The following is a 70594-nucleotide window of genomic DNA, read 5'->3' on the forward strand; positions in this document are numbered from 1 at the left end:
TTATTTATTTATTCATTTTAGAGGGGAGAGAGAGAGAGAGAGAGAGAGAGAGAGAGAGAGAGAGAAGGGGGGAGGAGCATGAAGCATCAACTCCCATATGTGCCTTGACCAGGCAAGCCCAGGTTTTTGAACCGGCAACCTCAGCGTTCCAGGTCGACGCTTGATCCACTGCGCCCACAGGTCAGGCTGATACACACTTTTAATGGGTCACTCTGGCTACTATATGGAAAATGTGCTGGGGACAAGTGGTGATGGAAGCAGGGAGCCAAGTTATGTTATTGCAATGTCCAGGTGAGGCAAGTGGCTTGGATTAGAGCGTAGCAGTGGAGATGGTACTTGCACAGTGACTACCTCCCCCACCTTTTGGAAGCATTTGGCCCCTTGTCTATCTACCCTTTCTCCCAGTTCTGATCACCTGGGGAACAGGTGTGTTTGTGTCAATGTCCACCACCCCCACAAGCCCAAGAGCCCAAGGATGGGAGCCAGGCTTGGTTGAGCTCCAGCACCACTCAGCACAGGGTGGGTATGACCATGCAGGAGCTCTAAGGGTGAATCAGTGAGCTAGGGAAGGAAGGAATAAAAGACACCCCCACTGCAGCTTCGTGTCTGAAAGCACAGGGATATCAGTAACCAAAGAGAAGTGGGTCAGGAGGGAACTGGGCAGATGGCAGGTAGTTTTATGAAATAATGAGGCAAAATGGCACAGCTGTAACGAGGAATCAGTGCGAAGTGCAGCTACTACTGGGTCACGCCAATCTAGGTATCCACCTGGGTTGGGGCCCCACGTCTGCCCAGACACTGGTGTCAGGGATGCCTTTGGCAGAGAATGCAGGTACCACTGGTTGTACAACCTGAAGGGAAAATCCCTCTGGAAAGCAGAAAAATCAGGGTAGAGAAAGAAGCTTTGGGAAGGCAGCTGGCCCTGCCCTTGAGACAGGATTCAAGTTCCTGAACTGGCTCTCCAAGGCCACCTTGATCTGGTCTCACCTACATCTTGGATGCTTCTCCTGTTTCCATTCAACATGCCTCCATCTACCAAACTCATCCTGGTCTTTGGGCTATTCCTTCTCCCTGGGATGTCTTTGTCCCCTATTTCTGGGAACTTCCTAAACTCAATAGAGGTCCTCCTTCAGAAAGGTTTCCCAGAACCATACAGTCCTTGGCCAGCCCTATGAGCACGCTCTCCCTGATTGCCTTGTCTGCGGCTCACCTCCCCAGGCCTGTGGGCTCCTCTCCCTAACAGTACCAGCTCAGGGGCAGCACTTCAGACTCCCTGCTGCCCTGTGCCCAGCCCTGTGCTGGCCACTGAGGACAAAGATATACAATATGGTCCCTCATATCAAGAACAAGTGTACTAAGAGAGACAGCCCCTCCACACACACACACAGCTGCCCAGCACGTGGTGCAGACTGAGGGAAACTAGCCACCTACCCCAGGACTCAAAGGAAGGAGGGAAAGCCTTCTAGAAAGAATGATCTGAGCTGGGCCTCAAAGTATCTAAAGATGGAGGAGCAGAAAGGGCACCTTCAGCAGAAGGGAGAAGCAAAGGACGAAAGAAAGGGCAGTTTGCCTGACTGGTGGAGATACAGTGGATAGAGCATTGACCTGAGATGCTAAAGTCCTAGGTTTAAAACCCCAAGGTCACCGGCTTGAGCACAGGCTCACTAGGTTGAGCACGGGGTCGCTAACTTGAGCTTGGGATCATCGAAATGATCCCATGATTGCTGGCTTAAGCCCAAAGGTCGCTGGCTTGAGCTCAAAGTTGCTGGCTTTGAGCTCAAAGTTGCTGGCTTGAGTCACTGGCTCAGCAGGAGCATTCCCCCTCTAGGTCAAGGCATATGTGAAAAGCAATCAATGAACAACTAAAAGTGACACAATTACAAGTTGATGCTTCTCATCTCTCTCCCTTCCTGTCTCTCTCTAAAAAACATAAATAAATAAAAATAAGAAAGGGCAGCCCTGGCCAGGTACTCAGTTGGTTAGTGTTGTCTGATATGCCAGGGTTGCAGGTTCAATCCTCAGTCAGGGCACATACAAAAATCAACCAATGAATGCATAAATAAGTGGAACAACAAATCTATGTTTCTCTCTCCCTCTCTCTAAAATAAATACATAAATAAATATTTTTTTAAAAAGAGGAACAGCAATGTCTAGAATATCTAGCAAAGACAGTCCAAGGCGGGGTGAGGTGAGGGAAAGCGTGAAGAGCGGGGTCCGCAAGCCCTGTCCTGAGAAGCCTGTGTTCATCCTGTATGTGAGGGGCCCCAGGGGAGGTCTGGGAGCAGAGGACTGATGGAGCTGGAGTCAGGCACTAGAAGTCAAGTCTCCAAACCCCAACGCTAACAATGACGGCCAGAAAGTACACAGACTAGAAACCATTTCTTTTTTTTACTATTAGTGGGCCTTTGCCCATGTCATATCCACTGGTTGCCACATGGGGAGAGGATCAGGGCAAAGATTGGGGCCCAGATAGAAAAGCCAGGTCCAGACTCAGGGGGTCTTGGCTTCTTGGAGACGTAAGGAGGAGGAAGCCTCTGCCCACAGGTGAACATTTCCTTGCAAGGTGGCAGCTGTGCCCTAAGCAGGCTGGGCGCAGATCAAGGGGGTCCTCCGGAGCCGGCGGGGTGGCTGGGCAGGCAGCAGTCAGAATGGCCGCTTCTCAGGAGTCATCAGTTGCTCCACCTCCCGCATGAACCGCAGACACAGCTCCTCCTGCCAGGGCAGAGCCACGCACTGCACGGCCACAGGCAGACCCACACTCTTCGTCATGGCCTGCAAGGGACACAGGGATCAGGATGCGAGGTAGTGAGGCAGGACCCCAGCCCGGGTCCAGGAAGCACCCTAGCAGGAGAGCAGGGGCAGCATAACAGGGCCAGGCCACAGTCTTTAGGGGTCTTACATTAAGAAAGACAGGCAAGAAAAAAGAAAAAGAAAATTAAGAAAAACAGACAAAGTCTACATGTGCTTACTATTTCTTCCATTGCAGCTAGGGTTAGTGTATGGGAGAGTCCAGGGGAAGGGAGACCCAGAGCTGGCCAGGCCAGTCCCCCTGAGCTCACCTTCTGCAGCTCCTTGTCCCAGGTATCTCCAAAGTAGCCTCTGTAGTGTTCCATCTGGGCCTCATCCTCAACCGTCACAGTGGTGACAGGCACCACCCCCGCTGGGAAGTCCAGGCAGTTATAGAGCACAGTGTAGCTGATGGCCCCTGAGACATAGTGCAAGTCGCTTAAGCAGGCCAGAAGACCTTCCGTGCCAACTCTCTTATCTGCACCTCAGTCTCCCACCTCGTGAAGTGGCACCTGATCTCCACAGAGAGGGATAGGCTCTCTCCCAGGGTTGAAACTCGGGTGAGTGACACAGCCAGATTCAAGGCAAGCCGGAGAGGCTGCTGATGTTTGCCCTGTGCCCTTGCCCTGCCTGGAATGCTGTTCTTATTTTCTTGGCCTAAATCCAACATGGACTTCAAATACCACCTCTCAAAACCATAAACTTTGTGACTCAAGACCTCCAATTTGAATAGTGTGGAAGACAGGGAGCTCATCCCCCACAGGGCATCACATACAACTCCCATCTCTAGCCAGCCAGACTGTGAGCCCGCACTGCCAGGTCCTCCCCCAGGGCTCCGCTTCCTCTACAATACTTCCCAGCAGCCCCACCAGGGACAGGGCTAAACTCAAAGAAGGGAAAGAATGGGTGGGATTGTCAGAGGCACGGTGAAATGGAGGGTCTCACCTGAGGCCTTGCCTGGAGTGTTCAAGTCCATAGCAGGGCCCAGCATGGGGGTGAGCAGCACATCCAAGTCCAGTGCTCTCCACTGGGCAATCACAGAGCTGCGGTACATCTGGGGAGTGCACCACCACAGCAGGTGAAGCACTCAGACACAGTCCATCCCATAAACTCTCCAATGCAGGACTGTGGCTGGGGTGGCTCTGGCCCCAGCACGTGCCCAGAGATCTGGACTGAGCTACAGTGGGATGGAGGTCCTCGGGGCACACAAGTATGGCTGCCTTTAGAGGGAAGTGATATCTCCACCTCCTCCACGAACTGTAGACACTATTCTCCCTTTCAGGACAGGGCCACATAGTGCCACTCCACAGGCAGCACCAAATGGGCAAAGAGGCTGACCCAACCCCAAGGATGTACATTTGGGCGAGGGCCAGAGAGCAGGGACAAGCAGGCCAGTCCGGGGAGGGGGAGGGGGAATCACAGGCCGTTCCAGACCAGTAGAACAGATGTCCAAGAGACCCCACGGGCAGATGCCCTGTCCATTCCCATCCCACCCCACCCTAGTCTAGTCCAGGGGCTCCGGCCTCACCTCAATCCTGTGCTGCAGTTCCCAGAGCTTTTGAGTGGACCTGGTAGAGGAAGGAAGGTCACTGGCCATGATGATCAGTCACAGCATGGGAATTAGCAACATCAGACCCCTACTCTTAACACCTCCCAAGTCCCATTCCTGCAGGGACCCTTCTCCACATTATGGGAGCTCTGACAGGGCAGCAGAACAAGGCAGAAGTTCAAATCCCTACTGTCCTGTTGAGAAAATCAGGCCCCAACAGGGCCTTAGTCTGGGTCACTTGGTGACTCACAACAGAGCCAGGACCAGACCAGGCCTCATCCCTAGCAACCCTTAGGAAAGGACAGAGCTGTCAGAAGTCCTAAATGCCCAGTTGTGAGAGAAGGAGCAAGTCCACAGGATGTCAGGCCTGAAAATGGGGCAGCTTGTGCCCTTCTTTTCCCACTCAAGCCATGAGGGGCAGATAACAGCCAGGGCAGCACAGTTCAGCTCAGATCTCTAAGAGCAGCAGCCCTCACAGGGTCCCCACTACCCCTTCTCCCCTGCCTCACTGCAACTCCTTCCTGATCCTTCCCACGCATGCCCCGGCCCCCTCTCCTCCCCTCCACCGCTCCCGCCCTCTTGTCTCCCTCGGGACCTTGCTTTCCAGCCAGGCCTGGACCTTGCTAAGACAAATTCAAGGTCCCATCTGAAGGCCACAGAGGGACTGTATAATAGACTCTAACTCAAGATCTCCAACTTGAATAGTGTTGGGGACAAGCAGCTTCCATCCTCAGTACTAGTCAAGTTGGAAATTGTAAATATCAGAGTCGCCACCCTGGCTCGGCCACTTCCAGTCTCAGGGGCTACTTCCCACCTATCTTCCTGCCACTTAGCGTGAACACACAATACAATGTACAGAGATGTGTTGTAGAATTGGGCACCTGTAACTTGTATAATTATGTTAACTAGTGGCATCCCAATAAATTAAATTAACAAAAAAGAAAAAAAAGAAACCACTTAAACCCATATCAGCGGAAGAGAGAGGCAGTCATCTGGGCATGAAAATATTCTTACCGAGACTTCATGCTGCTGAGACAGGCTGCCAACCTTGGTTGCTGCAGAAAGAGACAGCTTTGGGCCAAGTGCTGACAACAATCTTCGTTAGGCCAAGCCACTCATGCCTCCTCCCTCTGCCCGTCCCCCCAGGTCCCAGGCTGGCACCCCTTTCAGCATGCAGGCTGACTAAAGATGACAGGGAATGGGAGGAGGAGAGGAGTCTGGTAGGGGCTGGAAAGAAGACACCGTGCCTGCCCAAACCAAGAGAGGCTAAGGAGAATGGGGAAGAGCCCAGTGGCTCCCTCTCACCCCCCCCCCCCACTCCTTGTGTCCTCACCAGAGGTTTCAGCAGGAAAGCCAGCAGTCCTTTAAGCCACCTAGGCAGCTTCAGAATCAATACTAGGTTCCTCAAGCAGGGATCCACGAAATCACCTTTGCTGGGATACAAATGGTCCAGTCCAGGCACTCCCATCCCAGACACCCCTCCTTGCACCCCCATCCACTGCATCTGCCTCCCATTTTCTACTCAGCAACCCTTGAACCACCTTCATTGCCAGAGTCTGGTAACCATCAGTCCCCAATCCTGCCATCTGCCTTATTTCAAACATGTGACCTGTTAACCCTTCACTATGCCTGGGCTCTACCCAGCCCACCCCCGGAGCTCCCCAGGCAGGACTCCATGTCGCACTCCCTGGCAAACTCAGCTCAGAGCAGTAAGGACTAAAGACAACATCTCCTTGGCCAGGACTTTATACCGAGGGGACCCCCTATTGATGATGCCAGCCTGGAGGCACCAGTGGGGCTGTCCAGAGTGGCCCACCCATGACGCTTGTCTTTGAGGCTGTCCCTGCTTCTAGATCTCAAGGAAAGGTCTCAGGTGGCTGATCCTGAGCAGCATTGCCAGGGCCAGAATGAGGGGTAGCACCTCCCACTGAAGCCTGGACCATACTTGGCTACTGGGGGAAGTTCAGTCAGCCCAGACACGTCACCATGAGGCACCATTACAGGTTTGTCCTCTGCCTCTGTCACCTTTAAGGTCTGAAAACAGCCCTGGCCGGTTGGCTCAGCGGTAAAGCGTCGGCCTAGCGTGCGGAGGACCCGGGTTCGATTCCCGGCCAGGGCACATAGGAGAAGCGCCCATTTGCTTCTCCACCCCTCCGCCGCGCTTTCCTCTCTGTCTCTCTCTTCCCCTCCCGCAGCCAAGGCTCCATTGGAGCAAAGATGGCCCGGGCGCTGGGGATGGCTCTGTGGCCTCTGCCTCAGGCGCTAGAGTGGCTCTGGTCGCAACATGGCGACGCCCAGGATGGGCAGAGCATCGCCCCCTGGTGGGCAGAGCGTGGCCCCATGGTGGGCGTGCCGGGTGGATCCCGGTCGGGCGCATGCGGGAGTCTGTCTGACTGTCTCTCCCTGTTTCCAGCTTCAGAAAAATGAAAAAAATAAAAATAAATAAAATTAAGGTCTGAAAACATTCAAGTGGAACCAGCTTCTCTAAACATGAGCTCTGCAATGTCCCTTAAAGCAGGTCTGGTCCAACCCACCGAGTTTACAGAAGAGAAAACTCAGGTCCTGCTCAAGAGGAAAAGATATGGCTCGATTCAGAAGAGCCTGGAATCAACATGATCTCTAGACCCCTGCCCTCCCTTGTCTCTCAATCTTTCCCATATCCTGCCTCCCAAAAAGCTCAGCTCAGGGCCAGGCCACAGATGCTCAATCCAGCTCCCCTGCATTGGCATCTTTCCAAAGTCTCCCTAGTAAGGAGCCTCCAAGTTCAACCTGCAGTTGCAGATACACCAGGGTCCCTGCCCAGAATGCTTTGTCCTTTTCTGTTCAACTGAGGTCTGTCCCCCATCTTCAGCCAGGTGGCCTGTCCTTGGGGTTTCAAAGCCCCCAGCTGCTCTCTCTGAGTCTACCCACATCCCAATCCCACCAGAGACCCTGAAGCTCCTCACTCACAAGTTCTGTAGGAAGCTGCTGCCACCATCACTGAACATACCGCCCATCCACAGGTTCTCCACAACACAGGGTATGTTGTTTGGCAGGAAGGGAACCAGCTGCAGGGATTGAAAGGTACGTAACCCCCATACCTAGAAACCCTTGGATCCCACCATCTCTACGCTGCCCGGGTGGCCTGAGGATGGACAGGACCAACTCTCCACACAGTGGAGCCACAAAGGTAGCCTTACTGGCCAATGAAAACTCCCTGGAGCCACACATAAACTTAGCTGAGATGAGTATACGGAAACACACCAGCCCACATCTCAGGGCCCCGGGAACCTACGGACAGCTATGTACCACCGGCCATGATTGATGAGGCCCTGCCGATGCCGTTCTCACCCAGCCCTGCATGGAGCTGAGTTCACCATCAATCACTCACCCAGCACTCCTGATTAGCCCTGTATATACTGGTGCCACAGGGACACAGGTCCTACCCCAACCACAAAACAGTCAGCGTGCGAGGATGCCAGGAAAAGGTGGCAGCCACGGTGCCAGGAAGGCTTCCCTGAAGACAGGGCCACACCAGGACTTCTGAGCTCCGCAGCCGTACCGTGTGACCAGCAGCCTCAAGTCTCTCCTTGGTCTCCAGCAGGGCCCGCTTCATGGCTGGGGTGGGCATGGTATAGTTGTCTGTCTCATAATACCCCACACGCAGGGGCCGAGAGCTTGTATAAACCTGGGGACAAAATACAAGAGTCAGAGTCAGGTCAGAAGAGGGTGGCCCGAGGTGGGGCTCCCAGAGATTGGAAACTACTCGGCCTGGCAGCTGACAACATGGATGCCCTGAACATGCCTGCCAGTAAGGCCAGCCCCTTTCACAGAAACCTTCACGATGCCTGCGGGAAGGGGGGGGGGCAGAGCAAGTATGAAGATTCTGATTGGTCATATGAGGAAACTACGAGTTCAGGTAGGAAGACAGGCCTAAAGTGGGGCTGAAACTTCTCCAAGGTCACCCAGTGCAGAATGACGATACTAGGTCCAGAACCCAGGCATCCTGTCTTTTGAGCTGAAGTTCTGCACTGCCTGTTTCAAGAATGCAAATCTTGGCCCTGGCCGGTTGGCTCAGCGGTAGAGCGTCGGCCTGGCATGCGGGGGGACCGGGTTCGATTCCCGGCCAGGGCACATAGGAGAAGCGCCCATTTGCTTCTCCACCCCCCCCCCCTTCCTCTCTGTCTCTCTCTTCCCCTCCCGCAGCCAAGGCTCCATTGGAGCAAAGATGGCCTGGGCGCTGGGGATGGCTCCTTGGCCTCTGCCCCGGGCGCTGGAGTGACTCTGGCCGCGACAGGGCGTCCCCCCCCCAGGGGCAGAGCATCGCCCCCTGGTGGGCAGAGCGTTGCCCCTGGTGGGCGTGCTGGGTAGATCCAGGTCGGGCACATGCGGGAGTCTGTCTGAATTTTTCTATCTACTTAAAAAAAAAAATCTTTTTTTATTTTTGTGACAGAGAGAGAGACACAGAGAGAGGGACAGACAGGAAGATAGAGAGATGAGAAGCATCAATTCTTCATTGAAGCACCTTAGTTGTTCATTGATTGCTTTCCCATATGTGCCTTAATGGGGGTGGGAGGGTGGCTACAGCAGAGCTAGTGACCCCTTGCTCAAGCCAGCAACCTTGGGCTCAAGCCAGTGACCATGGGTCATGTCTATGATCCACCACTCAAACCAGTAACCCAGTGCTCAAGCTGGGTGAGCCCATGCTCAAGCCAGCGACCCCAGGGTTTCAAACCTGGATCCTCCTCGTCCCAGTCCGATGCTCTGTCCTCTGCGCCACCGCCTGGTCAGGCCAGACTTCAAAATCTTAACAAATATCCCTACTTTCCACCCCCACCTTCACCCACCTTTTACTCGCACCCCTACGTACCCTGGTGCTACTAAAGTTCTGTTGAGGCAGCATTCTCCCTCACCACAGAAATGAATAAACTCAGCTTTACCTGACCAACAGGTTGTTCTGGTGGTATTTTGCGGAGCCAACATCCAATACCTCCCACAGACTCCAGCTTTTTCTGGCAGGGAGGCAGCTCTGCCTTTAACTGTCCTTAACTCACTCAGCCTACATGCCAATCATTACAGTGGAGGCTGGGGATATGGATGGACCTCCACTATCTGCTAAGGGTCAAACACAGAGGAAGTACAGGAGTTATTCTCGGTGCTGGGAAGTGGCTTCTCAGAGACAGCAGCAGAGGCTGGGCTAGAAGCCAGAGCCTGTCCTCAACAGAGGTTCCCAGCTGCAAATCTGGAAGATGAGGTTCTAAATGCAGGTAAGGGCTCCATCTGGTGGCTATCTGCAGAGCAGCAGCTGTTCCTGGTCTCAGAGCCAGACGGCGTGGTTTTAAGAAGACAAGGCTTCCAAGGCCTGTCCACACTGCCTGGGGTTGCTCTCTAAGCTCAGAAGCACCGGTGATAACTGAATCCAACATCATGCCCACCCCTATGCCTGCTCACCTCCTCCTTGAAGGGCAAGGGAGGCACGCTGGGGTCCAAGCGGAACATGTCCTCACACAGCAGTGCTCGCATGCAGAGTGCCAGGCTCTCCACGTCCCGGGCCATGGGGCCAACTGAGAACGGCACTGTTGGGTGGGGAGGGGAAGAAAGAGAGATACTCGGCCCCAACGGGCTCCAGGGTTGGGTCCAAGCAAGGGCTTGGCCATGGCCCAAGAGTGCGGGCAGAGACAAGGAGGTAGGAAGTCAGGCCTACAGTGGCCTGGGGGCCAAACTCTGCCCCAGGAGAGGCAGGGGCAGAGGTGGATCAGGCAGACGCAGACCCCCCTCCTCCAGGGCACTAGGGAACCACAGACCTCACCTGCCACCTGTCCATAGTAACAGCCCTTCAGGCCCATCTTGCTGGATAAGAAACACAAGATGTTGGAAAACAGGAAATAGCCAACCTCTTCCCCACTCCACACCCATACAGCAGCTTGGAACTCTTACCACTTGGAAACTAAAAACCAGGGCCAGTGGTGTTGTGATATTCCTTCCCAGGAAAACCCAGTGAGGGCACCCCTGCCTGGAGCCCAAGAGGTAGGAAGCTAAGCCAAGGTCACATAGTAAGGGACCTAGAAGCTTCCTCCACCCACCTCCAGCACCATACCTGAGGCGGTTTGCTGTGGGCTTGAGGCCACAGATGCCACAGAAGGAGGAGGGGAAGCGGATGCTGCCCCCAATGTCAGTGCCTAAGCCCAGGAGGGAGCCTCCAGCTGCAATGAGGGCCCCTTCACCACCCGAGGAGCCCCCTGGGGTCTTGAAGGACTTCCATGGGTTCGTGGTCTTGCCGAAGAGGGGGTTACTGCAGTCATAGCTGGAGGATGCAGGAAATGGGTCATCCAAGTCACACTGGCACAGGTGACCCAGCTTCCACTCCATACCCGAGACCCAACCTGAACATGGACTGGGGGACGTTGGTGAGCACGAAGGGCACAGCGCCCTGCAGCTTCATCACCTGCACCACCACACTGTCACACTCTGCTGGCACCCCCTCGTTCACGCTCAAGCCCAGGGTTGAGTCCTGGCCCTAGAAGGAAGGACGGGCACCAAGAGGGACAGGGCTGATGAGTCGGGGCCCCTCAGCAGCTCAGGACTCCTCCCACCACCCTCTCACAGGCCAGGACAAGGTACACCACGGTGCCCGCTCAGGGCCTCTGGACTGACACTTCCTCTGAGGGCCCAGGGTAACCCAGGACACAGAGCTGGCTGGCAGGGATGGGGGAAGTCGATACTGATACGAAGGCAGGGCATACCTTGTAGCCAAAGCACTCCTTGAGGCTCAAAGGGACACCGTAGAGCAGGCCCTGCCTTGGGGCCTGGGACAGCTGAGTCTCACTGTCTTCCAGGTAGGTGATCACACAGTTGGTCTTTTTGTTCACTTCCCAGGCCTAGGGGAGGGAGAAATGAACATAAGGCAGAGAGAGGCTGGCCTTTAAAAGAAAATTGTGGTAAAATATACATAACATAAAATTGGCCTTTTAAAATATACCCTGGGAAAGGGTAGGTAACAACATGGCCCAGAGCGAGGGGCACAGAGGATAGTCTATGGCCTAGTATCCACCTCACTGGGGACATCTGGCCCCAGTCTCACCCTGGCTGTCTCTGGCCTTCAACCCCAGGATGAAGAGAGAGAGAGTAGTCCCAGCGTCAAGGCACAATCAGGGCACTCAAAGGAGCAAGATGCTGGCATCAGAAGCACTCCAGAGAGAATGTGTTGGGAGAAGGATTATCCCTGGTCACTCTCCTCCTCCTTCAAGCCACGTCTCTGTCCAGTGAGGCACACAAGAACCAGGCGGGGGAAGTCCCCATCAAATCACACGGAGTCAGCACAGAGCAGGGCTAGACCCGGGCTTTGGCCTCCCAGCGCCCCACACACTCTCCTCTGCCCCAGGCCTGGCCCACATCTGCCCCAGCCAAGCCTCCCCTCTCCCAGGAACTCTTGAATCTGATAATCAAGTCACATGGAGGAGCTCATAGTAAAGAGGGTGGGAGCTTGACTGAAAGTAACGACACACCACAGCGGCTCCCACGGTGGCTGCCTGCCACCAGGCCTTGTTGAGACCTCTGACCACATTCAGAGGGGCCCTATAGAAGGGAAAGGCCAGGGGAAAATGAGGCACAGCTTTCAATAAATACTCTTGTTCCTGTGAAATACCTAAGAAAATGGATGTAGGTACTGTTGTCACACTCAGGCTCATGAAATCTATCTCCAGGCTACCTAAGGCAGAAAGGTAGGAAGCCAATCTGTAACCAGAATGCTTCCCTGTGATCTATTTCAGGAAATCATACACAAGACACACTCATAAAGCACAAACATATTTCTTGAGCACTTACTATATGAAAGATGTAGGGTCCAGCACTAAGATGAAAAGACAAGTAAGACAAGCGCTGTCCCCAAAAAGCCGGCATTTGACATGAGAAAGAAAGACAAGGCAGGCCCTATAATGTGATAAGAATTGTGCTATTAGAAAGTGAACATTGAAGCCTGACCAGGCAGTAGCACAATGGATAGAGCGTGAGCCTGGGATGCTGAGGACCCTGGCTAGAAACTCCAAGGTTGCCAGCTTGAGCACGGGTCGCTGGCTTGAGCATGGGATCATAGACATGACCCCATTCTCGCTGGCTTGAGCCCAAAGGTCACTGGCTTGAAGCCCAAGGTTGCTGGCTTGAGCCCAAGGTCACTGGCTTGAGCAACGGGTCACTCAGTCTGCTGTAGCCCCTGGTCAAGGCACATATGAGAAAGCAATCAATGAACAACTAAGGAGCTACATTAAAGAACTGATGCTTCTCATCTCTCCCTTCCTGTCTGTCTGTCCCTCCCTCTTTTATCTCACTAAAAGAAAAAAAAAGTGAACACCAAAGAGGAAACCCAGCTGGGAGAGGAGGAGGGTTGGGGGAGGCCTCATGGAAGAAGCAGTGAAGGCTCAGCCAGGGCAGCCTGCTGCATCAAGCAGGGCAAAGAAGAGGGAGATAAAAGGACAAAAGGAACCCCAAACAAGCCAGCACAGACCTCGGCAGGCCCTATGCACCAGGAAACAGCCATCAGTGAGCTACTACTGGTACTCCAAGCTCCAGAAGGCCTTGGCCAGTGAGGATGCTGAAGACAGAGAAGAAACAGAAGGGCAGAGCCTGAGAAACTGGAACCTGAATGGATCTAGCCCAGAAGGCTGGTGCTTAATCATGGAGAGGGACAGTGGTGGCTGAAGGGGAGTAAGAACAAGGGGATGGACTAGAGAAAGCCACTGAAAAAGAACAGGCTAAACTTGGTGACCAGGAGGGTGGGGGCAGGAGGGAGAGGGAAGTCTGGGCAGAAGGCCAGGTTTCTAAGACAACACAACATGTTCAGTGTCCCCCTCCTCCCCATACACCCAGAGTCAGTCTCTCTCCTTTCTCTCTCTCTCTCTCTTTCTCTCTCTCACACACACAGCTCTGGCTTCTTCCTTCCCTGGCAGCCCCTGGCCCTGTGGTCCCACCATGGACCTCAGCAGGATGAACTCCAGGCCGGGTTTTCCACACAGCCTGTGCAGAGAGAGCAAATAGGAAGAAGCAGGGATGATCACTGGCAGGCCTTGGTTGGTTTTGGCTCACCTTACCTGCCCTTACCTGGCCTTGGCTGGCCTTACCTTTTCCACGTAGGTGAAAAGTGCAGCCTCAGCGGACAGCTCCCCACTGTGTAACTTCTGCACCAGTTGAGGCAGGGTCAGGGCCAGCAGCACCTCTGAGTCCAGGCTGGGGTTCTAGGGAGATACTTCAAATCAGTCCCTCACTCCCTGCAGGCTCCACATGCCTGCAAGTCCCCAGACCTACTAGGCAGATGTTCCCTGTCACGTGCCAATCCATGACAGACATGCCCACCTACAAATCTGACACCAAAAGCCATGCTCAAAGTTAAACACCTAGGTTCTGTGAAAGATGAAACGGCAAAGAGTACACTGCAAATATTTGCAAACCACATATCCAACCAAGGAGTAGTATCCAAATGTACAAAAATCCTCAAAATGCAACAGTGAAAACAAACAATCCGATTACAAGACAGGCAAAGACACAAACAGGCAGGCATTTCATTGAAGAAGATATACAGATAGCAAATAAGCAGATGAAAAAATTAAAATCATAATGAGATATTATGATACATACATGACAACACCTTAAACTAAATATAAGAATGGCCCTAAGTGCTGCTAAAAGTGGAGGGAAACCAGTCACTCATGCATCATCAATGGTGCTTTGGGGAGTTCCACAAGGTGCAGGTTGGGAGTGAGCAAATAATTAATAGGCAGACAAATAATTTTAGATAGGAAATAAAATCAGGTGCAGGTAGAGGGTGGTCAGGGAAGAGCTCTCTAAAAGAGAGACCATTTGATCAGACCCCACTGCCAGGCCTCAAAGGCTCCCAGAGTCCCTGGGTTCAGCAAACACAGCTGCTTCCTCCTCAAGGGTACTGGGCTAATTATAATTTGTAAACAGGTGCTACAGGAGATGTGAGTCAGGGCCACCAATTCTCACCTCTATGGCCTCTTGCTCTTGTGGAAGCCTTCAGGGGCCTCCTTGTTGCCAAATCCAACAGAAACTTGACTGTTTATTTGGCTCCATATCTCACTGACCACACTTCAGCTTTCTTCAGTTTTCTCCTGGGCCTGGAGATGCCACCTTCCCTAATTTTCCTCCTGCCTTTCTGCTATTTCTGTCATCCTCTTATTCAGTCAGTCAACAAACATTTTCTATGCACCCATTATGTGTCAAGGACTATGTTAAGGGGCTATGAATTTACAAGTAACCAAGACAGGCAAGTCTCTGCTTTCAGAGAGCTTACATTCAAGAAAATAAACAAATTACCAAATAACGAACAGAATGTGGTTAAGTGTGAGAAAGCAAATAAACAGAGTGCTGTGATGGAAATAACAGAGAATTGACCCAGAAGCCATGGGTAGGTCTCTCCTAGAAGGTGACATTGCAGCTATGATTTGAAAGATGAGAAGGAGCTAGACAGGAGGAAGACAAAGGCTCCTTGAGTTTCCCTCTGGGCACCCCTTCTTCCCTCTCTGATGCTGGGAGAACTCACTCCTTCTGGTGGCGTCCACTCCAGGCTCTCCACCTACCCCATGGCCTTCTGATTGTCCCCTCCACCCAGCCTGACCCAGTGGAGCTCAAATCCAGTTGCTGCATTATTCTCATTGGTGCCCACCCTCTCTGCGTCCTTCCCGGAGCTGACTCCCCCACTTTCCACCAGTCCCTTCCTGTCCTCCTCTCTGTGTACCCTCACTCAGGGAAGGGTGCTGCATCCATCCAGGTGTTCGAGTGAGAAAACAGGAGTCATCCTGGACTACTCCCTCTCCCTCCCATCTGTATCCAATCAGCCACCAAGCCCCCTAAGCAGCTCTGGAAAACAGCCACCTCTGCATCTCCTCTACCAAGACCCTCACTGGTGCTCATCCTTCCTCTCCCAGGTCACTCAGGGCCCACCTGGCTGGCTGCTCTGCCCAAGTCTTGTCTCTCCCACCCACCCTTCCTGCTAGCCCAGAAAGTGCAAAGCCCAACCAGGCCTCGCCTCTCCCTTTAGAACCACTTTCACACCACAAGCTCCAGAGCCTGTTCCAGGAGGTGCTGCCAGGCGTAGTCCTGTCAGACTCCTCTGCACCCTGCAATGTGACACCACCTGCTCACATCCACCACGCCCTCCCCCGCCCCCCCGCCCCCCGGAGCTGAGCATCCTCCACACACAGCCATCACCCAGCCTCTGTACCCCAGCTACAACGTCAGCCTTGATTTGTTAAACAGATAGAGTACTTACTTGTTTTTTGTTTTTGTTTGTTTTAAATAATACAGGGAGCTACAAAGAAGAAAAAATGGATCCTAGATCTCTTTCTCTACACAGTAAATAACCCCTGGAATATTTTTTTTAGTACACATGCAGTTCAATTTACTTACTTTTACAACATATAATTAATTCCAAAGGATTAACTTCTTTGTATAACAGCTTTATTGGTTCAAATCAAGACATCACATGTTCTAGCTCAGGGGTAGTCAAACTTTTTTTTTTTAATTATTTTTATTTTTTATTTTTTTAGTCAAACTTTTTATACCTACCGCCCACTTTTGTATCTCTGTTAGTAGTAAAATTTTCTAACCGCCTACCAGTTCCACAGTAATGGTGATTTATAAAGTAGGGAAGTAACTTTACTTTATAAAATTTATAAAGCAGAGTTACAGCAAGTTAAAGCATATAATAATAATTACTTACCGAGTACTTTATGTCTGATTTTCGCTAAGTTTGGCAGAATAAATCTTTATAAAACAACTTACTATAGTTAAATCTATCTTTTTATTTATACTTTGGTTGCTCCGCTACCGCCCACCTTGAAAGCTGGAATGCCCACTAGTGGGCAATAGGGACCAGGTTGACTACCACTGCTCCAGCCCATCATGATGATGCAATATGAAGCTCTTCCTTGGATATTTTTTTAAAAAGTATACAAAATGAAAAGTGAACATTCCCTCATCTCTGAGACCACCCTGCCCAGTCCCTCTTCTGAAAACAAAACCACAGTTAACAGTTCCTGATGAAAATTTATAGAAAAAAAAGTTTATGAAAACCCACAATGTATGTAATTGTTGATATATGTTCTGTTTTTGCACAAAGGGATCATACATATACACAGTACTATATTTAGCCTTTCTCACCTCACCATGAAAATAGCAAGATTTCTTTTTTCCCCGATTATATAAATATGTGATCACTGTTTAAAAAAGAAAAAAGAAATGTCTAATAGTATGGGGAAGAAAGTAAAAATCACCAGAGGGCCTACCACACTGAGATAATTACCAATGACAGGCTGGTTGCTACCATTTCCCACTTTGCTACAAGATGCCCACTGAGCCTGACCAGGCGGTGGCGCAGTGGATAGAGCGTCGGACTGGGATGCGGAAGTACCCAGGTTCGAGACCCCAGAGGTCGCGCGCGGGCTCATCTGGCTTGAGCAAAGAGCTCGCCAGCTTGGACCCAAGGTCGCTGGCTCCAGCAGGGGGTTACTCGGTCTGCTGAAGGCCCGTGGTCAAGGCACGTGTGAGAAAGCAATCAATGAACAACTAAGAAGTCGCAAGGCGCAACGAGAAACTGATGATTGATGCTTCTCATCTCTCTCTGTTCCTGTCTGTCTGTCCCTGTCTATCTCTGCCTCTAAAAAAAAAAAAAAAAAAAAAAAAAAAAAAAAAAAAGATGCCCACTGATAGGGTTGCAAGTGGGGGCCATGACCCCCTCCTCCCTTAAGTGGACAAAGGGACACTGACAAACTAGACGTTCCAGATCATCTTCCCCCAGGCATCTGGACTGACTCACCTGGGTGTGGAAGGTCCCCTAGCTTACTTACGGTTAATCCCCACCCCCACCCCCACCCCACCCCCGTAATGACTACCAGCCCCCACCCTTGAATCCCCTATTTAACCTTACCTGTTAAATCGGCTGCTGACCTCCGCCTTAGGAGTCAGCCCAGCAGATGGCCCCCTAATAAACTTTTCTTGCCTGAACTCAGGTGTCCTCCTTCAGCCAACCTTACACCCACAAAGTTCCTGTGCGCCTCACTAGAAGCTATCAGCAAGCTCCCCTCCATTCTCAGCATAAATTTATAATTCTTTCCTATGTTCTTTCATGTTGTAAGTTGATGACACTGTTGGTAACAGCTATTTTAAAGTCCTTAACCAGTTATCAAGAAGCTAAGACATTTTCTCTTTCACAATACAACAAAAGTAAGTCTGCTCCTCCAGCTGACTAATCTGTGAACATGGGGGGAATTAACTTTGTATGGAGAATGCAGGAAAGTACACACATAACTTCAAACTGAGCGTGTGGCCATTCTGTATGCATACTTTCCTTTTTTAAAAAAATTTTTTGATTTGAGAGAGAGACAGGATGGGAGAGAGAGAGACATCAATTTGTTTTCCACTGATTTATGCATTCTCTGGTTGATTCCTTGTAGGTGCCTTGAGTGGGTATAGAACCCACAACCTAGGCATATGGGATTGACATTCTAACTAACTGAACTACCCAGCCAGAGCAATCTATAACTTCTTTAGTGAGAGGTTTTAAGGCAGCCCTGACCATTGTTCTTGTGCATCTCGGTTAACACACCTTTGAAATACCGGAAGTTAATACCACTGGAAAGGGACTGTTAACCCTAAAGGGAGCATAGAATCTTATCATCTGTTCTGTACAAATATTAATCGACTTACAACCTATGCAACTTACGACCATTCAACTTTACGACCACAATCGCTAGCTACGACTGCTCTGCGTCTGGCAGTGCAAGCATTGCCCAGCTGGGCGTAGGACAGTGCAGACCAGCTTCCGGCAGCACTACCATCTCCACGTGTACCATTTCAACTGTTATCCCAGACTCGGTACAGCAATTTGTGTTTTGCGTCTTGGATATTTTTCATCAAACCCCTCCCAAGATGTCTACCAAGAGGAAATTGTCTTTGTAAATATTAAACCAGTTGTACTAGTAATGCAGTGTTTTACTTAAACCTGATGAATTTGTAAAAATAAGAAACAAAATAGTGTAGAGATGATACAAATGGCATAAAATGAACAAAGAAAATTATGATTCCTTGTAGGTGCCTTGAAAGAAATGAAAGAAAATTATGATAAAATATGACTTAAAGATTTTTATAACATCATTTCACAGTACTGTACATATAGCCTACTCAACTTACGACCAGTCTGTCAGAACCAATCGTGGTCATAAGTCAAGCACTAGCTGTAATCCAATCTCTGCTTTGCTTCCTCCAGCATTCCTTATGGCCCCTTCTTAATTTTAAATGCATAAAAGAAGCTGAAAAACTGTTACTCTCTAGGGCAGCAATTTTTTTTAACATTTTATTTTTATTTTATTTTTATTTATTTATTCATTTTAGAGAGGAGAGGGAGAGACAGAGAGAGAAGGGGGAAGGAGCTGGAAGCATCAACTCCCATATGTGCCTTGACCAGGCAAGCCCAGGGTTTTGAACCAGCGACCTCAGCATTTCCAGGTCGACGCTTCATTCACTGCGCCACCACAGGTCAGGCTTCAAAAATTTTTGGTATGCTGAAAAATTTTTTTTTAATGTAATACCTGATTATTTAGTCAGGGACACTGACCTCTTTTCCCTTATACCTTCAAAAAAAAAAAGGCCTGACCAGGCAGTGGCGCAGTGGATAGAGTGTCGGACTGGGATGCAGAGGACCCAGGTTCGAAACCCCAAGCTCACCAGCTTGAGCGCGGGCTCATCTGGTTTGAGCAAAAGCCCACCAACTTGAACCCAAGGTCGCTGGCTCCAGCAAGGGGTTACTCGGTCTGCTGAAGGCCCACGGTCAAGGCACATATGAGAAAGCAATCAATGAACAATTAAGGTGTTACAACACGCAATGAAAAACTAATAATTGATGCTTCTCATCTCTCTCCATTCCTGTCTGTCTGTCCTTGTCCATCCCTCTCTCTGATTCTCTCTCTGTCTCTGTAAAAAAGAAAGAAAGAAAGAAAGAAAGAAAGAAAGAAAGAAAGAAAGAAAGAATATTTTTTTTAAAAAATGACAACAGCCCTGGCTAGATAGCTCAGTTGGTTAGAGCAGTGTTTTTCAACCAGTGTGCTGCCGCACACTAGTGTGCAGTGAAACATGGTCAGGTGTGAGTATAAATACATTTAGAAACTATATTATTAACTATATGTATAATATGTACTGTGTTAGAGTGTCATTTTGTGTCATTTTGGTAGGTGGTGTGCCCCAGGATTTGGTAAATGTAAAAAATGTGCCGCGGCTCAAAAAAGGTTGAAAATCATTGGGTTAGAGCAGGGGTCTCAAACTCGCGGCCCACCGAACAATTTTGTGCGGCCCACAGACTAATCCACGAAGTTCAAAATATTTTGGATAAAATTAAGTAAGCCTAGGGGCCTACTTGTATTTTTCATTTCTCTAGCATCCTAGCTAGATAATAGCTTAGTTAACAGCAGTTGTGATGCGAACTACAGTTTCTGGTCGTTTTGTGACACTGAGTAAACTGCATGTACGATTGTGCTTGTTGTACTGATTTTTTTTTGTTTTCAACTGCAGTGAGAAAAGTGTTGCGTAACAGTTGCCTTTTGTAGACCTAGTGCGGCCCGCCGAATGGCTGTGATCTTGCTCTGCGGCCCACACGCTGAGTTGAGTTTGAGACCCCTGGGTTAGAGTATCGTCCTGAATGAAGCACAGAGGTTGTCGGGTTTTTTTTGTTTTGTTTTGTTTTGTTTTTTGTATTTTTCTGAAGCTGGAAACGGGGAGAGACAGTCTGACAGACTCCCGCATGCGCCTGACCGGGATCCACCCGGCACGCCCACCAGGGGGCGATGCTCTGCCCCTCCGGGGCGTCGCTCTGCCACAACCAGAGCCACTCTAGCGCCTGGAGCAGAGGCCAAGGAGCCATCCCCAGCGCCCGGGCCATCTTTGCTCCAATGGAGCCTTGGCTGCAGGAGGGGAAGAGAGAGACAGAGAGGAAGGGGGAGGGTGGAGAAGCAAATGGGCGCTTCTCCTATGTGCCCTGGCCGGGAATCGAACCCGGGTTCCCCGCACACCAGGCCAACGCTCTACCGCTGAGCCAGCCGGCCAGGGCCGAGGTTGTTGGTTTGATCCCTGGTGAGGGCCCACACCGGCACAGATCAGTGTTCCTGTTTCTCTCTCACTCTCTCCCTTCCTCTAAAATCAATAAAATAAACATATTCAAAAATGACAATAGACAGCACAACAATAACCATCTAGTTGAATGCCCCGTCTTGAACCATAAATGTGTAGGTCACATAACAGAGTTGTTTCTTCTTGGCCACATCACATAATAAGGCTGCACGTGATTGGTTCTTTTTTACTTTATTTATTTATTTATTTTTACAGAGACAGAGAGTGAGTCAGAGAGAGGGATAGACAGGAACAGAGAGAGATGAGAAGCATCAATCATTCGTTTTTCATTGCACTGTGCAACACCTTAGTTGTTCATTGATTGCTTTCTCATATGTGCCTTGACCACGGGCCTTCAGCAGACCAAATAACCCCTTGCTCAAGCCAGCGACCTTGGGTTCAAGCTGGTGGGCTTTTGCTCAAACCAGATGAGCCCACGCTCAAGCTGGCGACCTCAGGGTCTTGAACCTGGGTCCTCTGCATCCCAGTCCGATGCTCTATCCAATGCACCACCGCCTGGTCAGGCTGATTGGTTAATTCTTAGTATAAGAAGTCCTTATATACAAGTATAAGGACTTGATTTTTTTAAAAGTCACTTTGGAGCGGCCCTGGCCGGTTGGCTCAGCGGTAGAGCGTCGGCCTGGCATGTGGGGGACCCGGGTTCGATTCCCGGCCAGGGCACATAGGAGAAGCGCCCATTTGCTTCTCCACCCCCACCCCCTCCTTCCTCTCTGTCTCTCTCTTCCCCTCCCGCAGCCAAGGCTCCATTGGAGCAAGGATGGCTTGGGCGCTGGGGATGGCTCCTTGGCCTCTGCCCCAGGTGCTAGAGTGGCTCTGGTCATGGCAGAGCGATGCCCCGGAGGGGCAGAGCATCGCCCCCTGGTGGGCAGAGCGTTGCCCCTGGTGGGCGTGCCGGGTGGATCCCGGTCGGGTGCATGCGGGAGTCTGTCTGACTGTCTCTCCCCGTTTCCAGCTTCAGAAAAGTACAAAAAAAAAAAAAAGTCACTTTGGAGCAAAAAGGGTAGACAATTATTACTATTATTATTCTTCTGTAAATCAATCAAACATATCTATTTTTTGGTCAGGTCGGCAAAATTTTGTTGTTGTGCCATAGAATTTTAGTCATTAGTTTACATGTGCCATGAGATGAAAAAGTGAAAATCACTGCTCTGGAGCATTTGAGATCTTGTCCTCCCCACACACACAGTGTATTTGCCTCATATAAACTCTTATAAAAATTCTCTACAGGTTTAGATGTTCCTACATCGACAAATCATTGCCACTCCTCCTTCTGAACCACCTACTGTCCCAATTTCAGGTATTCTGGATTGTCCTCCCTGTCTTTTTTATTTTCCCTCATGCTTTTCTTTTCTTTTCTTTTCTTTCTTTCTTTCTTTTTTTTAAGATTTTACTGGTTGATTTTACATGGAGAGGAGAAAGAGGGAGGGACAGGAAGTGAGAGTATCAACTCATTGCTGCTTCACTTTAGTTACTCACTGCTTGTTCTGTGTACCTTGACCAGGCAAGCCCTGGGTTTTGAACCAGTGACCTCTGCATTCCAGGTCAATGCTTTTATCCACTGCACCACCACAAGCTAGGCTCCCTCATGGATTTCTTTAAATCACTTCTGTTCTATTTCAAGATATTTCTTCCATTTGATCATTGTTGGGCAGATAAAATGTATTATGCTCACTTTGTTAAAGATGGTGCTGCCCACGTGAGGCCGTCACCCAGGTGATATTAATGTGTGTTGAGAATCCTTGTAGCTTGGGGCTTGGTTTTGGGATTAAGCCTTTCCCACCCTTTTGATGTGGGGCAGTACAATCCAGTCATGCCTCAGAGAAGTGACTTTGTATTAGAGACTTCCCTATTTTGTATATTGGATTAAAGGTTTGGATTTCTACACTATAAAATAGGGGCAGAATAGGAGCTTGCTCTCTTGGTTCCTGGGATGATTAGCATGCGAGAGCAGAGGGAACAGAGCAGAGAGCAGAAAGAGGCCATGTGGCCAGGAGAAGCAGCCAAGATGGCGGAGTGCTGAGTGAGATGCCAGTTTGTGCAGAGTTTGTATCTGGGATAAGGAAGGAGATGGGGAAATGGGGAGAATAAGTCTGGTGAGCTAGAAACCTTTGATTCTAGGAAACTCGGATAAGTCAGTGGCTTTGTGAGCACTGAATGTGAGTGGGGTTTGGAGCCCAGTGTGTATTTTTACTTGCCCGCCGGGTGCAAGCTAGAATTAAAGACTATGGCCCATCAGTTTGTGGCTCTGTTGTTTCTTTACTGACTGTCCGAATCCAATGCGAACCTCCATGAGCTGGGCGGCTGCTCTGATGGCAGCCCTGGCTGCTGGCTTTACAATCATGTATGCCACTGATACTGGTCTCAACAAAAACTATACTGTCCTTCAATTCACCTATTGAATCATTTTGTTTTAAAGTCAGGTTCAACATGGGTTTTGGAGAAGGCCAGGAGATGGAACTATAGGTCAGATCCATTGAAGGAAGTGCATTTGTTAGACCAGTGATATTTTGACAAAAAGGGTTGTAACAAAAGTGGGTAAAGGCATTCAAGGTAAAACTACAAATGCAAAGGCCAGAGGCATAAGCAGTTGTTCTGCGATATTCTATTGATAATGCTTCCTCTTGCCCTAGCCAGATAGCGCTGTTGGTAAGAGCATTGTCCTGAAGCACAGAGGCTGCTGATTTGATCCCCAGTGAAGGCACGGATCAGAGTTCATGTCTCTCTCTCTTTCCCTTTCTCTCTCACTAAAATCAATCAATAAATTTAAAAAATATATAATAATGCTCCCTCTTGCAGACGGAAAACAATAGAATCAACTAGGTATTCCATCACCAAAAAAAGGAATTTATTCAGGGAAAAGAAAGTATTGCAATCCAGTGTGTGCAGAAATGGTAAACCATATGCACACACTGATCCAAACAAAGATGGAGGAGAAACTTTATAAAGAAAAAGTGGAAGTTAAAAGGAGGGACTGTTACAATCATAGAACTCTGTTATAAACCTAGGTTTTTCCATGTAGGACTATCCAATGACACAGTGTCAGAACTCCTCCCATAACCCCTAGTTCCTCCCACAGGCCCTTCTGGTTATGTCAAGGTTAAAGTTCGTCATTACTTTATCACTCTCTTTGATTTGGAAAGGATTTCAAAACTTCATTTAGAATGTAGGGTGGGGAAATGGGCAAAGAGCTGTTACAGGTTGATAAGCCTCACACGGTCAAAAGAGAGTTACTGGAAACACACTTTACTCTAGAGTTGTTCTAAATCTAGCGATAACTATTTTGTGGTGATTCAGGAAATGTTTATGATTCCTCCTTCCTCCAAAACCACTTTTGGAATACAGGAAGTATCCGGACTCCCAACAGCTTTGTTTGGAGTCTAGCAGGTGGGACCTGTGCTACAAATTGCTGTATTCTCCAAAGGCCTACTCAGGGCCCTGCTTACCTCGGCGCCCCTCTCTATTCAAGGCCGGGCAGGGAAAGTCCGGGAAGAAAGGCTGCTGAGACAGGCCCAAACCAACCTCCCTGTTGATAGATATGTGTATTCCAAACTGCCCTCTTGATGTTCCGGTCAGACCTCACCCTTACTGGACTATTGCCCCTGAGACAGAGGAATTCCAAAAAGCTGACAAGCCGCCCCAAGGAGGGGCTCTGGACACACCAGGACTTTTGATTCAACCCCCACATGCTCGAAGCCCCCCAAGGAGGAGCATTCCAGACATACCAGGACTTTTGCCTCAGTATCCCCTCAGGCTCTCCCAAACACTATATAACTCGCCCCTAGTCTGTAACCCGGTGCACTTCTCCTGGAGGAGTGCCCCAGCAGGTCTTTCTCCTCTAATAAAGCCTGCACATCTGGTGATGGAGTGCCGTCTCATTCTTACATTTGGTGCCGAAACCCGGGACAGGGTACTAACTGCCTGGACGATCCCTCTTTGCCGTCCAAACTTACAACCAGGGAAGCAATGGGCAGCGGCAGCTCATCCCAGGCTTACTCCCTGATTCTGTTTGGACGTGTAATTGTAGGTCGATTGGCCGGCAGTCTAACCCTGTCCTGAACCCCTGCTGGGCCAGAAAGGTAAGGAGTTTCTCCCTTCCCCCTCCCCGGTTGGCCTCTGTTGGTCAAATAAGTTTGTAAACATGATATATATGTTTGCTCGCTTGTGACTTATAATGGGTGTGGGGGACAGGCTATAAGCAGGCCAGGTTGTTGTAGCCTGAGGTTTGGTTTTGGGACTAAGCTTTTCCCCACACCCTTGACTGATTGTATGATCTGGGTGGTGCACTCTCATGAGAAATCCAATTATGCCTTGGATAAGTGACTTTGTATTGGAGACTTCCTTGTTTGTATATCGGATTAAGGGATTTTGGTTTTCTACACTATAAAGTGGGACAGACCAGGAGCTCAGACACACAGTTCCTGCTATCACAATTGCAGGGGCTCCCCTGATCCCTTGCCCTTCATGGGAAGAGCTGGTTTTCTGCTTTTCCCTTGTCTTCTTTTGTGGTTTGCCTGTCTTGGTGAGACACCAATAAATAGGATGGCCCCCCATCCTCTGACTCCGCCATTTCTTTATCGTCTGCCCGAATCCAATGGGAACCTGCATGTGAATGGTCACGATGACGGCTCCTGGCCTTACAGCCTCTAAATTTCTCTCTAAAAACACCCCTTCCTGGTCAGACGGTTTTCTCTGACACGCCTCACGTTTTGCGGGGTTTGACTTTCATTCTCAGTGGACTGCACGGAAGACTAGGCGCCTAGCCAAACCTCTCCACTCTCTCGGACTTCTCGTCCTCAGAGCTCCCTGACAGGTGGTGACGACCTCTATCAGGGACGATTCCCCCACACGGAGATTCTCTCCTCTTGGGACAGTGACAAAAGGCGGGGACGCCCCCTCTTGCTCACCTGTCTCCACTATGGGCTCTTCAGAGTCTAAGCCTTCCGACCAGACACCTCTAGGATGTCTCATAAAAATCCTCACCAAGGCTGCATGATTTGGGTCTGAAGGATCCCTTGTGTATGCCGCCAGCTTAATCAATAAAACTCCTCAAAATTAAAAAAAAAAAAAAAAATCCTCACCAAACTCGGTCTCTCAGACCTCAAACCGAAGAAATTAATCTTCTTCTCTAATACGGCGTGGCCTCAGTACAGACTACTAGACAGTGACTCCCATTGGCCTGAAAACGGGACATTCAATTACAATATCCTAAGACATCTTGACAATTTCTGCCACCAGACGGGGAGGGCATCAGAAATTCCTTACGTGCAGGCTTTCTTCTCCCTTCTCTCCTGTCCTTAATTTCTGTGCCTTCTGTTCTACACGCATGCCGTTTTTGGCCAAAGAAACCTCACCTAAAACCTCTACTTCTAATCTTTCCTTCTCCATGAACTCCCAAGTCTCTCCTTCTTCTGCCTGACCCCTGAGGGCACCCCTCTCTCGGGACCCCTCTCTACTCCCTCAGCAAATCTTTTTTGCTGGAGTCTCTTCCCTCCAGAAAGCCCTTCCCTTCACTAAATCCTGTTTTCTCATTCACCAGTCTCTCTTTCTCCTCCCCTGCTGGCCGGGGGCCTCTCCCTTCTCCACTGTGTTCTTCGTCCTCTCCCCCCTCCTTAGAAGCTGTGGCTCTGGCTGCGGTGCCTGTCTCATCTCTGACCTCTTTTCCCTCCTTACAAACTGCAGTTCTGTCTGTCTCCTCTCCGACCCCTCCTCCTTCCTTACAAACTGTGACTGTGCCTTTTTCCTCCTTACCCTCTCCCTTCTCCTCAGAGCGCTAAATCCTTTTGACTCCTCTGACCATGTGGCGCCACACCAATACTTTAATCTCCTCCTCCTCCTCATGCAGATTCTGACCCTCCTTCTTTCCATCCAGCTGCTCACACTGTCCATCCCTCTGCTTTCTCTCTTCCTCCCCTCTATGCTGACAACTCCCTGCCATCTTGAAAAGCTTAAAAAACCAAAATCGTCTATTGAACTGTATGAGTGAATAATCCGTCTTGTCTCATTGTTTGTCAGAAAATATCTCTAGTATAATTTTAATTGAAACAAGTAAAGCGCGCTCATTTAAATTCCTTAATTCATAATATGTGAAGTCTTTGTTTAATGTGTAACAGTGTCTGTTTCTAAGGCCTTAAACCAATAATTACCCACCTCTTAAACCAGGTTTACTCATCCCCATGGACTCTCCCTGCAATACCCCCATCCTTCCTGTTCAAAAACCTTCAGGGGCTTATCGCCTTGTACAAGCCTTACACCTAGTCAGTGAGGCAGTAATTCCTCTCCATCCAGTAGTCCCTAATCTCTACAAGTTACTGTCACACATTCCCTCAAACACCACTCACTTCATGGTCCTAGACCTCAAGAATGCCTTCTTTACCATTCCTCTACCCTGACTCTTACTTTCTGTTTGCCTTTACCCAGACACTAATACAGCCCAGCAATTTACCTAGATTGTCTTACCCCAGGGGATCAGAAACAGCCCACACCTGTTTCGGCAGGCACTAGCTCAGGATTTAACAGCATGCAATCTCAAAACTAGTACTCTCTTACAATATGTAGATAATCTATTCCTCTGCAGCCCCTCCTTGCCTGCCTCAAGGAGACACATTACCACCCTTCTTAACTTCCTCACTATGAAGTGTTATCCTGTCTTCTCTGCTAAGGCTCAACTTTATTCTCAGTCCCTAGTCTATCTAGGCATCGCCTTAACCCGCACCACCTGAAGTCTCACCCTAGATCAAACTCAGACCCTCCAAGTCTCCAACCACCTACCATAACAGATCAAATATTTTCTTTCCTCAGTCTAATAGGCTTCTTTAAACACTGAATTCCCAATTTTGCTCTCTTAGTCAAGCCCCTCAGTGAGATCTTCTGAGCATGGCTTTTAAGGTCTATAATGACCAAGGAAGTAACAGAAAAGGCAAATAAAGCCCAAAAGAAGTCAGGAAATACCAGCTTTTGGCTCCAGCGCCCTAAGGGGCTTCATAGCATTTCATCAAGGTCCTGCTCCAGAGTGGAAAGAAAGGTCATTGAACTGAAGCCTGCCAGGCTTCCCGGCCCCACCAGTGACACACCTGTGCTGTGGAAAGAGGGACACGAGAAGGTAAGCTGCCCCCTTGCTCCATGGAAGGAGGGTTCAGTCTCTTCTAGCCCTGCTCCAGCTACCTGTGATCTGACCTTGCCCAGCGTGCTGGGAATTGCCACTGAAGGCCCAAGGACATCGTTCACGAGCCTAAGGTATTTCTTCCAAGTAGCAGATAAGCTGATATCATTTCTTGTAAACACAAGGGCCATCTACTATGACTTTCTTGAATATTTAAGTTTTATTTATCCCTCAAAGATCTCTACTGTGGGTATTGACAGTCTGATTTTATTGCTTCTCCTTTGTTCCTCTTGTCTCAATGCCCCATGCCTATTGTAGGCTGGGACCTGCTGCTAATTCCAGCTAGAAACAGTGGTCACTAGGACTTAAACTCTAACTACAAAGTGTAGAAATGTAACCACCCTTTCCCTAAGTACTTGCAGGATTTATAGGTTACTCAGCAAACTGTTCAAAGACTATCCAAGAGGCACTTCTAGCATTACATCACCCAAGGACTGACTTTCACATGGGCAGGTCCACACACCGTGATCCTGACAACTCCCACTGCTGCTAAAGTAGAAAAACGGCATGCCTTACTACAACCACAAACCTGAAGCTGGTTGGTCTACATATGGCAAATATATGAAAAAACTAAGGACTCTTTTAGTCAGGCTTTGGGAAAAGGGAAACTAGGATAAAAAGAAAGTCAACTTGATTGTCACTAGAAGTTAAAGATTTTTAAATCAAGAGTTCTGACTAGAAAGGGATTGTATGGTTTTGATAATAGAAGGTATAAGGTATGGAAATACTTTTGAAAGAAAAAGGAAAAGCAAGTTGTTATGAAGGCCAGTTATTTCTGGATAAGAAAGTGCATGAAAGCTGAAGGTTTAAGTAAGTTGTAGAAGGTTTGTGCAGGTTATAGGTTTGTACCAAGAAAAAATAATTTGAACAGTCAGAAAACTGTTTTTCAAGAATGTTTAATCAGTCACCCTAGCTAACAATCCTCTACTCTCCCCACTTATTGGGATGACTCTTTCCTCCACCCTGACCATCTGGAGCTCAGAAACAGAGAAACAAAACTGACCCCTTGTCCTTCTATTCTCTATTCACCTCTCAGCCTGCCTCACCCAATCAGGGGCTTTCTACTCGTGTGGGATCACGAGTATATGTATCTCCTTACTAATTGAACAGAAACCTGTACCCTAATCTGTCTCACCCCAAATATCAACCTAATCCCACCCCATGAGCCTCTTCTAGTTCCTAATACTATCCATCTATCTAAGGACCAAACGAGCTATACAGGTAATTTCTTGTTGCTTTAAAAATTTCTATAAAAGTAGATCTAGGGACAGGGAAACTAGCCACACTGCCCTGTCTTATTCCTTCTCTCTCTCTCTCTCTCTCTCTCTCTCTCTCTCTCTGAAGCCCAGAGAATTCGTAAACATAGAGTCAGTGGTTTTGCACAACCTGGGTATCTTGACAATTGCCTTTCATTGGTCCACTCACTCTCCTATTTATTTTTCTAACTTTTGAACCCTGCCTCTTATGTTTGTTTACTAGTTTCTTATAGAACTGCATGCAGACCTTTGCAAATCAGAAAATTGGAAAAATCTACCTAACCCTACACATCAACCCTGAAACCTGCCCTCGCGAAACAGAAAAAATCTGAAACTATATATCAGCAAACCTCCTAAATCCTATCTTTCAACCCCTACAGGTCCCCTAATCCTAAAGCTCTCCCGTATCCCTGAAGAACTAGGAGAATAAATAGCAATCACCTCTTAACGCTTCTCAGTCTTTTTACCCTTCACATAGTAAAAGGACAAGATCACTGGGTCTTCTTGGCTGAAGAAGAGCCTACAAACAGGCATGAAATATTTATTTTAGCTCAAGCTAACTGCTCTTTCCAGGGCTGCCAGGAAAAAATATCTCTACCTTTACCATGGAAGAACTTTCACACACACACACACACACACACACTATACAACCCTCCTTATCTCTGTAGTCCTGATCTCCAAAAACTTGCCTCTTTCTTTATCAAGTTCCTACAGGCCCGGATGAGAGAAATCTCTAGGATTACCTACAATCTAATACTCTTACACTCCTATTCCCCAATACCCCAAGGAGAACTTCACGAGGGAAATATCAAATAGGTAGGGATGACAGCAGGAAGAAGCCGCCCCTCAGCCCGAGAAGTTCCCTCCTGAATGTTCTCCAAACCCCCTTCCTTTTAAACCACACATATTCAATCCTTCTAAAAACTTACACCAACAGGTTCCCTGTCTCTACAAATCTCCACATGTCTTCCCATTCGAGAGGAACCAGACCAGCATGACTCATGAGGCTCATCCAGGAGACCATATATCACCATGTCACTCTGTTCACTTGGCACTAGCAGCAAGCAACTAACAACTATTACCTTAGCAAAATTATTTTACTTCCTCACTCAGGTTTTCGAGGACATCGCCTGGTTCAGACCTTACAGCATGGAAACTGACAACCTTCTTAACTGGATGGGGGACTTGGCTTGGCAAGGTTCCCTTCTCAAGTTCTCTCCAGAAGAAGTAATAATTTTCCAGTTTTTTTTCTCCTCTTTCTCCTCATCATCCCTTACCATATATTATAAAATTAATAACTGCCTTTCTTTTATATGTAACCACAGAGTTGAGAAATGATAGATATGTGTATTCCAAACTACCCTCTTGATGTTCCGCTTATCTGTCAGACCTCACCCTTACTGGACTATCGCCCCTGATACAGAGGAATTCCAAAAAGCTGACAAGCCGCCCCAAGGAGGGGCTCTGGACACACCAGGACTTTTGATTCAACCCCCACATGCTCAAAGCCCCCCAAGGAGAAGCATTCCGGACATACCAGGACTTTTGCCTCAGTATCCCCTCAGGCTCTCCCAAACACTATATAACTCGCCCCTAGTCTGTAACCCGGTGCACTTCTCCTGGAGGGGTGCCCCAGCAGGTCTTTCTTCTCTAATAAAGCCTGCACATCTGGTGATGGAGTGCCGTCTCATTCTTACACCTGTCATCCAGTGAATCCAGAGTCAAGTAGAGGGTGTCTTAGGATCAGGGACACTCAGGCTGGGGCTGAGTTCAGATGACCTCCTAAGTAGGTCGTCTGAACCCCAATGCCTATAAATTATCATCAAGATCCCACCCCTACCCTGGCCGGATAGCTTGGTTGGTTGAAGCATCATTTGGAATGCAGAGAGCAAAGGTTGCTGGTTCTATTCCCCAAACAGGGTACATACAGGAGCAGCAGGATGTGCCTCTCTCTCTCTCCCTGCCTCTCTAAAAAAAAAAAGAATTCCGCCTGACCTGTGGTGGCGCAGTGGATAAAGCGTTAACCTGGAAACACTGAGGTTGCCGGTTCAAAACCCTGGGCTTGCCTGGTCAAGGCGCATATGGGAGTTGATGCTTCCTGCTCCTCCCCCCTTCTCTCTCTCTCTCTCTCCTCTCTATAATGAATAAATAAAATCTAAAAAAAAAAAAAAAAAATTTTTAAAAAAAGAATTCCAACCCCTTTGCTCAGAACTCAAAACAGTGAGGCTCTTGAGGTATCTCTCCCTTTCTTCTCGTCTTTGCAAAAGCCAAAAGGTAATTTCTTGGCTAACCCTCCTGGCAGAACAAAGCTTTGGGGTACTGAAGCCAAGCTCTCTTGCACCAGGGACTGTGTGTAAACAGCTCTTGTATTTCAGGGCCAAAACTTCCGCCCTGGAAGATTCAGTTCTTAAAATTAATGAAAGGTGTAACTCCAGAGGAAAACTAGATTTTGACGCTTGGACTTGAAGTGAGGGAAGACCGACCTTTCTACCACCCCACACTGCTGCCAGTGGTGGTGGGTTCCTTGTGACTGGGAGGGGAGTTCTGTAGGCAGAAACCGTGGACAAATCACTGCAGCTGTCCCACACAGCATTTGGAGCTGACAGAACTCAGCTGGCTGCACAAAAGGACTTGGGGGCCTAAGAAGGAACTGAGTGGATCCCCGAGTGGGACACCAAGGAGCTCAGACAGGAAGAGGACTAGAGAGTAAAGAACCTGTGCTCAAGTAGAGGAAGTGACCAGTTTGGATTGAACACCAGGGTCTCCCAACCTGGGCGGAAGGAACCCTAAAAATTGACTGATGGTAGATTTTCCAGCCAGCTTGAGGAGTAGAGGCTGGAACCAGATACATTTCAATTTCAATAAGTAAACAAATAAGACATATGCTGGCCCAAGAATATTATGTAGTAAATTGATACCATTACATCTAGCCAAACCTCTCAATCAAGGCTATACCCTGGGGCTGGCTGCCACCCAAGGTCCAATCTCCTTTCCTAATATCTCTCCACTGTTTCTCTCCACTGGAATGGGCCTGGATAGTCCCACTGGGCATCTAGATTATAGTTCCAGCTCAACCTCAGCTCAGAAATCACTTGCTCCTTCTGAGCATCTGTTATGTACAATTTTCTGTGACTCCCTATCAGTCTCCCACATAGGCAAACCCTCCTGCCTCTGTTGTCCCCATCAACTGTACCACTTTCCTTCCTACCTGTCACACCGAAATCCTATCAAAACACTCATGGCAAGTCTTTTCTCCCTCAGCACATACATCAACTACCACAGGTCAGCATTTTGATTTCTAACTGGGTCCAGTGTCTCACATATCTGGAAGACAATCCCCTCTCTAGGGCCCTCCACCCACCCACCCACCCCCCATACACACACTGAGTTGATCCAGCGAGAGAATAGCTTGTTGACAGATCATTCAGGAAAGGGATAGAACTAAACCTGCTCATGGAAGGGGCTTGTCAGGAGCTGGCCACAACTCCATGGGGAATCCTCCATTTCAGCCTGGCTCTACCAATAACTCCCTGTGCATTTGGGAAAGTCCTTCTCAGGCCCCTTTTAGGCTCCTCACGCACAAAGGAGTCTGAACCGTAAACTTGCCGGATTCCCTTGGCTATCACTTGGCTTATTCCAAAGTCCTAACCCTAGCATCCTATTGGCTCTCACGCCTGCGTTCCAAATCAGTGTGTTGAGATTCTCTGACACGGAGCAAAGCTCCTCTTTTGACCCAGTGCGGCGATGGTCTTCCAAGACTTATCCTGTCTCTTTCGTTTCCCTTCCTCCCCTTGACCCCACCTGGCTCAGAAAGAGAATGGAATGCATTTGAGCAAGAAGGTGTTCCGAAAGTTACAAACCTGCGCTACCACACAGCGGCGCTGCCAGCCACCTGCCCCTCCGCGCGTGTCCGGGCAGCTAAAGGTGTTGCTGGGGGTGTTCCCGCCCGGTGCCCTCGGACCCCGACCCCGACCATCACCTGGAGCCGGAAGCGTTGCGCCGCCTTGTCCATGCTTTCTAGGGCCGCTTGCTGTCTCTGTCGCGCCCGGGCCACCGCACCCCGCACGGTCCGGCGACCAGACCAGCGCAGAGCCATGGCCGCCGCCACCAAGCAGCAGGCCAGAGCAGCCCCAGAGGCGCCAGAGAGCGCAGTACACAGTTCGTCCAGCACCATGATCTCCCGCCGCCTAGAGCTGCCGAGAACGAGAGAGATATAGCACTCGTTGATTATGCAGCAAAACCCGGCCTGGATCCTTCCGGATCCGCGCCCGCCTGCGCCGGAGGAGCGGGAGCAGAACTGCGCTGCCCCAAGCCGGCTCGGGAGCGCGCCGTTGCCGGGCAGCGGCCCCGAGGCCCGCGGCGCGCAACGGTCAAGGTCAGGCCCGGCGGCCCCGCTGGGGTCGCTTCCGGCGTCCTCGTGCACTAGGTCAGGCTGAGCTGCAGGAGCAGGAGAGACACCTGATTCCCGTGGGCGGCATCAAAAGCACCAGCGTAGCAGCGGTTCGACGCCGCGGCTTGGCCAGGCCTCAGCCCCTCTCACCCCAGAGCCCCAACTCCTGGAAGACGCAGACAGTTGGAGCCCCCGCTGGAAAGACCAACCAAGGGGACTGGGCACAGAGGCAGATTGGGCTCGCGGACCTGAGTAATCGCCGCAAACATTTTAGCTGCATCTTTCCAAGAGAACCTTGGGTCTGGGCTAGCACCATAGGGCGTCCACCTCTCCCCAGCGGAGGCTTCGGGGGTGGGGGGGGTTGCGGAGAGGCAGCCCTGGGACGCCCACCCACTGCCCTCTCCCCTTTCTCCAACCCTGGGATCCCCTGTCACTTGCGCTGGAGGGTTGATTACACACACAATACTTCTCTCATTAGATCTCTCTCACAGGACTTTATGTGCTTTATCTCATTTGTCCTCCCAACAGACATATGAGAAAGGCATTTTTATTATCAATTTACAGATGAGGTACCTGAGGACAAAAGGGATTAAGTGACTTCAGTAGGTCATACAGGTGGCTTAGAGTAGTGGTCCCCAACCTTTTTTGGGCCACGGACAGGTTTAATGTCAGAAAATATTTTCACAGACCGGCCTTTAGGGTGGGACAGATAAATGTATCACGTGACCGAGACAAGCGTCAAGAGTGAGTCTTAGACGGATGTGACAGAGGGAATCTGGTCATTTTTAAAAAATAAAACATCGTTCAGATTTAAATATAAATAAAACGGAAATAATGTAAGTTATTTATTCTTTCTCTGTGAACCGGCACCAAATAGCCCACGGACCGGTACCGGTTCGGGGCCCGGGGGGTTGGGGACCACTGAGCTAAAGGACAAAAGGTCACCCTGGGGGGTGAGGTTCTTGTTTTCCAAATTGTGCCCATTATTAGGCACTCAGGGCTTTCCATCCTGGTGGCTTCTGTGCCTGGCCTAGAGTCCTTGCTCTGCTTGGCTGTCTAACTGCCTACCACAGAGGGATATGAAACTTATGAAGGGTCATCAGAGCTGAGTTGGAACTCAGCAGCACTCAATAGGGATTGAAGACTTAGAAACATAAGGCTCTTGGTTGGATAGCTCAGTTGGTTAGAGCAGTGGTCCCCACCCCCTGGGCTGCGGACCGATAGCAGTCTGTGGGCCATTTGGTACCGGTCTGCAGAGAAAGAATAAATAACAAATTATTTCTGTTTTATTTATATTTAAGTCTGAACAATCTTTTATTTTTTAAAAATAACCAGATTCCCTCTGTTACATCCGTCTAAGACTCACTCTTGATGCTTGTCTCGGTCACGTGATACATTTATCCATCCCACCCTAAAGGCCGGTCTGTGAAAATATTTTCTGACATTAAACTGGTCTGTGGCCCAAAAAAGGTTGGGGACCACTGCCTTAGAACAGAGGTCCCAGTGTGCTCTCCCGTGGGGGAAGTATGCCCAAGCCTTTCTTATCCCCTTTCTCTTCTTCCCCCTCAGGCACCTCCTTGCCCCTCTCTTTCTCCTAAACTCTAAGGGGACCCCACAAGACGTACAACCAGGGGAACAGTAAGGAAGCAGCAGCTCATCCCAGGCTAACCCCAGTGGTGGGATTCAAATAATTTAACAACTAGTTCTCTGCCCTAATGACCATTTTAAGTATAAAAAAACAAGATACCAAAAGGTAGTTTATTATTTCATGTGTTTAATACTTAAATAAGAACAATTAAAGAGGTATATAAAACAATAAGAGTTTTAAAATATTAATGAAAAAAAACATTAGCCTGGCTGGCCTGTGGTGGTACAGTGGATAAAGCGTTGACCTGAAAATGCTGAGGTCGCCGGTTCGAAACCCTGGGCTTGCCTAGTCAAGGCACATATGGGAGTTGATGCTTCCAGCTCCTCCCCCCCTTCTCTCTCTCTGTCTCTCTCTCCTCTCTAAAAATGAATAAAAAAAATGAAAAAAAAAACATTAAATAATACCTGACAAAAACCAATAAAACTATTATTTAAGGTATTTCCAGCCTGACCAGGCGGTAGCGCAGTGGATAGAGCGTTGGACTGGGATGCGGAGGACCCAGGTTCGAGACCCCAAAGTCACCAGCTTGAGCGTGAGCTCACCTGGTTTGAGCAAAGCTCACCAGCTTGGACCCAAGGTCGCTGGCTCGAGCAAAGGGTTACTCAGTCTGCTGTAGCTCCACGGTCAAGGCACATATGAGAAAGCAATCAATGAACAACTAAGGTGTTGCAACAAAAAACTAATGATTGATGCTTCTCATCTCTCTCCATTCCTGTCTATCCCTCTCTCTGACTCTCTGTCTCTGTAAAAAAAAAAAAAAAAAAAAAAAAAAAAGATATTTCCAAATTGCTTCTTGATTGGTGTCTTGCAATTTTCTTCACTTTTATTCAAGCATGTGTGATTTATCCTTAACCATCTGTTCACTGTAGGAGGTAGGATCCCATTCCTTTAAAATGTACATTTGTCATTTCCACATTGGGCAGCTGCTCAGGCGCCCACCTTAGAGAGAACCCTGATTTCAACTGCCATTTTAACAACCAGTTCGCTGAACTCAACAAAAAATTAGGTATCGGTTCTGCCAAACCTGTGCAAACCAGCTGAATCCCACCGCGGCTAACTCCTTGAACCTGTCTCCATGGTCCCCTTTCGTCTAACTTCCTTCCTGTTCGGCCAGTAAGTTCTTCCTTTACTTGCTGCATTTTATCTCTTGATAGAATTCTTTCTCTCAAGAAGAATCGAGGTCTTCTCGCTTACCTGTAACACCTGGACCTCAGTTTCTTTAAAGAGAGCTGACAGATGCAAGGTAATGGAAACTCTAATCTGAAGGTCTTGCAAGGTCACCTCACTCCATTTCCTGATGTAATAATGGGATTCTGGCCCTTGATTCACCCATCACTTGAGGGTGACCTTGAGTAACTCAATTTTCCCTTTTGTGAATCAGCATTCTTTCTGATTCCCTCTCCCTCTTAAGGAGGAAAAAATAAGATTATAGTTATAAGGAAACTGGCCATTCCTGAGGCTTAATCACCAAGTTGGTAACCTGTCATGAGTTGGGCCAAAATTTGTTAATTTAGAAACTCTGTTAACAAAATATGCACGTCTGTTTCTTTCTTGTGGGCCATTTGGTACTGGTCCACAGAGAAAGAATAAATAACTTACATTATTTCCATTTTATTTATATTTAAGTCTGAACGATGTTTTATTTTTAAAAAATGACCAGATTCCCTCTGTTACATCCGTCTAAGATTCACTCTTGATGCTTGTCTCAGTCACGTGATACATTTATCCATCCCACCCTAAAGGCCGGTCTGTGAAAATATTTTCTGACATTAATCCGGTCCGTGGCCCCAAAAAGGTTGGGGACCACTGGATTAGAGCATCATCCCCAAGCACAGAGGTTGCTATTTTAATCCTTGGTCAGGGCACATACCTGAACAGATTGATTTCCTATCTCTCTTTCTCTCCCACTTCCTCTCACGCTGAAATCAATAAAAATAAAAATAAAAAAATGACAGCACTCAGATCAGCAGAGGTCAGGACCAGGGAACAAAGAGTTCTGTTGGTACCTAGGTGTCACACACCTCTTGCTCTGCCCATTCTCCCTTCCCGTGACACGGAAAGAACCCTAAATTCTGAGCTTTCTTAATATGGATTTGCAGAAGCTTTAAGGCCCACCATCTTCTTGAACTGGCACCTTCTCCCATCAATAAACTTTTCCTTACTCCAAACTCAGAATATTGGCCTTTTGAAGCATCAGGCACACAAACCTTGAATCAGTAGCAGACTAAGGCTAATATTCAGGTCACAGTGGGTAGTCACTCCATTCCTCTGACACTGGGTCCCAACACAATTCACTTCTGGCATTCTTTAGTTCAATTCAACAGACATCTACTGACTCCTGATGTGAGCTGAAGAAACTAAGCATGTACCAGATTTCAAATATGGCCTAGCATATAGTAAGCAATCCATGCATGTTCATCATTGATTACAATGGGGAACAAAACTTTTGTTGCATCCACAAAAATACTTGTTCTTACCTAATTCAAATGTGCTGATCTCAAATATGACATTAGTTTTTCTCTGTAAGCTACAGTTTTTTTGCAATTCAAGATTTTATGTTTTCATCTTATTGTAAAATTTTCAACATTTAGTTTAACATAATGAAGTAGAATGTCTTCTTGGGTGTCATCTTTGTGAAAATATAATAATTTATATAATGCAGTAAATACACTAATACACTAAAAGATATGATTGCATCAGAATTTGTCTACCATTTTGAAATAGAACATATTAAAACACTTTTTTTTTTTCCTGAAGTTGGAAATGGGGAGGCAGTCAGACAAACTCCCGCATGCACCCAACTGGGATCCACCCGGCATGCCCACCAGGGGGCGATGCTCTGTCCATCTGGGCATTGCTCTGTTGCAACCAGAGCCATTCTAGCATCTGAGGCAGAGGCCATGGAGCCATCCTCAGTGCCCGGGCCAACTTTGCTCCAATGGAGCCTTGGCTGCGGGAGGGGAAGAGAAAGACAGAGAGGAAGGAGAGGGGGAGGGGTGGAGAAGCAGATGGGCGCTTCTCCTGTGTGCCCTGGCCAGGAATTGAACCCAGGACTCTTGCACGCCAGGCCGACGCTCTACCACTGAGCCAACCGGCCAGGGCCTTAAAACACTTATTTTAATCATATAATTTGTGCAAAACTTTAAATTCTATTCAGGCAAAAATTTGCATTTGTAGCTCTTGCGTTTGTGTACTTGTTGAGGACAATCTTGTTTGATGCTCCAGCAGTAGTCTGCCATCATATTTCTGTCCCATCGCCCTGATAATGCACTTCCATCATCTTTAGATCTTGATGAAAGCGTTTTCTCCCTGCTCATCACTAACAGCTCCAAGATTTTCAGGAAACTTATCTAGGTGACTGTTCAGGAAGTGAATCTTCTTTTTTTTTTTTTCTTTTTTTTTTTTTTTACAGAGACAGAGATAGAGTCAGAGAGAGGGATAGACAGGGACAGACAGACAGGAATGGAGAGATGAGAAGCATCAATCATTAATTTTTTGTTGTGCATTGCAACACCTTAGTTGTTCATTGATTGCTTTCTCATATGTGCCTTGACCGCGGGCTTTCAGCAGACTGAGTAACTCCTTGCTCGAGCCAGTGACCTTGGGTCCAAGCTGGTGAGCTTTGCTCAAACCAGATGAGCCCGCGCTCAAGCTGGCGACCTCGGGGTCTCGAACCTGGGTCCTCAGCATCCCAGTCCGATGCTCTATCCACTGTGCCACCACCTGGTCAGGTCAGGAAGTGAATCTTAACGCATAATGATGTAGAATGTCTTCTTGGGCATCATCTTTGTGAAAATATAATAATTTGAGGTTCATCAAATACACCTGCTTTTATCTTCTTGAAAGAAAAGGCAGGAAAAGCAGAAATAATATGTTGAAAGCATTCACTTTTTCTATTCAAAGCCTGAAGAAACTGCTTCATTAAGCCAAGTTTGATGTGAAGTGGGGGAAAAATGATCCTGTCTCGATTAACTACAGGTTCATTCACAATATTTTGCATCCCTACTTCCAGAGCTTCATGTTTCGGCCACTCCTTCTGTGTCCAGTGTTTCTCCCGAGCTCAGCTATCCGACAAACACAGAAAGCAAAGATACTTCATGAAACCTCTCTGTTGTCCTAGCAGGAAATTTACCATTTTAAGATCCACACAAATGATCCACTTATGCTCCTCATACTTCAGTAAGTCGAGGACAATTTTTATGTCATTATAATCTTCACGCAGATGAGTTGAATAACCAATTGGAACTGCTACATAAACATTACCATTGTGTAGGAGAACACATTTCAGACTCCGTTTAGAGCGTCAAGAAATAGTTGCTAGCCTGACCTGTGGTGGCACAGTGGATAAAGCATTGACCTGGAACACTGAGGTTGCTGGATCGAAACCCTGGGCTTGCCTGGTCAAGGCACATATGGGAGTTGATGCTTCCTGCTCCTCCCCGCCTCTCTCTCCCTCTCTCTCTCTCCTCTCTAAAGTGAATAAATTTTTATTTTTAAATGTTTTAAAATAAATAAATAAATAAATTTAAAAAGAAAGAAAGAAAGAAATAGCCACCATTCTATTGGACTGTAAGTGGTAACAACTAGCTGGCTGAGAAGACTACTGATATCATGACAGTAAACAAAGTGTTTGTCTTTGGAAACAAAGTCCACAAAAATTTGTTCACGCTTCCTGAAATGGGATACTTTAGCTGACTGGTGAAGTACATTCTTTTCTTGAAGCCTGGAGGCTAATAACTCAGTGCTTTCTTTGATAGGCCCAAATCTCTTACTAAGTCATTCAATTAGGGTTGGCTAAACTGCTGAGGGGTTAATGACTGCTTGGCATCAGAAGAAGACCCTTCAGATTCTACAACCATTTCCTCATGCATCTTATCAAAATACACTTGATCACCATGTTCACTTTCTTCATCCTTAGAAGAAATAAAACCATTGAAAACTAGAACCAGGAGTGTCTCAGAGTGTGGGATAGGTTGTATTGCTGAAAGAATATTAGGATATGCGATCATATGCTGTTTTTTCTTGCCGATGCCCTTTGTACAAATCAGACAGAAATAACAGTCACTGCTGTGGTCCTTAGGTTCACGCCAAACTATGGGAATGCTAAAAGGCATTCCTTTGTGTTTTCCTTTTGTCCAGCCATAAAGCATTTCCTCACAATTATGACACACAATATGAAGAGCCCAATTCTTGTCTTGATCGCCAAGAGGAACTTGAAAATAGGCAATATATGCATGTGTCACAAATGATGAAATATTGTGCCTTTGATGTTGAAGTATGTAACAGCCACATATATAACAGAAGGTGTCAGGACTATTCTTATATTTACGCCTACTCGAAGAAGCCATGATTCAATCTTAAAATAAGAGAGAGCCTGACCAGGCAGTGGTGCAGTAGATAGAGCGCCAGACTGGGATGCGGAGGACCCAGGTTCGAGACCCCGAGGTCGCTAGCTTGAGTACGGGCTCATCTGGTTTGAGCAAAAGCTCACCAGCTTGGACCCAAGGTTGCTGGCTTGAGCAAGGGGTCACTCGGTCAGCTGAAGGCCCACGGTCAAGGCACATCTGAGAAAGCGATCAATGAACTAAGGTGTCGCAACGAAAAACTGATGATTGATGCTTCTCATCTCTCTCTGTTCCTGTCTGTCTGTCCCTATCTATCCCTCTCTCTGACTCTGTCTCTGTAAAAAAAAAAATTAAAAAATTAAAAATAAAGGCCCTGGCCAGTTGGCTCAGTGGTAGAGCATCGGCCTGGCGTGCAGGAGTCCCGGGTTCGATTCCTGGCCAGGGCACACAGGAGAAGCGCCCATCTGCTTCTCCAGCCTTCTCCCTCTCCTTCCTCTCTGTCTCTCTCTTCCCCTCCTGCAGCCAAGGCTCCATTGGAGCAAAGTTGGCCCGTGCGCTGAGGATGGCTCCATGGCCTCTGCCCCAGGCACTAGAATGGCTCTGGTCACAACAGAGCAACGCCCCAGATGGGCAGAGCATTGCCCCCTGGTGGGCATGCCGGGTGGATCCCGGTTGGGCGCATGCAGGAGTCTGTCTGACTGCCTCTCCGTTTCCAGCTTCAGAAAAATACAAAAAAATAATAATAAATAAATAAATAAATAAATAAATAAATAAGAGAGTGTTTTTTATCAGATAATAATTTTTTACATTTAAAAACAACTATAGGACCCGGGTTCGATTCCCAGCCAGGGCACACAGGAGAAGCGCCCATTTGCTTCTCCACCCCTCCGCCGCGCTTTCCTCTCTGTCTCTCTCTTCCCCTCCCGCAGCCAAGGCTCCATTGGAGCAGGGATGGCCCAGGCACTGGGGATGGCTCTGTGGCCTCTGCCTCAGGCGCTAGAGTGGCTCTGGTCACAACATGGCGACGCCCAGGATGGGCAGAGCATCGCCCCCTGGTGGGCAGAGCGTCGCCCCTGGTGGGCGTGCCGGGTGGATCCCGGTCGGGCGCATGCGGGAGTCTGTCTGACTGTCTCTCCCTGTTTCCAGTTTCAGAAAAATGAAAAAAAAACACAACAAAACTATAATTATGTAAAAGTGATGTTTGTAAAACATTAATTGCCTTGTGGTTATATTCAATCCAAGAGTCATTGCCCTTTAACTCCAATTTAAAAACCAATGCATGCTATTCACTGTAACAAAAAGAAATTAAAGCCTGACCAGGCGGTGGCACAGTGGATAGAGCATCAGACTGGGATGCGGAAGGACCCAGGTTCGAGACCCTGGGGTTGCCAGCTTGAGTGCGGGCTCATCTGGCTTGAGCAAAAAGCTCACCAGCTTGAACCCAAGGTCACTGACTCAAGTGGGAGGTTACTCAGTCTGCTGAAGGCCCGCGGTCAAGGCACATATGAGAAAGCAATCAATGAACAACTAAGGTGTCACAACGAAAAACTGATGATTGATGCTTCTCATCTTTCTCTGTTCCTGTCTGTCCCTATCTACCCCTCTATCTGACTCTCTCTCTAACTCTCTCTCTCTGTCCCTGTAAAAAAAATTAAATAAATAAATAAAATAAATTAAAAAAAAAAAAGAAATTAAAATTGCATAAAACTAGAGCATGCAGCTTGACCAGGAGGTGGCGCAGTGGATAGAGTGTCGGACTGGTATATGGAGGACCCAGGTTCAAGACCCTGAGGTCACCAGCTTAAGCACGGGCTCATCTGGTTTGAGCAAAACTCACCAGCTTGGACCCAAGGTCGCTGGCTTGAGCAACAGGTTACTAGGTCTGCTGTAGCCCCACGGTCAAGGCACATATGAGAAAGCAATCAATGAACAACTAAGGTGTCGCAACGAAACAACAACAACAAAAAACTAGAGCATGCACCAAAAAACGGATTTCAGATTTGGAATCAGCAATGCAGAAATATATAGAAAAAGTTCTAATACCTCATGCAACAGAAAATGAAAAAAAATTGTTCCCCAGTGTTATTAGAAAAATAGAAATCTACAGAAAGGAGTTTTCTGGCCTGAGAAACCTAGCTTAGGAGCCGGTCTGCCTGAGTTCAAATACTACTTTTGGCACTTAATTACTGTGTAAACAAGTAAGTCACTTTAACCTCTTGTGCCTCAGTTTCCTCATTAAGAAATGGCGGATAATAATAGTGACAACCTTTAAGAATTGTAAATATCAAAAAGAGCTTAGGCCTGACCAGGCAGTGGCACAGTGGATAGAGCTTCGGACTGGGATGCAGAGGATCCGGGTTCAAGACCCCGAGGTCACCAGCTTGAGCACGGGCTCATCTGCTTTGAGGAAAGGCCCACCAGCTTGAACCCAAGGTAGCTGGCTCCAGCAAGGGGTTACTTGGTTTGCTGAAGGCCCGTGGTCAAGGCACATATGAGAAAGCAATCAATGAACAACCAAGGTGTTGCAACGCGCAATGAAAAACTAATGATTGATGCTTCTCATCTCTCTCCGTTCCTGTCTGTCTGTCCCTGTCTATCCCTCTCTCTGACTCACTCTCTGTCTCTGCAAAAAATAAATAAATAATTTTTAAAAAAAGCTTAGATAGCACCTGGCTCATGTTGAAAGCTCAATAAACATTAGCCATTATTTTAAGCAGAGGTGTAAGGCAATCCTACCAGTGTTTTGAGAAGGCACTGAGGAGGAGGATTGGGAGAGGCAAGCTGGAGGCAGAGGCTCTGGAATGGCAAGTATCCAGTGGAGATGGCTTTACAGGCCTCTACCTGTGTTATCAGAAAGGCATCTGTAAATCAATACCACACTGTACCATGAACTCAAACAGCATGTACCTAACACTCAGGCAGTGAATGTAAGGGAGTTACTCTTACCTGCAGACCCTCAAGCAGGCCTGGAGTGTTCCTTAAGGATAGTGTTCTTCCCCATTAGCTGGTTACTCTGAGAAAGTCATCCTCAGCTGTCAAATGGAAAGACAGGTACTACTTTGCCAAGTTCCCTTAGAAGTGAGGGTGGGGATGCCTGGCCTGTGGTGGTGCCGCTTATAGTGTCAACCTGGAATGCTGAAGTTGCCGGTTCAAAACCCTGGGCTTGCTCAGTCAAGGCACATACAACAAGCAATCAATGAAAAACTAAAGTGAAGCAACTATGGGTTAATACTTCTTGTTCACCCCTCTCCTCTCTTTGTAAAATAAATAAAATCTTTTTTTTTTTTCCGAAGTGAGAAGCAGAGGGGGGTGGGAGACAGACAGACTCCCACATGTGCCCGACCAGGATCCACCCGGCATGCCCACCAGGGGGCGATGCTCTGCCCATCTGGGGCATTGTTCTGTTGCAACCAGAGCCATTCTAGCACCTGAGGCAGAGGCCATAGAGCCATCCTCAGTACCCGGGCCAACTTTGCTCCAATGGAGCCTTGGCTGCAGGAGGGGAAGAGAGAGACAGAGAGGAAGGAGAGGGGGAGGGATAGAGAAGCAGATGGGTGCTTCTCCTGTGTGCCCTGGATGGGAATCGAACCCAGGACTTCCACACACCAGGCCGACACTCTACCGCTGAGCCAACTGGCCAGATCCAATAAGTAAAATTTTTTTTTTATCTTTTTTTCTTTTTAAATGCCCTTGAAGCCTCTTACTTCAACAGGGAGGGGGGGGTTGTTGTTGTTGTTGTTGTTTGTATTTTTCTGAAGCTGGAAACGGGGAGGCAGACAGACTCCCGCATGTGCCCGACTGGGATCCACCCGGCATGCCCACCAGGGGGCGATGCTTTGCCCATCTGGGGCTTGCTCTGCCACAATCAGAGCCATTCTAGCGCCTGAGGCAGAGGCCACAGAGCCATCCTCAGCGCCTGGGCAAACTTTGCTCCAATGGAGCCTTGTCTGCGGGAGGGGAAGAGAGAGACAGAGAGGAAGGAGAGGGGGAGGGGTAGAGAAGCAGATGGGCGCTTCTCCTGTGTGACCTGGCTGGGAATCAAACCCAAGACTCCCACATGCCAGGCTGACGCTCTACCACTGAGCTAACCGGCCAGGGCCCAATAAGTAAAATCTTACAAAAAAAAAAAAAAAGGTAGGAGTGGGACTTCAAGGAGTGAAATATAGGAAAAAAGGCTTTTAGCAATAGGTAACTTTAAAAAGGATCTTGGGGCCTGGCCTGTGGTGGCGCAGTGGATAAAGCGTCGACCTGGAAATGCTGAGGTTGCCGGTTCGAAACCTTGGGCTTGCCCGGTCAAGGCACATATGGGAGTTGATGCTTCCAGCTCCTCCCCCCCTTCTCTGTCTCTCCTCTCTCTCTCTGTTTCTCCCTCTCCTCTCTAAAATGAATAAATAAAAAATTTTAAAAAATAAAAAAGGATCTTAGCATAAATAACTTCATTTACTTCTCTTCCATTTTAAACTCTAAGTAACCCCAGAAATTACTTATGTCTAAAACTCCCTACCCCCCACCTTGAAATTAGTTTTAGTTTCGCCAAATTGCAAATATGTCAAGGGTGGGTCGTAAATCCTAGAATGTTTAGAAATGTTTTTGTTAAGCATGGGAAACATTTATCACTACTGTGCTATCATCTGGTCTTAGTGTGTAAAAATATTTTTTTCTTTAAATTGATCCTATAAACATTGTAACAAGACAGTAAGATTTAATGAGCTTATTAGCAAGATTAATGAATGTTTATTGCTTTTGTACCATGCCTTGCTGAGCTCCCCCTTCTTCCTTTACCCCAAACAGTGTGTGATTTTTATCTTTAAAAACTAGCTCCAAGCCCTGGCCACTTTGCTCAGTGGTAGAGTGTCGGCCTGGTGTGCAGGAGTCCCGGGTTCGATTCCCGGCCAGGGCACACAGGAAAAGCGCCCATCTGCTTCTCCACCCCTCCCCCTCTTCTTCCTCTCTGTCTCTCTCTTCCCCTCCCACAGCCAAGGTTCCATTGGAGCAAAGTTGGCCTGGGCACTGAGGATGGCTCTGTGGCCTCTGCCTCAGGCGCTAGAATGGCTATGGTTGCAACAGAGCGACGCCCCAGATGGGCAAAGCGTCGCCCCCTGGTGGGCATGCCGGGTGGATCCCGGTCGGGCACATGCAGGAGTCTGTCTGACTGCCTCCCCGTTTCCAACTTCAGAAAAATAAAAAAAATAAAAAAAACTAGCTCCAAACTGTGTTCAAGGCCGCATGATCGGAATGACTCAGGTCTCTGTGCAATAGCCGACTTTAAAATAAAGACTCCTTAATTTGGCTACTTAATTGTGTGGTAAAACGTGTTTCTTGCTGTTCTGATACAACAGGAGTAGAAGAAAAGCTTGTAGAAGGGAGCGTCTCAGATTCCTGAGGGTTGGAAACCTGTCTTTGTTTTGGGGATGAGAGAACAGTGTATGCACCTCTGTTCTCAGAAACTGCTCTGCTTCTCTGTTTACTTTCACTTGTGTGAGCCTGTCCTCAATACCGAAAGGGATGTCAGCAGAGGGTCACAGCCCTGCTCAAAGGAACTCATAGTCCCACAGGTGAGGTGGCACACCACACTCAGAACCACTATCTGCAGGGCACTTTATAATTTTCAAAGCATGTCAGGTCTTTGACCTCAGCTGTCTGGGCCCCACTACCACCTCCGAGGCCCCCTACTACTTCTGAGTTAGGGGAGAGTTTGTCTCCTGTGGTAAACTGATTACAGAGATGACCCCAATACTCCACCTCTTTCTGTATCTGTGCTCTTTGCAAAATAACTTTGTAGCTTCTCCTTTTAGAAGGTGTAGTCTATTTTCCCACCCCTGTGAATCTGGGCTGACCTTTATGACTTGCTTTAACTAGTAGAAAGCAGTGCAAGGAATGTTGTGCTAGTTCTGAGCCTAGGTTGCAAGAGAATTGTTTTCTCTCACTCTCCTAGAACACTGCCTCAGCCACGAGAACACGCACATCTAAGCTAGTGAATTGGAATCTACTCAACCCAGTTGTCCCTACTCAGACCCTTCCTTACATGGGTGAAAGAGCTCAGCCAAGATGAGCAGAGCCACCTGATTGCAGGTACATGAGTGAGCCAAGCCCAGCTTATCTCAGCAGAAATACCAGCCAAACTGGTAGACTCAGAATAATAAATGAAGAGTTCTAAGGTGAGAGAAGCTGCAAGGCCTCTTGAGGCCTAAGCTTAGGACTTGAGCCTGACTAATGGTGGTAGAGTGGATAAAGCATTGACACAGAATTCTGAGGTTTCCAGTTCGAAACCCCAAGGTCACTGGCTCTGAGCATGGGCTCTTCAGTGTGGGATCACTGGTTTGAGTGGTAGAATTGTCCACACAATCCCAAAACTCCCCTGCTTGAGCCCAAAGGTTGCTGGCTTGAGCAAGGGAACACTGGCATGCCCTGGTCATGTAGAAGCTCAACATAGTCTGATCAGTGGTGGCACAGGTGATAAGAGCATCAACCTGGGACACTGAGGTCCCAGTTCAAAACCCCGAGGTTGATGGCTTAAGCACAGGCTCATCAGCTTGAGCATGGGATTGCCAGTTCATGAACATGATTCATGGTAGCTGGCTTGAGCCCAAAGGTTGCTAGCTTGAGCCCAAGGTCACTGGCTCAGGTCGAGCCCCCCCTCCCCCGGCAACAAAAAGTGCCCATGAGAACAAATAAAGTGACTCAACTAGGAGTTGATGCATCTCATCTCTCTCCTTTCCTGTCTGTCTCTCTCAAAAAGAAAAAAAAAAAGCTCAATGTACAAATAAAGTGAAAGCAACTACAAGTTAATGCTTCTCACCCCCCCCCTCTCAAAATTAAAAAAAATAACCTGCACAACATTGGTTCCACAAATTTTTTTTTCTTGGTAACAGAGACAGAGAGAGGGGCAAATAGGGAGAGACAGGTAGTCAGGGAGAGAGATGAGAAGCATCAATTCTTCATTGTGGCGCCCTAGTCTCCTTAGTTGTTCATTCTTTCTCAGGATTGCTTTCTCATATGTGCCTTGACTGGGGGGGGGGGGGAGGTGGGGGCTACAGCAGAGCGAGTGATCCTTTGCTCAAGCCAGCAACCCTGCACTCAAGCTGGTGAGCCTTGCTCAAACGAGATGAGCCCACACTCAAGTTGGCGACCTCAGGGTTTTGAACCTGGGTTCTCCATGTCCCTGTCCAACGTTCTATTCACTGCACCACTGCCTGGTCAGGTTCCACAAATTTAACTGGAAAGATTTCCCCAAGGGAAATCTACCCAGGACAGGCATAGACACAAAGAAATTCAGTCCATCTCTAGTCAAGATTTGAATGTCCCTCAAAGGGATATTGATTTGCTTTACAAAAGCCATCTTCACTTTGCAGAATGAGTCTTTAAACAACAGATATATGTTAGGATTTGATTTATACACAACCTACCAAGGATATATTCTCTGTGAAATATGAGGTAAGTTTGTAAAAATATCCTACCAGGGCTTCTCAGGAAGGGAAGCATGTGTTTTCCCACATGTCGGTTTTCAAAACCTGGTCTGCCACCTACAAGGTGTTCTTTCCCACACCCTTTTGGATAGAAGAGCTTATGGCCTATAAGCTGACTCCACTTATACTGATGTCAGCAGATCCAAGTGAAAAATAAGTACATCTCAGGATCAAAATAAAAATGTTTCCCTAATAAAAACTGCTGTGGCTATGGCGTTTTTTGTTTGTTTGTCTTTTGTTTGGGTTTTTTTTTTTTTTTTTGTATTTCTCTGAAGCTGGAAACGGGGAGAGACAGACAGACTCCCGCATGCGCCCGACTGGGATCCACCCAGCACGCTCACCAGGGGGCGATGCTCTGCCCCTCCAGGGCGTCTCTCTGTTGCGACCAGAGCCACTCTAGTGCCTGGGGCAGAGGCCAAGGAGCCATCCCCAGCGCCTGGGCCATCTTTGCTCCAATGGAGCCTCCGCTGCGGGAGGGGAAGAGAGAGACAGAGAGGAAGGAGAGGGGGAGGGGTGGAGAAGCAGATGAGCGCTTCTCCTGTGTGCTCTAGGCGGGAATCGAACCCGGGACTTCTGCACACCAGGCCGACGCTCTACCACTGAGCCAACCGGCCAGGGCCTATGGCTTATTTTTAGTCACATTATTTTATTATTTTATTTTATATAGCCTGCTCTATATGTGAGATACTGTTCTAAACACTTTACTAACATTAATGCACTTAATTCTCATAACCAATGAGGTAGTACAATATCCCCATTTTACAGGTGAGGAAACTTAGGTGTGAGAGGGACAGATAAGGACAGACAGGAAGACAGAGAGATGAGAAGCATCAATTCTTTGTTGTGGCACTTTAGTTGTTCATTGATTGCTTCTTTTTATGTGCCTTGACAAAGGGGCTTCAGCCAAGCCAGTGACCCCTTGCTTAAGCCAGCGACCTTGGGCTCAAGCCAGAAACCAGGAGTCATGTCTATGATCTCACGCTCAAGCCAGCCACATTGTGCTCAAACTGGTGGTGAGTTCGCACTTAAGCTTGCAAACTCGGGGTTTTGAAACTGGGTCCTCCGCATTCCAAGCTGATGTTCTAACCACTGCGCCACTGCCTGGTCAGGCTTTGTTTCTTTCTTTTTTTTTTTAATTATTCATTTAGAAACAGAGGAAGGGGGAGAGAGAAAGAGAGAGAGAAGCAGGAGACCCTCTCCTTTTGGATTATCACAATTTAGCACAATTCAAACAGTAGCAGCATGCATACCAAAGAGCCCAAGGGCAGAAGCCCAGGCACCTGAGAAAAAGCAGGCAGGAGCATATACCACACAAGAAGTTAATTATATTCCTACTCCCTGGAGATCTTCCTAGCTTCACTAGGATTTTGAGTCTCGGAAGGTCTTCCAGGGACCTAAATTACAATGCAAATCCCAAGAAAGGAAAATCCTTCTCAACTGACACCTCCAATACCCAAATAAGGATTAGCGTGAAAGGCATAAAGAACAAAGGGAATGACAGAAAAGGAAGAGAAGGGATAAGGAAAATGGGAAGAACCAAGAATACTAATATTCTAAAATTATGCATCTTTTTCTGCACAAGGACCAGTTTTTCAGAAAAATAAATTTAAGTATAAATATATATAACCTAGCTTGTGGTAACAAAATGGACGGAGAGTTGACCTGCAACACTGAGATCACCAGTTCAAAACCCTGGGCTGGCCTGGTCAAGGCACATATGACAAACAGTGAACAACTAAAGCGAAGCAACTGTAAGTTGATACTTCTCATTCCCCTCACCTCTTTCTCCTCCCTCTGTAAAATCAAGAAATAAAATCTTTTTTTTTTAAATCTGCAAGTGAGCCTGACCAGGTGGTGGCGCAGTGGATAGAGCGTCGGACTGGGATGCGGAAGGACCCAGGTTCGAGACCCCGAGGTCGCCAGCTTGAGCGCGGGCTCATCTGGCTTGAGCAAAGAGCTCACCAGCTTGGACCCAAGGTCCCTGGCTCCAGCAGGGGTTACTCGGTCTGCTGAAGGCCCACGGTCAAGACACATGTGAGAAAGCAATCAATGAACAACTAAGAAGTCGCAACGCGCAACGAGAAACTGATGATTGATGCTTCTCATCTCTCTCCGTTCCTGTCTGTCTGTCCCTGTCTATCTCTGCCTCTGTAAAAAAAAAAAAAAAAAAAAAAAATCTGCAAGTGACCACAAACAATTTTTAAAATCCCTGCCATTAAGTAACTGTCTTATTTGTGCTAAAGTTACGAAAACAAGTAGCATGCAAATAGCAAATGTTGTAATGTTGCTCCCAAACACACACTGTGAGGTGAGGCCCTCTGATGCTGAAGGAAGAGCTCTGAGTGATTTGGGGTAGGCCAAACAACTGGCACCAGTGCTCAGCCACAGGCCAGGAACAATGAAAACAAAACAAAAACAGTATATAACAAGACATTAGGAGAGACCTAGGTGCTCAGAAAGCAAAGGAGGAGAGCTGCCACTCGCAAGGATGAGGCCTCATTATCTCCCACAATCCCAATTGCTACATCTCCAGCAGCTCTGTGATTACCTGTCTTACATGGGCTGGAGGAATACTTACTTGCTAGAGTAATGAACAACAGCAGAAATACACAAAAGACCCTGGCCAGGTGTCTCAGTGATTAGAGTGCACTGAGGTCACAGGTTTGATCCCCAGTCAGGGCACATACAAGAAGCAACCACTGAGTGTAAAACTAAACAGAACAACTAAGTGAAACAACAAGTTGATGCTTCTGTCTGTCTCTCTCTCTCTTTCTTCCTTTCCCCTAGCTCTCAAATCAGTGGTGGGAAAATTTTTATTGAGAGGAAGGAAGAAAGGGAGGGATGGAGGGAAGAAGGGAAAGAGAGAGGAAGAGAGACAGAAAGGGAAAAGGATGAGAAGCATCAACTTGTAATTGCTTACTTTTCATATGTGCCTTGACCTGGGGGGGGCTCCAGCCAAGCCAGTGACCCCTTGCTCAAGCCAGCAACCTTGGGACTCAAGCCAGAGACCCCACACTCAAGCTGGATGAGCCTGTGCTCAACCTGACGACCTTGGGGTTTCGAATCTGGGACCTCAGCGTTACAGGTCAGTGCTCTATCCACTGCGCCACCACTGGTCAGGCTACTGAAAAATGTTTTTTTAAAAAAGAAAAGAGCCTGACCTGGTGGTGGCGCAGTGGATAGAGCGTCGGACTGGGATGCAGAGGACCCAGGTTTGAGACCCCGAGGTCGCCAGTTTGAGTGTAGGCTTATCTGGTTTGAGCAAAGCTCACCTTGGACCCAAGGTCGCTGGCTCGAGCAAGGTGTTACTCGGCCTGCTGTAACCCCCCAGTCAAGGCACATATGAGAAAGCAATTAATGAACAACTAAGGTGTTGCAACGAAAAACTGATAATTGATGCTTCTCATCTCTCTCCGTTCCTGTCTGTCTGTCCCTATCTATCCCTCTCTATGACTCTCTCTCTCTGTCTCTGTAAAATAATAAATAAAAAATAATAATAGGCCCTGGCCGGTTGGCTCAGTGGTAGAGCATCGGCCTGGCATGCAGGAGTCCTGGGTTCGATTCCTGACCAGGGCACACAGGAGAAGCGCCCATCTGCTTCTCCACCCCTCCCCCTCTCCTTCCTCTCTGTCTTTCTCTTCCCCTCCCACAGCCAAGGCTCCATTGGAGCAAAGTTGGCCCAGGCGCTGAGGATGGCTCCATGGCCTCTGCCTCAGGCGCTAGAATGGCTCTGGTTGCAACAGAGCGATGCCCCAGATGGGCAGAGCATCGCCCCCTGGTGGGCATGCCAAGTGGATCCCAGTCAGGTGCATGCGGGAGTCTGTCTGACTGCCTCCCCATTTCCAACTTCAGAAAAATACCAAAAAAATAAATAAATAAAAAATAATAATAATTTTTTAAAAAAAGAAAAGAAACAAGAATATCACAGCCCTGAGGCAGAGCAGCTTCACCAGCCACAACTGATCAGCACTGCTGTTGACAGCAGGAGGAAGAGCTGGAATTATTCAGCTCAGGAGAGCTTTCTGAATGAAAGTAAGCAGATTATTATGTGTTGGCTTAACATTTTTAGTTACTTATTCCTTAAATTAGATCATAGGCCATATGAGGAAATAGGCAGCATTGTTTGGGCCCACCAGCTGCTCAAGACTGATCATGCAGAACTCACCTCAAGTGTAAGAGGAGCCCTATAACCAGAGGCCTGTACCCAGGCTGAGGTTCTGACCATAGGGCACCTGGGAGCTACTGCTCAGTAGTAGCTGATACAAACAGAACTAATATGAGGCCCCCAGCAACAGCCTTAACAATATGGAGTTTGAACAATTTTATTGGCTAAATGCTTCTTCCAAAGTTTACTGCTTAAAATGTAGGTCTGCTCACTGGCTCCTCCTTCTAAGCTTCCAATGGGGCAGGAACCTTTAGTACAGGCTTAGTGATGGGAAGTGGGTGGTGGGGTGTAATAAGTGAGTTAGAAACCTGCTGACGTTCCACAATTGGACAGGACAGAAAACCTCCTTCTTCCAATTGCTAAAAACTATCAATAGAAAGACTTGAACAGGATGGTGACAGGACCCAGAGTGCACTTTGCCACTGGTCTCAGTTTCTGGTGCCTCCATAGGAGGATACCCTTTGTCTTCCTATACCAGGCTTTAGGAACGCGGTGATGCTATGTCAGCCTACACATTTTGCAGAAGTACATAGGCCCAAAATTGGCTGTGAGGTTTGGGACTACAAGCTCCCCAACCTGGCAGGATGAGAAAAAAGAGAATGTGTCCATGAAAAGCTTTCGGAAATGGGTCAGGTCTTCCACCTGAACTTTGATGCTATACTGATTGGCCAGGAGCTCGACGGCGCCTTGTACCACATACTCGTTCTGTAGGTGTGAGAGTGAGCAGGTGGAATAGACAACGTGGCCTCCTGGTTTGGTGGCAAGGAGTCCAGCCCTGAAACCAGAAAGAGATGGAAACAGTAACTAGTGAGCTTCTCAGAAGCAGAAGGGCAACAAAAGGAGCTGGAAGCATGGATAGAGGTGTCTACTGTGGGATGGGTAGCTGTGTTAGACAGCCTCTGAAGTCCCTTCCACAATGAAAAGTCATTCTCAAGGCAGACAGAGAACAACTCAACCTTACTGCACGGGCTCTCCTCTAGAAGCAAATGATCCCCTGAGCACCAGCTCTAGTTATGAACCAAACCCTGATGCTGGCTAAGGATTGAGTCCTTACCCCTGCCCTAAAGAACCTTGACCTCAGCAACTATTTTTCAAACTTGTGCTGCTTACTTACCAGTACTGGGACTAGCATAGAAGTAAGTGAACAAAAGTGAATCTGTGTAGCTCACCCTGCTAGGCATGTCCTACCACATAGGGTTTTTATGTTCCAGAGACCCATCCCATGATGTCTGTCTCCTCCAGGAAGATCCAGCCAGACAGCCCTCCTACAGGTGATGGTCTTGGCAAGAGCTTCCAGTCCCCAGTCCTCCGGATGACCAGACCCGCAGAGCACTCTGGCACAAAGTCCTGAGTTTTTGTAAATCTATCACTCACGCAAGAAGCTGAACTTGCAGCATAGGTAACATCTGCCGTTCCTTCTTCCTTGACCGCTGAAAAATGTTGTTCTCCTCTTCATGAAGGGAGTGGCGGTCTGTGGTACAGGGCACATCCACCAGCACCTGCCCAGAAGTGTTAAGGGTAAATTATTAAAGCTCTTCACAGGTTCCTCTTCCTTAGGCCAGGGCTATTTTAGGCCCCTGACCTGGGGATTTTGCAGAGAGCTCCCTCTGCCCATCCTTCCATTGCAGAGTACCTGACAAAGCTTCTCATTTTGACCTAGTAGACAACTGTGAAATGAGTAGGAAAATAGTATGTTTAGTTATACTCATGGCTTGTCAAAAAAACAAAATCAACACAAAATAACAATAAGTAAATAATTGATATCAACCTAGGAAGAAGTCTTTAGCAGTTCAGAGCCCTGTGATACATACAGTAAACAGGTTAGGCTGATGGCAGAGGTCATGCGCTCTCCACTGTGTTCTGCTGCCTCCACATCAGAAAAGCTGAATAAGAGGTTCCTACACAGGTAGGAAGCAAGTCTCTCACAACAATCCAAGATTCTATAAGCCTTAGTCTTTCTTTTAGTTTCTTAGAGTGATTGAGGCAGGACAATGAGCACAGATTAATTAGATGACAACACAGAAACATATCTATATATTTTTTATATCTTTAGAAGTATATGATTTCAATAAATATTTTTAGAATGTGCCAATTAAAAGAAAATATAAATGATTTTAAAATATAAAATTATTTTCTAAATCATTCATTATAACAGAATGTAATTAGCCTGACCAGGCAGTGGTGCAGTAGATGGAGCATCCCCCCAGGTTTGAAACTCTGAGGTTGCGGGCTTGAGCACAGGCTCATCTAGCTTGAGCACGGGTTCACCAGCTTGAGAGGAGTGCAGGATCACTGGCTTGAGCGTGGGATCATAGACATGACCCCATGGTCGCTGGCTTGAGCACAAGGTCGCTGGCTTGAGCAAAGGGTCACTGGCTTGGTGGGAGCCCCCTAGTCAAGGCACATATGAGAAAGCAATCAATGAATAACTAAGGTACCGCAGTGAAGAACTGATGCTTCTCATCTCTCCCCCTTCCTGTCTCTTTCTCTCTCTTTTGCAAAAAAAAAAAAAAGCAAATTAGATGCTATCAGTTTGGCAAAAAACAAAAAGTCTGACATCAATGGTGGCAAGATATGAGGAAATGATACTCTTATTCATTAGCAGGACTAAAACTGATTTAACCTCCAGAGAGTGATTTAGTAAAAATCTTAAATGCATATAACTGTTATCTAGCAATTATACTTCAAAAATAAAACTGAAAAGGACTGAATCTCAGAATACTTTATTAAGTAAAATAATATTAAGTTCAGAATAGTGAGTGTAATATACTACCATTCCTATTTTTAAAAAAATACACACACATTTATATTTGTATACATACAAAGAATATGTTTCAAGGATACAGAAGAAAATATAAACAATGATCATCTATAGAGAGAGGAAGCAGGCGGCCATGAGCCAGGAGTAAAAGGGAAATGTACTTTCACTGGATACCCTTTCCCACCTTCTGATTTTTGCACCATGTGCTGTATTTTTTTTTTTTTTTTTGTATTTTTCTGAAGCTGGAAACGGGGAGGCAGTCAGACAGACTCCCGCATGCGCCCGACCAGGATCCACCCAGCATGCCCACCAGGGGGCAATGCTCTGCCCATCTGGGGCATCGCTCTGTTGCAACCAGAGCCTGAGGCAGAGGCCATAGAGCCATCCTCAGTGCCCGGGCCAACTTTGCTCCAATGGAGCCTTGGCTGCGGGAGGGGAAGAGAGAGACAAAGAGGAAGGAGAGGGGGAGGGGTGGAGAAGCAGATGGGCACTTCTCCTGTGTGCCCTGGCTGGGAATCAAACCCGGGACTCCTGCACGCCAGGCCGTCGCTCTACCACTGAGCCAGCTGGCCAGGGCCCCATGTGCTGTATTAATATTCAAAAATAAATAAAATGAGCTTATTCACATTTATTTTAATGAGGCTTTCTGAGCAACCAAGTGAGCTGAGAAATAAAATAAACCTAATTAACATTTTTTATACTCAGTCAGATTCAAACTCTTTTCTGCTGCTGTCTCTCTAGAAAATAGTAGTAGCTAGTCATCTAGGTTGAACTGACAATTCTGCAGATGATTGTTTTCTACAAATCCCTATGGAGAGCTGGCCAGGTCCAGAAACAGCCCTGCATGCTCAAACATGTAGGGCTCAATCCTACTGCCCCATGGCCTGGAGTCAAGATGAGGAGGCCAGATTTGGCCGGCTGGATGTTCCAAGTCAGGAATCACTTACCCGGTCATAGGTGTCTCCCTCCAGTTCTCCCCACTTCCTGCCATCCAGTGATGTGACTCGAACTCGACTCTTATCCCTGATCTCTTGAGGTAGATAGCTGTGAAGGACCTTCTGAAGTCTGCCTGTTCGGGAAGTGGAGAGATCATTGGCAGCAAGATTGCCTGTGGGAACATAAATTTGAGAATTGTTTTTTTACTTCTGTAAAAAATGCCATTGAAATCTTGATAGGGATTGCGCAGAATCTACAGATGGCTTTGGGTAGTACAGACATTTTATGCCTGTGGGAACAAAGAAACTGAAGAGGCCATGACCCAACAAAAGATCCCACAAGCAATGGTGCTACAGCCAACAAAAAATAGTTGCAAAAGAAAGAAGGCACCCAAGTCCCTGATGACTATAGTCTCCATACCAGCCCTGGACTGTTTATATTCCAGCTTCTCCTGTGTGAGAGAAATAAACTTTTCTTCTTTAAGCCAGTTAATTGAGTTTTCTATTGTATATATTCAAACCTAATTCTAACTGATTCACCATCTATCTTTTTCCCTTTTATAACAGACACAAGTTCAAGAAATATCTCACTTTGCTCTTGATTGTACAACAAGAAAAAAATATTACTGCAAGCCTGATAATAAATGCTGATACCTGGCCTCAGAGGCAAGCTGTGAAATGGAGGTGGGAAGTGCAATCAAGAACTAAAGAATACACACCTTATCTAATGGGAACTACCATAAACCAGTTTAGTGTTTCCACAAAGAAATACGGTCCCAGTATTTGAGGACACTCAAGGAAATAAAAATTGGATTCTCTGTTCAAAAGAAATTTGAAGTTAGATATGAACGGAGAACAGAAAAGCTAGGTCCAGTTCTGGCTCTCCCTTCAGTTTATGTAAAAGATATAAGTTATTTAATCTCTCCAGGGTTCAATTTCCCTGACAATAAATTATGAGAGGTGGACTAGGTAAATTCTAAGTTCCCTTTTTGCACTGAAATTCCTATCTCCCTGGAATCAAAAGGTCATTGAGATGAGGGTAAGATGGTGGTAATTCAGCACATTTTAAAAGAGCAACTCTCGGCCCTGGCCGGTTGGCTCAGCGGTAGAGCGTCGGCCTGGCATGCGGGGGACCCGGGTTTGATTCCTGGCCAGGGCACATAGGAGAAGTGCCCATTTGCTTCTCCACCCCCCTCCCCTCCTTCCTCTCTGTCTCTCTCTTCCCCTCCCACAGCCAAGGCTCCATTGGAGCAGAGATGGCCCAGGCGCTGGGGATGGCTCTGTGGCCTCTGCCTCAGGCGCTAGAGTGGCTCTGGTCGCAACATGGCGATGCCCAGGATGGGCAGAGCATCGCCCCCTGGTGGGCAGAGCGTGGCCCCTGGTGGGCGTGCCGGGTGGATCCCGGTCGGGCGCATGCGGGAGTCTATCTGACTGTCTCTCCCCGTTTACAGCTTCAGAAAAAAAAAGAAAAAAAAAAAAAGTAAAAGAGTAACTCTCGTCCTGGACTGACAGTTCGGTTGGTTAGAGCAGTGTACTGATACGCAAAGGTGGCAACTTCGATCACTGGTCAGGGCACATACAAGAACAGATTGAGAGCCCTGGCCGGTTGGCTCAGCGGTAGAGCGTCGGCCTAGCGTGCGGAGGACCCGGGTTCGATTCCCGGCCAGGGCACACAGGAGAAGCGCCCATTTGCTTCTCCACCCCTCCGCCACACTTTCCTCTCTGTCCCTCTCTTCCTCTTCCGCAGCCAAGGCTCCATTGGAGCAAAGATGGCCCGGGCGCTGGGGATGGCTCTGTGGCCTCTGCCTCAGGCGCTAGATAGAGTGGCTCTGGTCGCAATATGGCGACGCCCAGGATGGGCAGAGCATCGCCCCCTGGTGGGCAGAGCGTCGCCCCATGGTGGGCGTGCCAGGTGGATCCCGGTCGGGCGCATGCGGGAGTCTGTCTGACTGTCTCTCCCTGTTTCCAGCTTCAGAAAAAAAAAAAAAAAAAGAACAGATTGAGGCTGCCCTGGCCGGTTAGCTCAGCGGTAGAGCGTCGGCCTGGCGTGCGGGGGGACCCGGGTTCGATTCCCGGCCAGGGCACATAGGAGGGGCGCCCATTTGCTTCTCCACCCCCCACCTCCTCCTTCCTCTCTGTCTCTCTCTTCCCCTCCCGTAGCCGGGGCTCCATTGGAGCAATAATGGCCTGGGCGCTGGGGATGGCTCCTTGGCCTCTGCCCCGGGCGCTGGAGTGGCTCTGGTCGCGGCGGGGCTGCACCCCGGAGGGGCAGGGCATCGCCCCCTGGTGGGCAGAGCGTCGCCCCTGGTGGGCGTGCCGGGTGGATCCCGGTCGGGCGCATGCGGGAGTCTGTCTGACTGTCTCTCCCTGTTTCCAGCTTCAGAAAAAAAAAAAAAAAAAGAGAGAAAAAAAAAAAAAGAACAGATTGAGGCTTCTGTTTCTCTTTTTCTCCTTCTCTCTCTTTCTCTCTCTCTTCCTCTCTCTCTAAAAATCAATTTTAAAAAAAAGAGCAACTCTCAAGTACTTCTCAGTGGCCCTTCTTGCTCCTCTTAGTTCAAGCTACTCCTCTTCCAAGTAACCTTACTTCTTTCATCCCTCTTCTTTTTTTTTTTTTTATTTTTTATTTTTTTTTTTTTCATCCCTCTTCTGATGGATTCCCACATCACTCAGTAAGATCAGCACAGCCCAACACACAGGCTGGGCTCTCTTGCACTGGACACATTATGCCATATCAACATCTTTTCTCCTCTCCCTCTGGACTTCCAAAAGACTAAGATCAAATGTGGTACCTCTTCAGAATCATCCATGGGTCCTGCCATGAGGCTGAAAGCTAACTCAAACTGTACAAGTTGTCTGATGAGAACTAGAAAAGAAGGGTCCAGGCCTGCCTTGGCTGGTAGCTCAGTTAGTGCATCATCCCAACATGCCAAGGTTGCAGGTTCCACCCTCGGTCAGGGCAAATATAAGAGACAACCAGTGAATGCATAAAACAGTGGAGCACAAATGGATGTTTCTCATTCTCTTTCTCTCTCTCTCTCTCACTTTAGCCTGATCAGGCAATATTTTTTTAACAGAGAGAGAATCAGAGAGAGAGATAGACAGGGATAGACAGACAAGAACGGAGAGATGAGAAGCATCAATTATTAGTTTTTCGTTGCATATTGCAACACCTTAGTTGTTCATTGATTGCTTTTTCATATGTGCCTTAACAGTGGGCCTTCAGGAGAAAGTAACCCCTTGTTTGAGCCAGTGACCTTGGGTCCAAGCTGGTGAGCTTTGCTCAAACCAGATGAGCCTGCGCTCAAGCTGGCGACCTCGGGGTCTCGAACCTGGGTCCTTGGTATCCCAGTCCAAGGCTCTATCCACTGCACCACCGCCTGGTCAGGCCAATATTTTTTTTTAAGTAAAAAAATAAAAATAAAGAAGTGTCCAGGCCCAACAAAAAGGCTAGAATATATTATAAGAAAAGCCTTTCTGAGCAGTGCCAGGGTGAGTGAACATCAGCCCCACCTAACCAGGCAGTGGCACAGTGGATAGAGCATCAACCTGGGATGCTAAGGACCCAGATTTGAATCCCTGAGGTCGCTGGCTTGTGTGTGGGATCATAGACATCACACTATGGTCGCTGGCTTGAACGCAAGGTTGCTCCTTGAACAAGGGGCCACTGGATTGGCTGGAACAACTAAAGTGCTATAACTATGAGTTCATGTGTCTCATCTCGCTTTCTTCCTCTCTGTCTGTCCCTGTCCGTGTGTGTCTGTCTCTCTCGAAAAAAATAAGAAGCCCTGGCCGGTTGGTTCAGTGGTAGAGCATTGGCCTGGCATGCAGGAGTCCCGGGTTCGATTCCCGGCCAGGGCACACAGGAGAAGCGCCCATCTGCTTCTCCACCCCTCCCCCTCTCCTTCCTCTCTGTCTCTCTCTTCCTCTCCCGCAGCCGAGGCTCCATTGGAGCAAAGTTGGCCAGGACGCTGAGAATGGCTTCATGGCCTCTGCCTCAGGCGCTAGAATGGCTCTGGTTGCAGCCTGACCTGTGGTGGCGCAGTGGATAAAGCGTCGACTTGGAAATGCTGAGGTCGCCGGTTCGAAACCCTGGGCTTGCCTGGTCAAGGCACATATGGGAGTTGATGCTTCCAGCTCCTCCCCACCTTCTCTCTCTGTCTCTCTCTCCTTCTCTGTCTCTCTCTCTCCCTTTCTCTCTCCTCTCTAAAAAAAAATGAATAAATACAATTTTTTTTTAAAAATTAAAAAAAAAAACCTGATTAAAAAAAAAAAAAAGCTTAGATAGAATGGCTCTGGTCGCAACAGAGCAACGCCCCAGATGGGCAGAGCATCGCCCCCTGGTGGGCGTGCCGGGTGGATCCCGGTCGGGCGCATGTGGGAGTCTGTCTGACTGCCTTCCCGTTTCCAACTTCAGAAAAATCCAAAAAAGAAAAAAAAAAAGGAAAGAAAAATTTTAAAAAAGGAAAATCACAGCCCCCTTGTGGGTATTTGTCAGGTCCTTAGGAAAAAATACTGCCTATTTTAAGGCAGACTGTAGGCCAGTAGATGGCTGAAGTGAACAGTTACAGTGTACAACGCCCAGGCTAGGCTATGATACTAAAGTGATAAGACTTGAGCCTACACCCAATATATATTCTTGAAGAAGAAGAAGAAGCATACCCAGTAAAGGCCTGATGCAAAGCTAATAATGTGCTAACAGCCTGATCAGTGGTGGCACAGTGGATAGAGCATCAACCTGAGACACTGAAGTCCCAAGTTTGAAACCCCGAAGTCGCTGGCTTGAGTGCAGGTTCACCAGCTTGAGCGTGGGGTCGCTGGCTTGAGCCCAAAGGTCACTGGCTTGAAGCTCAAGGTTGCTGGCTTGAGCCCAAGGTCACTAGCTTGAGAAAGGGGTCACTGGCTCAGCCTGAGCCCCCCCCAGTCAAGGCACGCATGCGAGGCTATCAATGAACAACTAAAATGACGCAACTACAAGCTGATGCTTCTCATTTCTCTCTCTTCCTCTCTTTTTTTTTTTTAAAAAAAAAGATAATTTAAAATAGCGATGCTAAATAAATAAATAAATAGTAAATAAGTAAGTAAGTAAATAAATAAATAATGTGCTGGCAGTTGTAAGGGTGATGCCCATGATTGGACACATAGGAGACAGATGCTTCACCTCTCAACTAGCCAGTAAAGGTCATGAGGGAAGACTTCCAAGAGGTGGCGCACTTGAGCTGAGACTTGAAAGTTAAAAGGGTGTAGACAGGCCAACTGGGATCGGCTAGAAGTATTCTAGAGAGAAAACATAACAAGAACAAAAGGGGAGACTAATTTGGGCAACAGAGAGAGTAGCAGGATATAGCTGAAGCACATAAAGCCAGGAGAAGCACCCCATTAAATTAAATTTCTAAATTAAAAAAAAAAAAGAAAAAAGCTGTTCAGTTGGAATAAATAAAGTAAGCAAGCCAGGGAAGAATAACATATAAAGCTATAAAGGGTCGCTGCAGCCACATCTTTTTGCTTTAGCTGGAAGGCTAAGGAAATAGAACTTAGTCTTAGAGACAAAGTAAGTAAACAGGTGCAGAGGGGTGAAAGTATCACATGGTAGATTGACCAGGTTGCTACTTTAATCTGCCTTCAGAGACCTTGCTCAGCAATCTCCCTTGACCAGCTGGACATAGAAATAGAGGAAATAATCACCAACAGAAAAAATACACCAACTTAGCAAGCAAGCAAGCACTATCCCTATTCTGACCTTAGGACCAGAGAGCCCCTTATGTTCAGTGTATGTGACTGGGTGAGGTAGGGAGCCCTCCCTGCCCAAGACATCAGCCCTCTGACTTACGGCAACAGCCAGTCTGAAGCAATGCCAGTGTCTTTCCCCCAGGGGCTGCACATAGGTCAAGCACTATGTCCCCAGGCTGCAGGCCAAGGGCCAGGACAGGTAGCAAGGAGGCAGCATCCATCAGGTAGTAGTCCATGACACCCAGGCCACCAACCCTAGAAGAGAGAAGAGCACCCTACCATCAAATTCCAAGTCAGAAGACACATTGGGAGTCAAAGTTACCAAGTCCATGCCCTCAGGGGCTACTGAGCCCTACTCAGCAAAACTCATTTGTCAGACCCATCCTCACTTATTTACTTACTCACCAATCACAACACACCAGAGTAATCCTTTTAAAACAGACCAATTCACTCTAATCCAGGTCCACTTGCCATTCCTTAATAAAGCCACGCCTGCCCGTTTTAGGCTTTTTTGTTGCTGTACCTTCTGCCTGCAACACTCTTCCCTCAAATATCCCTTTGTTCCCTCATTTCTTCAGGTCTCTCTCCTCACAAGTCTCCTCGTCAGAGAGGCGAGAGGCGCTGGCAATTCCCTGACTACTCTATCTAAAAATAGAAGCCACCTATTCCCATCACCTTCTACATCTCTATTTTGCATTATTTTTCATTTTTCTTTGAAGCTTACTATTCACTTTATATGTGTAGATGTGTGTGTTTCCCCTCTATCTCTCCCTATTAGAATGAGGCTACGGAATTTGCTTATTTTGTTCATCATAATATCCCCAACACCTGAAACAGTGCCTGGTATATAGTAGGTACCCAGTTTTATTGGGTGCCACATTGAGATACAAAGTGTTTTGTGGGTTCAGAGAAGAGGGCCATCAATTGTGCCTGTCAGAGATCTGAGTTAGGCCTGATAAAGTAACAGGCCTGCATCAGGTAAAAAACAAAGTAAAATGGATGCAAGGAGACTTGACTTGGGGTAGCAAACACACAATACAATATACAGATGTATTATAGAATTGTACACCTGAAACCTATATAATTTTATTAATCAATGTCACCCCAATAAATTCACTAAAAAAGTAAAAAACAAACAAACATAATACAAAAACATAAAGAAAAAAGGAAGGGAAGCAAAAGAAAAAAGAAGAAGCAAAAGAACAGAAGCATGCAAATTCATAGCTTTTTTCAGAAGCAGTGATAACCTGGTACGGCAGAAATACAAAGCGCATGAGACTGAGGTTGGAAATAGAGGCCAGGTTGAAAAAGGTCTTGGTAAGGAGTTTGGACCTGTAGGCAGACACCAAAAGTTTAAGAAAAAGGATGTGCTCTGATCATCAGCTAAATGGGCTAGAAAGAACAAATTAGAGATATTAGTGAGAAGACTGTTACAAGAGTCCAAGTGAGAGCTGACAAGGCGTGAAGAGGTAGCAATGGTGGAAGTAGAGAGAGAGGGACTACAGACAACAACCTAATGGTCACAGAAGATCTCCTTATTCCCAGGCCAGTTGTCATAAGAGCAACTTGTAGTACAGCCATTCTCCATTCCCCTGAGACACAGCTCAGCATGGACAACTATTGGGGACAGACTCAAGGAGACAGAAACCTTATCCTTGCTGCCCTGACAGGAAGGCCGTGGGAGAAATATATGACAACACATAAGGCATAGCAGCCCTGAGGGTTAGTTACAAGAGCTACAATTCCAAGTCATGAAGCTGTGATACTTCCAGCATTCAGAAATGGGCTCAGGCTATGATGGGATATAATCAAAGTCAAATCATGCTTGGACAGATGTGAAACTGTTTGCCCCATAATTCACAAAGGAGAATGAGAAGAAAACTAAAATAATTGAGAAAAGCATAGAATTGCTATCACACCAGCACAGGCCCACAAAATCCATTCGTCTCAAGTTCCTTCCTTTAGGAAATGTATTCCCTTACCTTTTAGTTCACAATTTTGAAAATCTGCTAAAAGCTATAGTGGCTTTCAAAAAAAAACACAACACAACTTTTCAGACAATTTCAGCAGGTTCCTGGGCTCCCTGAATACATCCTAGAACTCCTGAGAGGTTTAGATCCCCTTGATTTACAAGACAAGAAATAAAGTCCCAAACCTATAGGGTTTGCTTCCCCAACTACTCCCAAGAAGTCCTCTCCGAGTAGCAGCCAAATACCCTCAGGCCATTTAGGAAACTACATGGTTCTTACTTACTCCATGGTTCTGCCTAAAGCCAATGCCTCCAAATTGGTCTCCAAACCTACTTCAATCTATTCTCCCACCTCCACAGTGACTAAAATGATCATGCTACAGTGGAGGTATCATACTAGGTATTTAACACGCATCATTTCATTTAATCCTCACCACAACCCTATGAGGCAGGAGAACCTGAATTTCAGAACCAGTCTGTCTGGATAAATCCAGCTAGTTGCTCATTAGTTGTGTGACCTCCAGCAACCTACTCATCTTCTCTGTGCCTCAGTATCCTCATCTGTAAAAACAGTACCCACCAGATAGGATTACTGTAAGGGTTAAAGAAATTAATTTAAGTCAAATGCTTAGAATGGTAGCTGGCACATAGGGAGTTAAAGTGTCAGCTATTACTACGCATTATCCAGGTAAGGAAAGCAAGGCCCACTTATTCATTGATTCATTGTCATACGTCTAATTAGTGATGAAGGTAGGATCTAAATCTAGGTTTTCTTGACTCCAAAGCCCATGCTATCACCACTGTGCATTACTGCCTTTCCCTTGCTCAGAAACCCATTCTAATCGTTTTCTAAAACAGATCATAGTGATTTACAGCAGTATGTATTAAAGGGCACAGGTATGAAGCCATCCAGCCCTAGCAATTCTAGCTTTTTTTATTATTATTTACTGATTTTAGAAAGAGAAAAAAGGAGGGAAAGAGAGGGAGAGGGAGGAAGGAAGGGAGAGAAGGCGAGAGGGAAGGAGGGAGCAAAAGAGGGAGGAAGGGTTAATTCTGGTATGTGCCCTGACCAGGAAACCCACAACCTTGGCATATTGGGACAATGCCCTAACCAACTAAGCTACCCGGCCAGGGCTTCAGCTATTTTTAAGGAACCCAGGGCCACCAGAAAAATCCCCTTTCCCAAAATTACAAGTCCTTGAAATTCAAGATTCCCACGTATGGTCCCCATATACCTTTCCAGCCTCTTAAGTATACAGCATTCCTTCAAGCTGGGTACTAGGACTATTGTAAAAGCCTCCTAATTTATATCACTATTTCTAGCCTTATCCCTCTCTAATCTGTTTTCCACACAGCAACCACAATATTTTATTTTTTATTTGTTGATTTTGAAAGGGAGAGAAACATCGATTTGTTGTTGATTTGTTGTTCCACTCATCCATGCATTTATTGGTTAATTCTTCTATGTGCCCCAACCAGGGATTGAACCCATACCTTACTGTATCGGGATGATGCTCTAACCAACTGAGCTACCCATCCAGGGCCCAGACTATTTTAAAAATTCAAATCTGGTCATATCATTCCCCAGCTTAAAACATTTCATGGTTCCCTCTTACCCTTAAAGAAAAAGGTCAAAAGGCCAAATAGCTTATAATACCTCTATAATCTGGATCCTGCCTGCTTCTGTAGCTTTATATTTAGCCTCTTACCCCCATGCCATCCCCATGCCACCCCCATGCCACAAGCTTTAATTCCAGTTTTCAGATCTTAGCTTAAATTTCACGTCCTCAGAAAAGGCTGGGTAATATCTCCTGATTAGAAAATGTCTCCGCATCTTGCACTCTTTTTCATAGTACTTATCAAAACCATAAATAGGGGGTTTTTTTGTTTTTGTTTTTTGTTTTGACAGAAACAGAGAAAGAGACAGAGAGAGGGACAGATAGGAACAGACAGAATGGAAGGGAGAGAGATGAGAAGCATCAATTCTTCATTGCATCTCCTTCGTTGTTCATTGATTGCTTTCTCATATGTGCCTTGACCGGGTGGCTCCAGCAGAGCGAGTGACCCCTTGCTCATGCCAACGACCTCGCCTGGGTCTTCTGTGTCCCAGTCCAACACTCTATCCACTGTGCCACAGCCTGGTCAGGCCATAAATAGATTATTTTTCTTGTGGGAGAGACAGAGAGAGTCAGAGAGAGGGACAAATAGGAACAGACATACAGGAAGGGAGAGAGATGAGAAACATCAATTCTTCATTGCAGTTCCTTAGTTGTTCATTGATTGATTTTTCATATGTGCCTTGACCAGGGGGCTACAGCAGACCGAGTAATCCCTTGCTCAAGCCAGTGACCTTGGGTTCAAGCTGGTGAGCTTTGCTCAAACCAGATGAGCCCGTGCTCAAACTGGCGACCTTGGGGTCTCGAACCTGGGTCCTCTGCATCCAGTCTGACACTCTATCCACTGCGCCACCACCTGGTCAGGCCATAAATAGATTTTTAATAGCTGTCTTCCTCACCAGACTATAAGCTCCATGAGGGCTTGTGCACCTATAAACCAGGCACTTAAGAATGCCTGGCAAGCTTGACTAGGCGGTGGCGCAGTGGATAGAGCATCGGACTGGGATGCAGAGGACCCAGGTTCGAGACCCTGAGGTCGCCAGCTTGAGTGCGGGCTCATCTGGTTTGAGCAAAAGCTCACCAGCTTGAACCCAAGGTCGCTGGCCCCAGCAAGGGGTTACTCAGTCTGCTGAAGGCCCGCGGTCAAGGCACATATGAGAAAGCAATCAATGAACAACTAAGGTGTTACAACGCACAATGAAAAACTAATGATTGACGCTTCTCATCTCTCTCCGTTCCTGTCTGTCCCTGTCTATCCCTCTCTCTGACTCACTCTGTCTCTGTAAAAAATAAATAAATAATTTTTAAAAAAAAAGATTAAAATTGTTTAAAAAAAAAAAAAAAAGAATGCCTGGCAAAAATAAAAAAAGAATGCCTGGCATTGCCTGACCAGGCGGTGGCGCAGTGGATAGAGCGTCGAACTGGGATGCCGAGGACCCAGGTTTGAGACCCCAAGGTCGCCAGCTTGAGCACAGGCTCATCTGGTTTTGAGCAAAAGCTCACCAGCTTGGACCCAACCTCACTGGCTTGAACAAGGGGTTACTCGGTCTACTGAAGGCCCACAGTCAAGGCACATATGAGAAAGCAATCAATGAACAACTAAGTTGTCACAACGAAAAACTGATGATTGATGCTTCTCATCCCTCTCTCTGACTCTGTCTCTGTAAAAAAAAACAAAAAAACAAAAAAAAAAGAATGCCTGGCATTTGGTATACAATAAAAATATGTTGCATGAATCAATCCTTCAAAGATCAATTCCATACTCTTTTTTCATTCAACTTCATATACATGTGAGCATTGGATCAGACCAGAAGTTTCCTTTCTTTTTCCTAGTCTTGTACTAACTGTGCACCTAGACAAGCCCCATTTCCTAGACAAGTCCCACTTCTTTTTTGGTACCATGAGGTTACTTGTCCTAGTCACTTTGATGGGTGGTTATGAGGGGAAAATGAAAAAGCAGTTGTAGCCTGACCAGGTGGTGGCGCAGTGGATAGAGCGTCGGACTGGGATGCGGAAGGACCCAGGTTCGAGACCTCGAGGTAGCCACTTAAGCGCAGGCTCATCTGGTTTGAGCAAAGCTCACCAGCTTGGACTCAAGGTCGCTGGCTCCAGCAAGGGGTTACTCCGTCTGCTGAAGGCCCGTGGTCAAGGCACATATGAGAAAGCAAGCAATGCACAATGAGAAACTGATGATTGATGCTTCTCATCTCTTTGTTCTTGTCTGTCTGTTCCTGTCTATCCCTCTCTCTGACTCTCTCTCTGTCTCTGTAAAAAATAAATAAAAATAAAATAAAAAAGCAGTTGTAAATAACACATTTTAACGAGAGGGTATAGTAAAAGCTCAATTAGGACGTGGCTGTTTTCTTATTCATTTTAGAGAGGAGAGGGAGAGACAGAGGAGAGACAGAAGGGGGGGAGGAGCTGGAAGCATCAACTCCCTTATGTGCCTTGACCAGGCAAGCCCAGGGTTTCAAACCGGCAACCTCAGCATTTCCAGGTCAACGCTTTATCCACTGCGCCACCACAGGTCAGGCTTGGCTGTTTTCTAAAGAATGCAGTAGATCCATGTAGGTTCAAAGTCCAGGTTCTAACCTGACCTGTGGTGGTGCAGTGGATAAAGCATCAACCTGGAACACTGAGATCGCAGGTTCGAAACCCCGAGCTTGCCTGGTCAAGGCACATATGGGAGTTGATGCTTCCTGCTCCTCCTCCCTTCTCTCTTTCTCTCCCCCCTCTCTTTCTCTCTCTCCTCTTTCTAAAAATAAATAAATAAAATCTTTTAAAAAAATACAGGAAGCAACTACTGCGAGTAGATGCTTCCCACTAAAGTACAGGTTCTAGTGTCAGACCACTTGAGTCTAAATACTAGCTGTACCACTTACTAAGGGACCTAAAGCAAATAAGAACCTTAACTTCTCTGCACTTCAGTTTCCTCAAATGTAAAGAGGAACAATAATATTATCTCTGAGGGATGTTAACAAAAGGAGATAACAGTCCCTGGCCGGTTAGCTCAGTGGTAGAGCGTCGGCCTGGCGTGCAGGAGGCCCGGGTTCGATTCCCGGCCGGGCACACAGGAGAGGCACCCATCTGCTTCTCCACCCCTCCCCCTCTCCTTCCTCTCTGTCTCTCTCTTCCCCTCCCGCAGCCAAGGCTCCACTGGAGCAAAGTTTGCCCGGGCACTGAGGATGGCTCTGTGGCCTCTGCCTCAGGCGCTAGAATGGCTCTGATAGCAGCAGAGCGACGCCCTAGATGGGCAGAGCATCGCCCCCTGGTGGGCGTGCCGGGTGGATCCCAGTGGGGCGCATGCGGGAGTCTGTCTGACTGCCTCCCCGTTTCCAACTTCAGAAAAATACTAAAAAAAAAAAAAAAAAGGAGATAACATACATACAGCACTGAGAAAAATGGCTAACATGTATAAACATTCAGTAAATATTAGTAATATCATGATCTTGATTAAAGAAGGCAAGTGCTGGATCTCTTCCTATCTACTTCCAGCAGACACTCAGGACAGCCCCAGCCACGGCTCCAGATCCTACCTGGCAGGAGGGAAACGGCTGACATCCCCTCTGGTGAAAGTGAAGCATCGAAGGTTTGGACTGCAGACCCAGGAAGCTGGGGATGGGGCTGCCACTTGGCCACTCAGTTCCCCATGGGAGTGGGCTTTATTCACAAAGTCCCTGGCATGCAGCTGCTCCAGCTCATCACTCACATGATCGCAGGCAGCAAAGTTATTGACCAGTGCACCATACTTCTGCTCTGACAGAAGACTGACCCGGATTGATGGCCAAAGATCCCCAAACTGCACACTGTAGGTCATGTCAAAATTCTGCAGAGCCAGTCGAGTGGCAGGAAATTTGGGCTCTGTAGAAGCCTAAAGGGGAAAGAACAGGCTATTGGTCTTCCAGTCTTGTGTCTATCCCCTACTGCCTGACCCCACCAATACCTCAGATCTCTAGAGCTAACATGGATTCATTCAGTTAGTGCCCACTCCTGCCTCTGGACCCTGCTTCAGCCTGCCAGAGAAGTGTGGGAAAGAAAAGGAGTGAGGAGCTGGTCTTTCTTTCTCAGGTTTGTAAGAGAAAAGAAGCTGTAACTCTCACAACAGCATGTGGGGGGCACTCCTTGAGGCCTTGTAGTAAAAGGAAGTTAAAAGAATGGAAACTGAGAAGAGGACTCTTCAGGAAAATCTATACAAGGTTGGAAGGAACTATAGAGTCCTTAGGGGAAGCTTCAGGCTTAAAAACAAAAGACCTAGCACCTGACCAGGTGGTAGCGCAGTGGATAGAGCATTGGCCTGGGATGCGGAGGACCCAGGTTCAAGACCCCTAGGTCACCAGCTTGACTGCAGGCTCATCTGGTTTGAGCAAAGCTCACCAGCTTGGACCCAAGGTCGCTGGCTCGAACAAGGGGTTACTCAGTCTGCTGTAGCCCCACGGTCAAGGCACATATGAGAAAGCAATCAATGAACAACTAAGGTGTCACAACGAAAAACTAATGATTGATGCTTCTCATCTCTCTCCATTCCTGTCTGTCTGTCCCTATCTATCAGTCTGCTGTAGCCCCATGGTCAAGGCATATATGAGAAAGCAATCAATGAACAACTAAGGTGTCACAACGAAAAACTAATGATTGATGCTTCTCATCTCTCTCCATTCCTGTCTGTCTGTCCTTATCTATCCCTCTCTCTGACTCTCTCTCTGTCTCCGTAAAAACAAAATAAATAAAAAATATCTATTCTCTCTGAACAGTCCTTCCATTTTCTAAAGTACTTTCATGTCTCCTAGCTCATATGAGCACCAGAACAGATAATTCAATGGGATAGAAAAAGAATCAATCTACATTTGATGGAGACACCATAATGCAATCACAGGGTGGAGGGTAATGATGGGAGTATTTCCAGACCCCAGAAAAGTAGGAAAAGGAGAGCTCACAGAAACCTTGAAGTACAAACCAAAATGAGGACTTCTAGAATGACTACTATGGGGCTAGCAGAAAGAGACATCAGTCAGGCTTGAAGAGCATAAAAATAGATTAAAAGGAAAATAAAGACCTCAGATGAGGGGTCCATAAGTTGGTCCTGATTACCATGGCTGGGACACTTACTATGGCTGGCAGTCCTGTTCCTGTCTACGAATTTTGCTATGGCCTGTATTTCTGCTTTGGTCAAACTCTTGCTCCGGCCCTCATTTCTGCTTCTGGCAGGGGACTCTTGCTCTGATCACGACTCTCGCCATGGTGGGGTCTCTTGCTCCGGCTCCTGTTATGGTGGGGGCTCTTGCTCTTGCCCTGCCATTTGTCATGATGGGGACTCTTGTTTGAGCTCTGACTTTCACTATGGAGGGCACTCTCACTTGGGCCCTGGCTCTTGCTATTTTGGGGGTTCTCACTCTGTCCCTCATTTATGCTGTGTTGGGGACTACTGCTCCGGCTCTGACTTCTGCTAAGATGACGATTCTGGCTTTTACTCCGACCTCTGCTAGAATGGCGGGGACTCTCACACTGGCTCTGACTTCTGCTTTGGTGGGTATTCTTGTTCTGGCTGTCAATACTCTCGCATTCACTGATAACAATAGCTGAACTACAGCCGGGATTAGTGCTATTGTTGGAACTCATGGATGAAGGCAAAGGACAGCTGTAGGGTATCTGAGGAGGCT

At 47.5% G+C, this 70594-nt stretch overlaps 3 protein-coding genes across 3 annotated transcripts in view; all 3 read right to left on the reverse strand.

The window, feature by feature from the left end:
* Positions 1 to 2375: 2375 nt before the first annotated feature.
* Positions 2376 to 33248, reverse strand: LOC136331195 (fatty-acid amide hydrolase 1-like). Its single transcript, XM_066269280.1, has 15 exons — positions 32898 to 33248; positions 13429 to 13542; positions 11059 to 11193; positions 10699 to 10832; positions 10413 to 10619; positions 10125 to 10165; positions 9767 to 9891; positions 7878 to 8003; positions 7286 to 7383; positions 5670 to 5769; positions 5351 to 5391; positions 4316 to 4355; positions 3733 to 3841; positions 3060 to 3205; positions 2376 to 2772 (listed from the first exon to the last, which is right to left on the reverse strand). The coding sequence occupies exons 1-15, from the start codon at positions 33090 to 33092 to the stop codon at positions 2644 to 2646; spliced, it is 1740 nt and encodes a 579-aa protein (XP_066125377.1). The 5' UTR covers positions 33093 to 33248; the 3' UTR covers positions 2376 to 2643.
* Positions 33249 to 52073: 18825 nt separating this feature from the next.
* The window catches only part of NSUN4 (NOP2/Sun RNA methyltransferase 4), a 21147-nt gene continuing 2626 nt past the window's right edge, over positions 52074 to 70594 (reverse strand). Inside the window, exons 2-6 of the mRNA XM_066265027.1 lie at positions 68477 to 68811; positions 61456 to 61610; positions 55641 to 55801; positions 53307 to 53431; positions 52074 to 52707 (exon numbers count right to left, since the gene is read on the reverse strand). Of these exons, the coding sequence (XP_066121124.1) occupies positions 52431 to 52707; positions 53307 to 53431; positions 55641 to 55801; positions 61456 to 61610; positions 68477 to 68811 (1053 nt within the window). The 3' untranslated portion in view covers positions 52074 to 52430. The remainder of the gene's footprint in view (positions 52708 to 53306; positions 53432 to 55640; positions 55802 to 61455; positions 61611 to 68476; positions 68812 to 70594) is intronic.
* The window catches only part of LOC136328732 (sperm head and tail associated protein-like), a gene marked incomplete at its 5' end in the record, with an annotated part of 2510 nt that continues 2019 nt past the window's right edge, over positions 70104 to 70594 (reverse strand). The window contains 1 exon segment of the mRNA XM_066264768.1: positions 70104 to 70594. This exon segment is cut by the window's right edge and continues 1980 nt beyond it. Within this exon segment, the coding sequence (XP_066120865.1) occupies positions 70104 to 70594 (491 nt within the window).

Source organism: Saccopteryx bilineata, chromosome 3, assembly GCF_036850765.1.
Source record: "Saccopteryx bilineata isolate mSacBil1 chromosome 3, mSacBil1_pri_phased_curated, whole genome shotgun sequence".
Classification (NCBI taxonomy): Eukaryota; Metazoa; Chordata; class Mammalia; order Chiroptera; family Emballonuridae; genus Saccopteryx; species Saccopteryx bilineata.

What these genes read in the sequence shown, in the direction of transcription:
- LOC136331195 (XM_066269280.1), bottom strand. Translation starts at nt 33,092, where the DNA reads ATGGTGCTGGACGAACTGTGTACTGCGCTCTCTGGCGCCTCTGGGGCT. An exon ending in TTTTCACCTACGTGGAAAAG is followed by an intron (nt 11,194 to 13,428) that starts GTAAGGCCAGCC and finishes TCCCTCCCCTAG; the next exon opens with GCCTGGGAAGTGAACAAAAA. An exon ending in AACTGCAGCACAGGATTGAG is followed by an intron (nt 3,842 to 4,315) that starts GTGAGGCCGGAG and finishes TGCACTCCCCAG; the next exon opens with ATGTACCGCAGCTCTGTGAT.